Source organism: Papaver somniferum, chromosome 2, assembly GCF_003573695.1.
Source record: "Papaver somniferum cultivar HN1 chromosome 2, ASM357369v1, whole genome shotgun sequence".
Lineage (NCBI taxonomy): Eukaryota > Viridiplantae > Streptophyta > Magnoliopsida > Ranunculales > Papaveraceae > Papaver > Papaver somniferum.
Window position 1 is genome coordinate 175,956,149 of NC_039359.1, and position 72,089 is coordinate 176,028,237.

Consider the following 72,089-nt stretch of genomic DNA (forward strand, 5'->3'; position numbering starts at 1 on the left):
AGAGCAACCTGATTGGTCAATGAAAGCAGGGAGCCGGCCAAGCATGGGCGTGGCCACCCTTTTTGTGTGCGTGGAAGGTTTAATGCGACCTGATTGGTCGATGGGAAATAGGGCCGGCAAGCATGGGCCCAAACACAACTTATGTGCGTGTGGCGAGTTTAAGGCGACCTGATTGGTCGAGGGAATAGGCCGGTTTAGGATGGGGCGTGGCCAATGGAAAATGGCGTCGGTTTTCCTAAGGCATGGACATGCCTCTCTTTGTTGCTGCTCCTATCCTGCGCTCCTTGTTTTCTGATTATGGGCAAGATTTTGCATCCGCTAATCCATGGCGGATTAATTACCTAGTTTGCCTAGGCTCAATTTCGACAAGCAAGGTCTGATATACTGCGCAAGGCGCAAAACCCTAACTTTTGCAATTTAGTCAGGATAATTGATTGAATTCTATGTGTTGACACAGAGTTCTTTAAGTTTATTGCCAGATAGCAGCATGCTTTCTGATTGAATACCTTATGCAAAGACCTTATCCTTAATACTTGGAAATTCGTGCTACTCTGCTGCGAGCGAACACAAATCGTCATGCCATATCAACATTAAGGTTTCATCCGGGGAGCATTATCCTTGATACTTGGAAATTCGTGATACTCTGCTGCGAGTGAACACAAATCGTCATGCCATATCAACATTAAGGGTTCAGCCGGGGAACATAGCACAAAAAGCATTCAAAAAAACTTGTATTCATTGAATGTAGGCAAGGTACCAAAATTTACAGAATACCTGGGATTGTTTCTACATGCACCATTCTGGGTAAATTTCATAAGAAAGTATTGAATTGCTCAATAAATTCGCCAGTGAAGAGGTTGACACTCATGGCTTCGTTTCCTTACAGAGTGACGTCACATCATATGTAAGGTTACACAATTCTAACCCTAAGCTAAAAACCACCATCAACACCAAGTTTAGAGGAAGAAGAGAAGATGGATATGGAAAAGGAGTTTACAGAAGAAGAAGTATATGTTGTGATTAAGCATTTTGGATAAAATGAATCTCCAGGACCAGATGGGTTCTCTATGGAGTTCAATAAATCTTGTTGGCACATTATTAAGGGTGATTTAATGAGGGTGATGGGGGGTTTTATTGTAGAGGTACATGGGATTTGAGATTGAATTGTTCTTTCGTTTATTTAATACCAAAGAAGGAGGACTCTAGTACATCTAAGGATTTTAGGCCTGTTAGCCTATTAGGAAGTGCTTATAAGGTGTTATCTAAGGTGCTTGCAAACAGGTTGAAGCTGGTAATGCATAAGTTGGTGTCTGATTATCAGGGAGCTTTTGTTAAGGAGAGGCAAATTTTGGATGGAGTTTTAATAGCTGGGGAATGCATAGACAGTAAATTAAAGGAGAAGAAGCCTGATGTGTTGTGTAAAATAGACATGGATAAAGCATTTTGGTCGCGGCAGTCGTATGCGTCAAAAATAATTCACTTTCTCACTCTATAAAATATAAATGAAGTATAAGATAAGAAATAGTTCGTTTCCAGAGAGAGGCAATTGTTGTTAATAACATTCCAGTTTCTAAAGTAACCAAGGGGGATTTTTGTTTTAGAAAAGCAATAAAAATAATTGAAAGCAATAAAGTATGAAAGTAATCAATAAGAAGAAGATATTAGTCATGGTATAATATCATTCACAAACGTGTATTTCCACCAATGACTAGAATTGACATTTTAATCTCTCATTTACTAAAAGTCCTAGGATACCTTGATCGCAAGTATATCCCGCTAATTCCCTGATTTCATCACAACTACATTAAAAGATGTATATGTTAATTCTTCCTAGAAAGAAACCTAAAGTGTAAAAGCACAATTAAGTTTAACTCCCTAAAAGCACTAAGTTCTATGGAGTAAGACTAATCAAGGCAATCAAACGTGTAAAAACACTAATTCGATTTAACCAAGGTTATGATTCACTTGTGACTAGTAGGATATACCACTACAAGCACTACCCACAATTATGCTACTTATGATCAAAAATTACTCAACTTTTAGGTATTGAAAAACCTAATCTAGCAATAAGGATGAAGGCAAACTCAATCGATTCCGGACTCGACTAAACAAGCATTCAAACTATATAACACAATTAATTGTGAATCATAAACAATAAATTATTGAGACAAAACTAACTCATAGATGCAAATATCATATTTGAGAAATCAACTTTATCCCATAACCAATATTATTTGTTTAGTTACTCATAGCTTTTGAGTTCATCATAATCAATAATAAAATGAAGAAGATGAAAAATAAATGAAAGCAAACCCTAGTCGAAGCTATCTCCAAAAGCTCCAAGTAGAAAAATACGTGATCCCCCCAAAGTTGTAGAAAACTTTCCCTTTTTGTAGCTTCTCTTAGGTCAAGTCTTCAAAAGCCCGTACCAATGTATCTACCAAGCCCATATGTGTGAAGAACCCATATAAAAATCTTGCCAAAAAGTAGTCTCCGGAAAACAGGGTCCATCGCCGGAAGTTGGATGGAAAATTCGTCTGAAAAGTATCTCAGGTGACCGGCAAAGTCCACCCAGTCACCGTTCACAGTTGGTCAACTTGGTCAGATCAAATGAGTCGACTCGGTCACAGTAACGAGTCGGAACCGAGTCAGACATGAGTTAGATGGTAAGGTGAACTGACTAGGCTAACTGGTCCGAGTAAGGTCAGTCCTAAGCAATTGCTCAGGACACAATCTTCTGTTGCGCCATCTTGGCCTGCTGCCAGCTTCTCTAATATCATATACACAACCTCCTGCAAGTTACAAACTCGTTGTCTACCCTCTTGCAATGGCCTGGAAACTAGTAGAGCCAACTCTTTGCATCTTATTACTCTCTTGACCACAACCACCTGCAACAAGGTTATTTTACATCCATTACATCCAACTGAACCAACCATCCTTCCATCTCTGGAGCTATAAATATCCTAGCTCAGAACCACAAGCACTACTGCACTTGCAATTCTCTTGCCTGAAACCCTTGTAGACATCCAGTACCTACTCCACCTGCAGTTTCCTGTCAAGCACAAACCCCACAGTTCCATTGCAATCGCCATCGTCAAAGCCTGCACCTGAACTGCCTTCTGTAACATCAGTTCATCCATTACCAAATCTGCAATCTTAGTTGCATACACCAACACAATAGCAATTCTGAAATCAATCATTCACCCTTGCCTACAACCCATAACCTTCAATTGCAGTTCACAAGCAACAACAACACCAGACTTCAGCTGCAATCGGCATTCTCTCCTTGTATATCAGTTTTCCTAACATTCATCTAAAGTCAGGACCATTAACCCATGAACACACTCAATTCATCTTCTTGAAAAAGCAACACCACATCTGCAGCTTCAAAAACTCAAATTCATTACCACCAGAAGGAACAACTAGGGATGCGGAGGAAACGCCCCGTCCCGTGGAACCGTACGGGAACAGAAGGAACCGTACCGGTACCGTACCAGAACCCAGGTTAGATGGGACAGGTACAAGTACCAAAAACCGGAACCGAGCCTAGAGTAGGTACAAGCAACGGTACTAGGATATTCTCGTCCCGTCCCGTGCTACCGAAGATGTCTATCCATTTGGGGATTTCCTTACCGAAAACAACTGTCACTAGACCATCCTTGGATTACCGTAGTTCTTCTCCTTGTCTTCTCATGGTCCTTAGTAAAGGTGTAGATTTTAGTTGTAAATGGACGATTAGTACGTTGATTGTTAACTTGGTATAATCGGTATTGGAGAGTTATAGAGTACTAAAGCCTGCAACAGAAAATATAAATCCTTCAGAATTCTAAATACGGGTTGGTTACTAGATCTGATTTCTTGCATATGCACTGAGAGCACTTGAGTGACCAATATGGTGGGTACATAATTATCAAGTGTTCTACCCTTCGGAGTGCAATCTTATGAACATTGATGCGTGTCGTAACCACAACAAATTAGTGAATATTTTTCCACCTGATTAACAAGTAATATGGTGGTAGTTAAGTTCGTTCCCACGAGGAGCAAGAGGTTTTAGTTGTCTTATAATGTCACAAAGGGGGATTTTGGTTTTAGATTTTATAACGCAAAGTAAATAAACAAAACAATTAATAGATAAAGGAAAATCAATAAGAGAAGTTAGATCAAGGAATCGTTCTTCGTTGCAAAACAATGATTCAAGTTATGTTCTTTTCCACTTTTTATTAGTCACAGATTATCACCAAACGTAGATATAGCAGCTAGATCAGTGCTAACCCCTAGATTTCTTATATCACCGGACACGGAAGTTCTCGACTACCAGATTCTATTTACCAAACCACCTAGTAGTAGATCACTCAAGATGTAATTTAGTTAAACGCATTAAAATTCATGAATTTATTAGGTTGATATTAGTAGTTAGACTCTTAGATCTACTTGCTAACGTTGTTTTCACACACAATTTCTCCACGGAATCCCTCCACAAGGTCTCGTGCTTTCTACTTGTGTAAAGAGTCAAGAAAAGATTACTTATCCCCTAACTCTCACTAGTTTTAGATCAAATTAACAAATCAATTTAGCGTGCACTCTAAACAACCTATGAATCAATCATAAATGCTCATATTAGTAAAAACAAACGATAATCATGTGAAAACTTCAAAGTAGATTTAAAACAAAACTCAAAACATGTTAAGAACTAGGAATTCATCCTCAATCAATAATAAAATTAGCTACTCATGGTTTGGTGTTCACAAAGATTAAAGAAAACAAAAAGCAAACAAAACCAAAGTGCAGTGTGTGTAAAGGTGTAAAAGTGTATAGAGAAAAATAGAGAACTTCTCTATTTATAGGCTTCAATTTGCTTGCAATCTTCTTAGGATTAGGATCTTTTTCCCATTCAATCTCCAAGTCCTTGTCTTTGTAAAATTCCTCCACTTCTCTTCCAAATTCAATTTCATGTCAAGATCCACATCCGATTCCAAATCCAAGTCTTCACACCCATGAAAAAAGTCCACAAAAAATTCTCCACAAATTGGTTCGCTGGAATATTACTGGTACCTCCGGAATCCGGCCATAAAGCTCCCTGAAATGTCACTACCGGCCACCTGAGATGCTTCACCGTAGACGGAATATTTCGTCACTGAATCATCAAAGTTAATGGCCAGAATAACGGTCTCTGTTAGTCAAGGGTCAAGGGGAATGTTTTAGTCAGCTCAAGTGAGCTGTCTTAATCAGGGCTGATTCGGCTTACTCACGGAGTTGGATCTGGAGTCACTGAGTTGACTCGATATATCAGAAATCTTACCGAGTTCTATCTGTATTCTGGTGATCCCGGCCAATTTCCGGCCTCTAAATCTCTTCTTCCCTGCACACCTATCATACATCTATTGTAGCTTCATTTGCAGCATTTCATTCACAACCATCGTTCCTTGTAACAACAACAGCCACTTCAATTCTCGTTGTTTCTTCCATTACCAACACCAACAACAGCAGTAACACCATTCCCTTTTCCCCCGTTTCTTCTCAGTCTTGATTTCTTCTCAATTGCAGTACCAGCAGCTACAATCTTCAACTGTTTCTTGCATTCTATGAATTACTGCCTTCGAATCTGAGACAAACCCATTTCTCTTAGTCAAATAAAAACTCAAATATCACTTCGAACCACCATTCTTCACAGCATCAGAATTTGTTCTTCAAAACTGAATCCAAACAAGACCCATCTACGATTCAAACCCACTAACAACATCTGCCAGTTTGCACCCTTTTATCACCAGAAACCATCTCTACCAAACGCAATCAACATCAGATCCCCTTTTATCTTCAAGTACCCTAATTTCCAAATTTCTTCTTTATCTCATCACAACAGCTGATCCCCTTTCTTATTCATCTTCATGGCTATAACCTCATCTTCGATTTAACAACAGTAGATTCATCACCGTCTTCAATTCAATCTCAGTTTCTCGATATCAATCAGCAGGAGCTCTAATTTCTTCAGTTAATCCTCATACCCTGATTTCAAATCCCTATATCACCAGCTTTATACTTATCTTCTGTCTACACATATATCTCACTATCAGACACGTGTATATAAAAAGATACGTGGAAAGCATGCATGCCAAAACATCAAAACATGATGCGTCACGAAACACCAAATAAACCCCGAGGAGTTACTTTATCTCATCCCCAAAAGAGAAGCTAAGATCAACGGTGGAGAGAAAGTTAGCTGACACGGACTGACAGGGGCAGAAGACACTTGTCTGACACGAGCAGACCCCTCAACTACCCGCATTAAACACTCTGAGCAGTGTACGTGTCGACCAACCTGTGGAACGAGCGAGGATGCCTCTGCGGGATCAAGGGGCAAACGCAGACCTCTGCGTGATGGACGCAAGGACACAAGAAGATAAGGTTCCAACGGTCTTCAGAGATGGGTCCCACATTCTAACCTTATAAATACCCCATCTCCACCAAGAGGAAAGGGTATCGAAAAAGTCAGGAAGGGAAGAAGAGAGAGAGACAGAGAGAGATTGCAAGTGTAAGTAAATCATTTAGAAGAGAGAAACATGTAAACCCAAAAGTCATTCGACTATTCGTGTAACCGTGAAGAACATAGTAAAACAACAAACCCCGTGGACGTAGGCTTTAGTGCTGAACCACGTAAACCTTGGTCTTATTTACATTTCAGCACTTTACATTTGTTTAGCTCCATGGATGTTTACTTATACGTTTTGTTTTCCTTACTTGTACTTATATCCCATGTGCAAACGCCTCGCATGGAGTTGTTAGATGAGGCCATGATAAACCCGAAGGTTTTTGAGCCAATGAATCAACACCAGGATATCATCATCACAATCTCATTAGATAATGATTGGTTGTGAACATTTGGACCCCTTCGTGGTTTGTGTGTTCACAATTTGGCGCTAGAAACAGGGACTTCGTCCCGGTAAAAGATTTATCTTGTCCTATGATTTCATTTTAAATTGGCATATGATTGCTCTGATTTATCAGCTCGGACCGTATAGATCGTTTGTTAACTATATTACATTCAAAAACCCACCTTTTATCTTCGATAAGAGTAATTGTTCTAATCCGCTGATTTACGATTTTCTTTAGATCTCGTGCGAACCCGTCTCTTTGGGGAGTTTTTTCGTAGTTTTTATACTAAGGATCTCCTTTAATAAAACTTTAACCCGTATATTATAACTTGCGTGTAATAATTCTCTACTGGAAGAATGTATTTCGCCGACTAACCCGCTTCACGCGGATATTCCCATTTTTGTTGTTTGAAATGCCTTATGCAGAGAGAACGTATTGTGAGTAGAGAAGGCGAGTTTTCGGCGAGATTTCATTATCAACAAAAGGGCACGTGATGGAAAAGACGCAGGAAGCAGGAAAATCCAAAGCTTTGTCAAAAGAAACACCCAGGACAACCCCGGTCATCACCCGAAGCAAACAGAAAGGAGATAAAGCTAAAATGACCAATCGAAGGCAAGATACTGCGGAAATCACTTCACCTATGAACGCTAATTCAGTTGCAGCGGTGGCTCTCAGAACGGCAGCGACAAAGTACGGTGCGGCTGCAGTAGTCCCGAAGGCTGCGGAGGCTAGCAATACTTGCGCCATGAGTCAACTTAATCAACCAAGAGAAAGGGTGGATGAATCCAGAACATTCCAACCCGCGCACCTTCTAACTTTTGGAATGCCACCCACAAATGATCAAAATCAAACCATACCGGCGGCTCTGGCACCGCAGAGGGGCACTCACCCCAATTTGGAAATGCTAGCAACCGAAGCTGAACCCCTTCCACCTTTAGTGCAGACCATGGAGGAGGGAGGCACCATGGCTGTAGTAGCACGCGCTGGGACTCCCAATCAGGGGTCCAACCAATCACACCGCCTGATGGCTGAGCTTCAGGAACTGAGGAAGAGCCAGCAGGTTTACGCAGATGTCGTAGCCCTGTTGGCCAGAGAAAATCAAGATTTAAAGGAGCGGATTGCTCTAAGCACGAAGACCAGCCAACAACTTGATGAAGCAAGCTCCAAAGCACCAGAGCCAAACCGAGACCGTAGAGTCGTCATAGCGGCTAATGAAGACGCGACAAGGGGAAGTAGCGTATCCGACCCGGATTATGACGATGGGGAGTCAGACGGTAACGAGCCGAAGAATTTAGGGCACCAACGCGCAATGGAGGAACTACGAGATGAGATGATGGCCGAGATCAGGCAATTAAAAAATAAACAAGGCGGGGGGAGGTTAGAAGAGGTCATGAGAGAAGCTAATTCCATGCCCTTAACTCATCGCTTGGCCAACACCCCTATTCCACTGAAATGCCCTGTCCCAACGTTCGAATGCTATGATGGATCCAGCGACCCTGCTGCACATATTCGGTACTACAACCGTGTCTTAGCTAGATGGAGTCAGAACGACGCCGTACTCTGCAGATACTTCCCGTCAAGCCTGAAGGGATCGGCGTTATCATGGTTCGATAATCTGCCACCAAACTCCATCCACTCATACGACCAACTCGCAGAGAAATTCTTAAGAACATACATGTACAACAAGACTGTTAACACCGGAATGGATAAGCTCTTTTCACTAGAGATTGGCTACAAGGAAACCACAAGGGAGTACACTAACAGATGTCACAAGATCTGCCAAGCCATAGGGAGCGTGGACCCAGTGGTAAGCATCAATTGCTACAAATGGGGCTTAGACCGAATGAGTCCCCTATTTGTTGAAATTCATGGGAGCGTGCCTAAGACAGAGGGAGATCTTCGAATAATTATCGAAAAGCACGCTCGACTTGAAGAAATTCAACGGGAAAACCCGAGGGCATATCCGCAGAGGTCTCACCGCACCAATTCAGCAGAACAAACCAATGGGGCCAAAAGGAGTTGCTCAGGGGAGAGACCTCACGAAGATAGGAAGGAACGAAGGGATGAACGAAGAACAGGTGACCGAAATTCGAAGATCAAGTTTACACGAAACTCAACGCTAGCTATGCTCGTTATCCTACGAGAGATCAAAGGGAGGGAAAACTTAGAGTGGCCATGGTCTAAGGGAAAGCAGCCCCCGAGATCCGAGAAGTCTAAAGATTACTGTGATATCACTGTTTCAACGGACACCAGACCGAAAAGTGCAAGAACCTTAAAATAATGATCCAAAAATTAATTGATGCGGGAGAGCTCAAACATTACGTAAAAGGATGTTACCGAGGACAGATCCAACGAACCAAACCAGTCCAACTTCCGGAAGAAACCGAACAATCAACACCATCTCGTGTTCGAAGCCACAGGACCCTCACTACAGCGCAGATTGGAAAAGGTTACGGAAGCAATTCGAAGACCGCTGCGATTATATAAGGTCGATGGGATAGTGGTGGACGAACACGAAGAATGGATGGAATCTCCTATCATCTTCGATGCCGAGGATATCGAAGAAGATATGGAAGACCATAACGATCCCTTGGTCCTAACATTACCAGTAGCTGGATGTAACCTCAAAAAGATCCTCATAGACGGGGGAAGCTCTGTAAACGTCCTATTCTACGATGCATTCAAACGGATGAAGCTCCATGATGAACAGTTAATGACCTCTTATCACACCATCTACGGATTCAATGGAGCAGCCACGAAGCCCTTGGGAGACATCGTGTTGCAGGTTAACGCAGGGCCCATGAAACTGGAACCCGATTCAGTGTGGTGGACACCCCTTCCCCCTACAACGCATTATTGGACGAAAATGGTACATAAGCTCAAAGGAGTTGCGGCAACATACCACCAATATCTCAGATTTCCAACACCTGAGGGATAATGGAATCAAGGGAGATCGATCACTACGCGAGAGTGCCAGGCCACTCAGGATCATATCAACAACGAGCAAGAAGAGCAGCGAAAAATCCGAAGAAAAAATCAAGAAACCGCGAAAGAGAAGGCCATAGACCTGTTCCTTAAGGAAACTACAGGAAAGGCTTGACGAAAGATGGTAATGTCCAAGCACAGAAACAAGTACCTCAACAACCAGCGAAGAACAGAAACACGCTAAATAGCAATTAAAGACGTCCCAGTCCTCGGAAACCCGAAGCCTGTGTTCACACCAGTAGAACCCGTAAAGGAAATCAACATAGGAACGGAAGAAACCCGAAGATGATCAAAATCGGGACCAATGGACGAAGGAAGAGAACATTCCTTAACCAAATTACTTAAGGAATATGCGGATGTGTTCGCCTGGAAGTTAGGAGATATGCCGGGGATTGACCCAAAAGTAATCCAACATGAACTACGCATCAAACCGGGCACGCCCCCGTTCAGGCAGAAAATACGAAAAGTGGCTCCCAGTATCATGAGGCAGTAGAAACAGAACTTCGGAAGCTACTAGACGCAGGATTTATCAAGGAAGTCAAGATCCTACCTGGATCTCCAACATGGTCATTGTTCCTAAGAAAAATGGAGGGGTTAGAATATGCATCGACTTTACTAATCTCAACAAGGCATGTCCAAAGGACAGCTATCCCCTGCCGAGCATAGACCAGCTGGTAGAAGCAGTGAAGGATACGAAGACTGTCATTCATGGACGGACATTCTGGTTACAACCAAGTAGCCCTGGCAGAAGAAGATCAGCCACACACAGCGTTCTACACCCCACATGGCCTTTATTGCTATACCAGAATGCCTTTCGGCTTCGAAACGCAGGGGCAACATACCAAAGGATGGTCGATGCTATCTTCAAGCCATGGATTGGAGGAACCCTAGAAGTCTACGTGACGACATGCTCGTCAAAAGCAAGCTGCGTAAAATCACCACCAGGACCTGAGGAATATCTTCGAAGCAATGAGACAGCATCACATGAAAGTGAATCCGGAGAAATGTACTTTCGGTGTCACCTCGGGGAAGTTCCTCGGGTATCTGGTAACAAAAAGGGGCATCGAGGTAGACCCAGCAAAGATTCAAGCCATAGTAGAGATGCCGTCCCCAAAGAATCTAAAGGAAGTGCAGAAGCTCAATGGGTCTATAGCAGCGTTGGGCAGATTTATTGCACGGTCTTCGGACAAATGCAAACATTTCTTCAATATTCTCAAAAAAGGGAGCAGGTTCGAATGGACCGCTGAATGCGAGGAAGCATTCCAAAAAATCAAAGAACATCTAGCTCAATCCCGATCCTGCAGAAGCCAGACCCTGAGGTTTTGGCACTGTACATAGCAGCAACAGAGGACGCAGTCAGCGCGGTATTAGTCAAAACCAATACAAAGATAGAACAGCCTATCTATTACGTCAGCAAGACCTCAATTCTGCGGAAAGAAATTATACTAAGATTGAACAACTCATCCTCGCACTGGTATGGGCTACCCAAAAACTGAGAACCTACTTCCTAACTCAGTCAGGGTACCATGCAAAGCACCATTGGAAGCAGTCCTCAAAAGCACGGGAAAAGTGGGCCGAATAGCCAAATGGAACACCCATCTGGACCAATTCAACATCATTCATGAAATTCAACATTCTCAGAAGTCCCAAGTTCTGGCAGATTTCTTAGCAGACCTCCCCCTTGACAACGACGAAGAGATTAAGGGAATACCAGAAGCCGAGGAAGAAACAAGGATCCAATGGATATCCTCGAACCTGCGAGTCAAAGACAATGGGAAGTCTTCGTCGACGGATCTAAAAATAAGGAAGGAGCAGGAATAGGTATTGTCATTATCACCCCAACTGGAGAAAGGATTATACAGGCACTTAGATTGGAATTCAAAGAGCATACCAACAACATTGTTGAATACGAAGCTGTCGTACATGCCCTACGTATAATAATAGAGATGGGGGTAACCGATGTAAGGCTGACAAGTGATTCGCAGCTTGTCATACGGCAAATAGGGCTCGAGTATAATGTGTACGATGACACCCTCTCAGCTTACATGGCCTTGGTCCAAACATTGGCATCACAAATCCCGAACATTAAGTTCCGGCACTTATGCAGAAGGGACCTCAGGCACGCGGATGCCCTAGCATATATATCATCCATGCTGAGGGATAAAAATGCCGAAGCTATTAAAATAGCAAGGGTATACGAGCCTTCGATTGCATCTCAATTCTCCTTCGCTACCAATCAAGATACGTGGAAGAAAATATCGAAGACCAGGTAGGAGAAGACATCCATAATGACTTTGACGAAGGGATATCCTGTCAAGAGCAAATCAAGACGAAGACTTCAGCAACGAAGATGACTGGAGTGACAATACATGCCTTTCTCGAAAAAGGAAGCTTACCTGCGGATCGGAAACAAGCTAGGAAGATACTCTCCAAAGTGGGAAGATATGATCTTCGGGAGGGGGTCCTGTAAGAAATCCTTCCTTGGACCATTACTACGTTGCTTGTCCCGGAAAGAGGGGCATCGAATTCTAAATGATATCCATTATGGTGACGCGGGGAATCATAGCGGCATGAGATCACTAGCTGACAAAGCAAAAACGCAAGGATATTACTGGCCGACAATGATACAGATGCCGCGAGGATGTCCCGACGATGTGAAGAATGTCAGCGCTTCGCAAAAAAGATCCACGCGCCGGCAACAATGTTAAACTCCGTCGATAGCCCGTGGCCATTTGCAAAATGGGGCGTAGACATCGTCGGGCCTTTCATCGAAGGATCAGGGAAAGACGATTTTTGATAGTAGCCACGGACTACTTCAGTAAATGGGTGGAGGCTAAGGCCTTGGCCAGGATCAGAGACGCGGATGTGTTACTTTCATATTCCAGAACATCATTTGCAGATTTGGTATACCGCTGAAATTGTATCTGATAACGGCAAGCAATTACAGGGAAAAATATAGACATGCTCTTCGATACTTTCAAAATAAGAAAGAACAAGTCCACCCCCATATACCCTCAAAGCAACGGACAAGCGGAAGCTACCAACAAGACCCTCGCCCTTATACTCAAAAAACAATTAGACGAGCATAAGGGAAGATGGTGCGAACAACTGCACAATGTGTTATGGGCATACAGGACAACACGAAGATCCGCCACCGGGGAATCCCCGTTTCTTCTAACTTATGGAGCTGAAGCAGTCATACCTACGGAAATCCTCATGCCAACCACGAAGACCGAAGCTTGGGAGAAAAACCTCACAACAGATATGATGTTAGAAAGGTTGGACGACTTGGAAGGAAGAAGGGAAGTAGCATTACAAAAGATGGAAAATTATCAACGAAGACTAGCAAGGGAGTACAACAAAAAGGTAAAGCTACGGAATTTTGTAGAGGGCAGTATGTGTTGAGAACAATCCCACGGTATCAGCAAGAAAAGAAATGGGGAAAGTTAGCACCTACGTGGGGAGGACCTTTTATAATACACGACGTTGCGGGTAACGGTTCCTACTACCTTCGTAATCTAAAAGGCGAGGTCCTCCGGCATCCTTGGAATGCTAATGGCTCAAACCATACTTCCCATAGAGCAACGCAGATTTGAATCTGCTTGGAGTGTACCAGAAGAAGAAGGGAGCCTGACCGCTCCACATGTTTCTATCTCTGGAAGAGGAATTGCAGGCCTCAACTTATCAATCAAACAAGCTTTCAAATTATCAAGTCAGCAGAATCTACGACAATATTGGGGAAAGTAGTTAATCTACAATCTCTCAGGGCTCCCCCATCAGTGTCCATAAGTGTAGACCAGGGGGAAGGCACCCAGCAGAAAGAGATACCCAACCAATCTTAAGGCAACGGGTCGACGGAATGGGTGTGTAAATATTTTAATCCCATATCCTAGAACGTTGCCCCGGCCCCCACCGTCTGGGAATCCTCTGGCCCAGGATTCGCCAGCGGGGTGACAGGTCTCAAGACGATCACGAAGGTACCTTCCTTCAGTATCGCACCAAACACTTAAAAACTTTTGTTTTGTTTTTCACAAATGCTTAAAATAAAAACAAACCAACATTGCAGGTATATCAAGAAGAGGATTCATTTCATAAAGGATGATTACAAGAAGTGAAAGGCCAAATTCAAGGATACACAATCAAAAAATATTCCTTTTACAGGATATCAGCAAAAAATATCCTTGTTACATGATTACAAAAAGGAAGGATAATGATGCCGCGGACCTACAAATGCGGTCTCTACCTAGATGGCTGCCCCATCGGCAGGATTATTCCGAAGACTTGAGGGACGCTCCCACCAGAAGAGGGGCCCGAGGAGCTGGGCAAGGCAGAAGGAACGGGACGACGAGGATAGTTCTTCACGAGACCATGTCGTTTTTAGGCCAAGTTCTATCCTCTCCAGCATCTTGTTCGTCTCCTCAGCCAATTGACAACGAGCCTTGTGCTTAATAACTGTTGTCCGCTGTTGGGCTTGGGATAATAACGAAGATAGCCGATTCACTTCTCTAGAAGCAGCACCAACGGCCTCCTCGCGGGTTGCTGCTAAATTCTTGAAGTGATTGGTCTGTTCTTCCTGCTGCGCTAAGGAAGATTGAGCCTTTTCAAGTTTTTCATTTGTGACGCGAAGGCGTCCCTCGAGCTCTGAAAAAGACAACACCACGGAGTTAGCGTAGAAAAAAAACAGGTCACACTCGATGAAATGGGATTATACCTTCGACACAAGCCGAAGCCTCTTCATACTCATTAACACCGCATCTCGCGCTTCATCAAGATGATCATATTCCGCGGATAATTTCTTATAGTCTAGTTGAAGGTTGGTGAGAGTAAATTGACAGGCATCTAATTCTACCTGCTTCATCGAGTCCATATGACGAAGGTGGTCGACCTCTTTATTTATCTCTGAGACCCCTTTGCTAAGTCTGTACATGCACACTTCAAGATTCCTCTCAGACTCAGCATGACGAGCTACGTCGGCACGGACGCGGAAAGAGCATTGCTGAGAGCGTAGACTTCAGCACGAGCATCATCTCTTTCTCTGGCAAGACAGAGCATATTATCCTGGACCCCTGAAAGAGGAATGGATCGAGCCGTCTGTAATTCTTCTTCCAGCTGAATCCTAGATTCCAACAAGGAAGTACGCTCACGGGCTTCCCGCAGATTATCACGGGTCCACAGCAGTGTGCCATTAAATAAAGCACGATCATGGTTGTACAGATTTTGCATGTCGACCATCTGAACATCGCGCGCGCCATACCTCAGCCCGAGCATCCCATTTCTTAGCTTCATTCTTAATTTTCTCAACCATCTCTAATACGAGATTTTTGCCGAGCTCTTTCGTTTCGAAGCCATATCAGCTCGGGGACGCCACCCACTGGAGATAGGGTGGGGAGACTCAGACAGAACAACTAAAATAGAAGAATGACGACATACGGCGAGGGAAAAGAACCAAACCTGTGAAAGTGAAACTTGGCTACGAGTTTGCTCTAACTCAGCGCGCACACAACAAGTTCTGAACGAATCGCCTCTGCTTCACCCAGCTTTTCTTTCTCCTTAAGGCTTTTCTTCAGCTCTTCTATTTCCACCTCAGCCGCAGATAATTCCTTTTCTGTGACGAAGCTTAGCCTCGAGCTTCAGAGATTTCGCTTTGAAGAACTGATACAGCACGTGGTTACAATGCTCATCCTCATCATCTACACATCAAGATGACAAAACATTATTTCACCGAAGTTGATCGTCACAAAAGTATGTACGAAAATTTACCTCCAACACACGCTGCTGCGGAAAGCCATATTGATACCCGTCGGCGATGGCCATCATATCGGCAACGGAAGTAGGAGGCTCCGGCACAAGGGTAGCTTCGGGAACACTCAACCTTTTTCCCCAGGCTTCAGACCCGCGCCTTAGAAGACATCTCCATCATGCGACGGGTATACGCGGTTGATTCCTTTTCCCCAGCAACAACAGGGGGATGAGAGACAAATAGAAGATTCTTTTCCTTGAACCAATCCATGATGGCGTCCTCACCCTCAGACGTCGGCGACTGGGGAAGATTATCAGCAGGCGCATCAATGACGATTTCCCTTCTCTGACACGACCCCCTCAGCAAATGTTGGCATGCTCCTCCGCGCCTACATGCACAGCAGGCTCCTCCGCACCACATCTTCTACAGTAGCGTCTCCATTACCATCACCACCAAGAACATCCCAATCATCATTGGGGGAAAGTAAAGAGAAGTCCTCGGGAAAATCGAGGGCTTCGTCAAAGAACTCCCCCGTGGAGTACATCCGATCAAAAGAAAATTCTTGAGAAGAAGGGTATCCGCGACATCACCAGCAGGGACGGAAACATCCCCGATAACAACGTCATCAGCCACCACGGCTTTGTTCCTTCCTTCATCACCACATGACCAGCGAAGACCTCTTCTTCGACATTGATAGGGGAGGTACCAGTACGTTCCTCCCCATCTGTAATCTCATCCTCAGCAAACTCTTCGTTCACTGGACTAGTAACTTCTTCTTGGGCTTCAACCTCGCCCATCACAATAGTAGAAGACTGCTTCGGCCTAATCTTTTTCTTCTTCAACACCTGAAACCAACACCACAAAAAGAATTATTTTTCCCGACTGATGGAAGTTCTAAAAAGAGCGCAGCTAGAATCGCGTACCTGAGCAGCTGGTATTCTTCGGTGGAGTATAGCACCAGAACCTTCCTCCTCGTCTCCCTCTACGACGTCAGGGCATAAGGAAAATTCATACCCGCAAAGTTCAGACGCCAGGGACAGAAATCTCCATAGCGAACAGGAGGAGACTCGCGCGGCTTACTATTCTCGGTAGGCCGCCAACCGCGGGGACCAGGAATCCAACCGTAAGCCCACGGACCAACTATCTCGATAACGGTGGCGTGCCACTCGTACATGATCGCGCTTGATCCTCTCTCGCGCGGGGAAGAGTTTCCGACGACTAGACCCTCCGTGCCAGGAACATACTTCAGCTTGGCATCGCTGACCTCATTTAACAGACGAATCTCGCCCGAGGAGCAGGGAGATTCCGAAGGCTGACACTCCACGGCTTGCGATTCCTACTATTGACGTAATCACCGAAGGAGTTATTGAAATTCTCAGGAGTATACCATTCCTTCTCCATGGGATTGGGGACGTACAAGTCATCGACGTTTCCCCCTTACTCCGCAGATAGCATTCCTTCAGGGCGCGGAGATAATTCCCCGATAGTTGGGATACGGAACGGCTGTGAGTATTGGTGGAAGAGCCTCACGACTAGCGAGCACGTCATAGTAGAAGGAATCACCTGATTTGTACAACGGCAGCATAAGACCAGCTTCGAATGCTCCAACCGTCGTTAACAAATGAAATTCATCGAACTCATACTTGAGATAAGCTCATAAGTAATATCATCCTCAGGGGCATAGAAACGAACCCCGAAGGCTTGAAGCTCATGCTTTTCCTTGAATATTTCGAGATCGATATGCTTGAAGGTTACTTTTTTCCTACTAACGAGACACTGCGTATCAAGGGGCAGCCTCATCCTCCTCGGCGGGGCCGGATGAACTAACGAACGCTTCGAAGCTTTTCTCTTCACGGGGGATTCTTTGAAGATTCACCCTAGGAGCTACACCCTTCGTATTCTTCCCTTTAAAAGTTGGAGGAGACCGCAGATGATGCTCGGGCACTAACGAACGTAGAGGAGGAATGTCAAAAGCAACAACACGGGGCGGAGCCTGCGTACTCCTAGTATCATCACGAGGACGAGCCGCTGAGCGATCGAAGACTCTTCGGGAACCAGACGGAATTGTCGGAGGAATCTCTTCCCTAGAGGACGAGGCTTTCGCTCCAGAAGAAACTCGACTCCGACGAACATCATCTTGAGACTCTCGACGCGGAGGAGATCTCGATACCCAGAATCAGGAGTCTGATAAGTAGCCGCGGACGGTCAGACATGGCTGCGAAAAGATAAAATCAAGAACAAGTTACACACAATCAAAAACATTACCAAAGATCAAAAAACCACATCCATAGCAATACAACACGATAACGCAGAAACCCTAAAATTAGTATACATGCTCAAAATTCATAAAATTCACCCTCGAATAGTGGCTTCCTTAATTTAAGATGAAGAACAGGGGCAAACTAGTATGCAAGCATCAGAAGAAGTTCTTCATCACAAACAAGGAACAACAGTAGCAGAGAATTACAAATCAACACAGCGTAAAACAGTGGAAATAAAGAAAAGAAAAACTTACCGGCAAAAAACAGTAGAAGAAACAAACAGGGAAGCGGGCGTGATTAATGCTAAGGTGGAGAGAATTTAAGATCACAGGTCAATGAAGACTGACAGAGAATTTAAGATCACAGGTCAATGAAGACTGACAGAGAATTTAAGGTCACAGGTTCAATGAAGACAGACAGAAATTTAAGGCTGAAAAAAGAATGAAAACTGGAGAGTGTTTAGGAAGAATGAAATTAAATTTTCTTTCTATCCTTAAAATACCCGAAAGAAAGAGAAGGAAATTAAGGGAGGAATGGGAAACGTGCCCGTTACATAAGCAGTTAATGCACGAATAAAAGACGTGCCCAAGTATCTAGGAGAAGTTATTAGGAGTGAGAAGAATATGCGACGATAGTTTTTCTTCAAGGCACCCATTAGTCATTCAAGCCCGAAGAAAAGGGGCAAATTGTGTACACATATATCTCACTATCAGACACGTGTATATAAAAAGTACGTGGAAAGCATGCAGGCCAAAACATCAAAACATGATGCGTCACGAAACACCAAATAAACCCCGAGGAGTTACTTTATCTCATCCCCAAAAGAGAAGCTAAGATCAACGGTGGAGAGAAAGTTAGCTGACACGGACTGACAGGGGCAGAAGACACTTGTCTGACACGAGCAGACCCCTCAACTACCCATTAAACACTCTGAGCAGTGTACGTGTCGACCAACCTGTGGAACGAGCGAGGATGCCTCTGCGGGATCAAGGGGCAAACGCAGACCTCCGCGTGATGGACGCAAGGACACAAGAAGATAAGGTTCCAACGGTCTTCAGAGATGGGTCCCACGTTCTAACCTTATAAATACCCAATCTCCACCAAGAGGAAGGGGATCGAAAAATCAGGAAGGAAGAGAGAGAGAGAGATTGCAAGTGTAAGTAAATCATTTAGAAGAGAGAAACATGTAAACCCAAAAGTCATTCGACTATTCGTGTAACCGTGAAGAACATAGTAAAACAACAAACCCCGTGGACGTAGGCTTTAGTGTTGAACCACGTAAACCTTGGTCTTATTTACATTTCAGCACTTTACATTTGTTTAGCTCCATGGATGTTTACTTATACGTTTTGTTTTCCTTACTTGTACTTATATCCCATGTGCAAACGCCTCGCATGGAGTTGTTAGATGAGGCCATGATAAACCCGAAGGTTTTTGAGCCAATGAATCAACACCAGGATATCATCATCACAATCTCATTAGATAATGATTGGTTGTGAACATTTGGACCCCTTAGTGGTTTGTGTGTTCACATCTTCACAGTATCACAATCAATTCGAACTCCGTTTCTCAACAGTACCACCTTCATCTTTTCTGTTTCGATTTATCTCTCTCGGTTCTGCTGTTTTAGGTGAAATAACAGCAATAGCTGCTGCTAATTTCAGATAACTGTCTGAAGTGAATGAATGAGAGGAGGCAATCTCTCGATTTTAGGGTTGGTCATGGATTATGGTAGGATTTAAACACCCTAGTAGATAAGATGAACCCCCAGACTGGGTGCCCTGAGTAACTTCTTGGATGCTTTTAACAATTCTTTATAAATATAAAAACGGCTATCCCTTAGCCTTGGCCAAGCTCCCAATATCACTCGCCTGTGTAATAACCTTTTCGCCCTTTTTAACTCGGTTTGGATAGTTTCTTCTTCTTTTCTTCCGTATGACTCCAGAGTACCTAATAACCCCAAAACAAACATCAAATACATAATTTACAAGAAATATAGCAAAGAAGCATAACCAATAGATATTAAATCAAGGTGTATTTTACACCTATAAAATTCCCCCACACTTAGACTTTTCTAGTCCTCGAGAAAACTAAACTAAATACCTACAACTCCATTTCGTCGAGAATACGGTTAAACTTAGAATGTATAACAAGCCTTTAAACCCCTAGGTGTCCCTAGTAGACTAGTAATAGTCTCGTGAGGGTTTACGAGAGATATACCCACAAATCCTACTCCAACTTCAAAGCGTTCCAGCGTCGCAAGCATCCGAATAGCTATAAGAACATAAAGATTCGCAATCTAGTGACAAGAAATAAGAAGTATAAGAGAAAGTTCAAATATAAAGTGCGATTAATCGAAGAAAGTGTGACCGATCAACCTATGCCATAACGAAAGATTTCAGGTTTGAGAGCGACCAATAAGCATTTCGTCTCGACTTCTGCCTCACTAAAAGGGTTTTATAAAATTGCACTCAAAAGACGTACTTTTATGGTTCTCACATGTGTGCAGGTAGGAATGAAAAAGAGAAATCATGCGACACGTTGAATGGTAGGAAGGAAAACTTCCGAATAATTTCTGGAGACTCTACAAAATCGTGGGAAGTAAAAATCTTTTTCTGACGATCTCTAAGAAAGGAAATCAACCACTATTATCGAGGATGAGATTACTTACTTACCTTCACATCTGATTGCCAATTATGATAACACCACTCTCACAGCATCCAATAGAAACATCTCTTCGGCTCCTCGTCTTGATCTTCTTGGTCTTCGTCTTCGGCTTCAACTATTGATGATAAACTCTTGAACTTTGTAGGTCCTTGAAAATTTGTAAGATTTTTCTTCAAAATCCTTGTCGCTTGAAACTTCTTCATATATTTTTCCTTCCCCACGACTTATTAAATAAACACAAAAATAAAATTTCTCTTGTCTTTTTTTTTATCATTTTTTTTTATAAAGACAAGAGAAATAAAATACAAAAAAAAGTGAAAATAAAACAAACCATAGCCGTGGAAAAAGTACTTTACCGCTTGATTGTTCACAACTTGTATCGTCTCGAAATCATAACTTCAATAATTCTCACATTTTCCTTTTCTTTGCTCTTGTAAATAAGTCTTCAACATGTATATATAATTTCGCTCTTGTCTAGTTGCTTTACTTGGATATGAATTTTTCTATTTTCTTGTTCCGTTGCTTGTTAACCTTGAACGTCTTCAACTTTCCTTGTAGATTTTGATGTCGCTCCCTTGTTGATGATGATGGTGTTTCTATGAACTTGTTGTTGTCGAGAGAATGGTGTTAACTGCAAATCGAACTACAAGAAGGAGGCTTTCATCTATATACGTCACCCTCATTATTGACAAAATTAGCACTCAAGAGATCAAAAATAGTGCTGAAATTGGTGCGAAGTGGGATAGCTCACCATTATACCTAGAATTAACGTACGGTGACACATACTCAAAATAAATCTTTTTAGTCGGCTACAAAGAATTTATGGTCGGTGCCTCTCATGATATAAATACGGGTAGTCTCCACAAATGATTGATCAACAACTCTATGACTAAATATCTTTCTGCACCTCATTTGCATCATCGGCATGGTTAAGTTGAGCCACAAACAGTAATGACTTCTCGCAAAGATTAATAAAACCTAATTTTTAGTATTCTCTAGCACTTGTAAGTTCCATTATTTCGGCCTAGAATACTAGTGACTCTAAAATCTCTACAAGTTGGAGGTTTTATGCAAAAAAATTTTTAATAAATGCTTAACCACTCCCCCACACTCAAACCTTACATTGTCCGCAATGTAATTGAATCCTCCTAGTAAAGTCAAACTGGGAAATCCAAACATGATATGGAACAAGAAATAAATAAACGAAACAAAAATAAAATAAAATAAAAAGCAAAAGGAAAAGAAATACAAAACCAATGGGTTGTCTCTCACGAAGCGCTTGTTTTAATGTCGTCGGCCCGAATTAGCTCTTTCAAGATTCATTAGCCCGCATCAATTTCTTTAACGGGAAAACATGAATTTACATCACCCGGTATCTCATTGTCTCAAAGATATTGAAGTGGATGACTGCACCATCAAACTCCGTAGTCAAGGTTCCATTTTGGACATCAATCTTCGTTCCAGCGATACTCAAGAATGGTCTACCCAATAACAAAGGTGTAGACTTGGACGAGTTCTCATCATGCATGTCTAAGACATAGAAATCAGCCGGGAATATAATCCCATTAACCTGCACCAAGACATTCTCAACAATCCCTTTCGGGTAAACATTAGATCGGTTAGCGAGTTCAAGAACTACCCAGGTCCCCTTAAGAGGACCAAGATTTAACGAATCATAAATCGAAGAAGGCATAACATTGACGGATGCTCCTAAATCTAGCAAAGCTCGAGTAAACCTTGTTTTACCAATTGTGCAAGGTATAGTGAAACTACCGGGGTCCTTTAATTTAGGTGGGAGTTTCTTGAGAATGAACGCCAAAGAATTCTCCCCCACACTCATGACTTCATTCCCTTTCAAACTTTTCTTCTTCATGCACAACTCCTTTAAGAACTTTGCATAGCGAGGAATTTTTCGAGTGGGTTCAATGAGTGGAATGTTGACTTGTACTTTCTTAAGGATGTCCCAAATATCCTTGTATTCCAACTCTTTCTTCGACTTAGCAAATCGTCTCGGAAACGGGGGTGGAGTGGTGAAAGTAGGAATCGGTTCCTTGGAATTCTCCTTTGATGTGGTTTCTTCTTTGTCTTCGACTAACTCTTCATGCACCTTATCTTGTTGATTTGGTTGCTCCACGTTTTTTCCACTCCTCAAGGAAATCGCATTAACACTCTCTCTTGGATTCACAAATGGTTGTGAAGCAAGCTTTGTGGATGCTGATCTTTCAATAGGTTCACATCGGTCTCCAATTGCCCCACTTGAATTTCCAAAGCCTTGATAGCCGAATCGGTCTTTTGTTGGTTTTGTTGTAACATAGAAGTGAGACATTGCATGCCTTGCGTAATCACATTGAACTTGTCATTATTCTAAGAATTTTGCTCCTTGACTTGTTGTGGTTGGAAGCGTTGTTGTTGGAAACCACCTTGTTGCTCATACGGATTGGAAACAGCCGCTTACTTGTTTGCATAGATAAAGTTGGGATGATCCTTCCAACCGGGATTATAAGTATTGGAGTATGGATCGTACCTTGGCCTTTGATTTGAAAACAAAGCATTCACTTGTTCGGCCTCGTCGTCCAAGATTAATCACCGCAGCAATTCATTGCACTACCCTTTCTATGTTGTTTAACCGTTGATCCGATTGTGAAGATGCATCCATTTCACTAACCCTTCGGATATTAGAATCATGTCTCGTATAAAATTGTTGTGCATTTGCATCCATACTCTCAATCAAACTAGTTGCTTGGGAAATCGTCTTCTCCGTAAGTGAACCGCCCGCAGCTGCATTAATCAAGTTACGTTGATCTAGAAGTAATCCTTCATAAAAATATTGAATGACGAGTGGTGGTGATATATTATGGTGTGGGAAGCTTGCTAACAACTTCTTCTACCGCTCCCAATACTCATGGAGTGATTCCCCCGAAATTTGTAAGACTCCACTAATCTCTTTACGAACCACATCCGCCTTGGAAGCTGGAAAATACTTCTCTAGAAATATCTTTTTCATCCCGTTCCAAGTTGTAACACTCCCTGAGGGTAGATAATACAACCATTCTTCGGCTAAGTCTTGTAAGGAGAATGGAAAAGCTTGCAACATAGCCATATCACTGTCATCGGTACCTTGCCTAAGACTTGTCATCTTATGCTGAAATTTCAGCAGATGACGGTTTGGATCTTCACCAGGATGTCCTTGGAACTTCGGTAAATGGTGAATTAGACTCGACTTCATCTCCACTGGGTTAGTTATTGTGATACCCAATGGTTGCGAATCTACTAAATTTGGAGAAATTAACTCTCTCAACTTTCTCTCTGCAGGTGGAGGTGGTGGTGGATTATTTGTACTGCCTACCATTGTTGATGTAGAAGGATCTTCTTACAAGTTCCGAGCTTCTTGTAGTATTGTTCCCTTGCGAGTTGTAATCCCACAACGTTGGTAATCCCACTGTTTAGGTTCCAGAGATCAAGTACCTGAAAACAAGAATCTCAAAAACTATGTTAGACACGATAATAGAATCTAACAAAGCAAGAATAAAGCAAAAAGTAAAAGAAAACAACTAAAATCGTCCGCTTCTCCTCGACAGCGGTGCCAAAATTTGATGCGTGTCGTAACCACAACAAATTAGTGAATATTTTTCCACATAATTAACAAGTAATATGGTGATAGTTAAGTTCGTTCCCACGAGGAGAAAGAGGTTTTAGTTGTCTTATAATGTCACAAAAGGGAGGTTTTTGGTTTTAGATTTTATAACGCAACGTAAATAAACAAAGCAATTAATAAATAAAGGAAAATCAACAAGAGAAGTAAGATCAAGGAATCGTTCTTCGTTGCAAAAAATGATTCAAGTTATGTTCTTTTCCACTTTTCATTAGTCACAGATTCTCACCAACCGTAGATATAGCAGCTAGATCAGTGCTAACCCCTAGATTCCTTATATCACCGGACACGGAAGTTCTCCACTACCAGATTCCTTATACTAAACCACCTAGTAGTAGATCACTCAAGATGTAATTTAGTTAAACGCATTAAGATTCATGAATTTATTAGGTTGATATTAGTAGTTAGACTCTTAGATCAAGGTCTACTTGCTAACGTTGTTTTCATACACAATTGCTCCATGGAATCCGTCCGCAAGGTCTCGTGTTTTTTACTTGTGTAAAGAGTGAAGAAATGATTACTTATCCCCTAAATTTCACTAGCTTTAGATCAAATTAACAAATCAATTTAGCGTGCACTCTAAACAACCTATGAATCAATCATAAACACTCATATTAGTAAAAACAAACGATAATCATGTGAAAACTTCAAAGTAGATTTAAAACAAAACTCAAAACATGTTAAGAACTAGGAATTCATCCTCAATCAATAATAAAATTAGCTACTCATGGTTTTGAGTTCACAAAGAATAAAGAAAAGAGAAAGCAAACAAAACCAAAGTGTAGTGTGTGTAAAGGTGTAAAAGTGTATAGAGAAAAGTAGAGAACTTCTCTATTTATAGGATTCAATTTGCTTTCAATCTTCTTAGGATTAGGATCATTTTCCCATTCAGTCTCCAAGTCCTTGTCTTTGTAAAATTCCTCCACTTCTCTTCCAAATTCAATTTCAAGTCAAGTCCACATCCAATTCCAAATCCAAGTCTTCACACCCGAGAAAAGTGCACACAAAATTCTCCACAAATTAGTTCGTCGGAATATTACCGGTACCACTGGAATCCGGCCGTAAAGCTCCCTGAAATATCACTACCGTCCACCTGAGATGCTTCACCGTAGACGGAATATACCGTCACTGAACCGTCAAAGTTAACGTCCAGAATAACGGTCTCTGTTAGTCAAGGGTCAAGGGGAATGTTTTAGTCATCTCAAGTGAGTTGTCTTAATCAGGGCTGATTCGGCTTACTCACAGAGTTGGATTTGGAGTCGGTGAGTTGACTCGGCATATCATACATCTATTGTAGCTTCATTTGCAACATTTCATTCACAACCATTGTTCCTAGTAACTACAACAACCACTTCAATTCTCGTTGTTTCTTCCATTACCAACACCAACAACAGCAGTAACACCATTCCCGTTTCCCCCGTTTCTTCTCAGTCTTGATTTATTCTCAATCGCAGTACCAGCAGCTACAATCTTTAACTGTTTCTTGCATTCTATGACTTGCTGCCTTCGAATCTGAGACAAACCCACTTCTCTTAGTCAAATAAGAACTCAAATTATCACTTCGAACCACCATTCTTCACAGCATCAGAATTTTTTCTTCAAAAGTGAATCCAAACAAGACCCATATCCGATTCAAACCCACTAACAACATCTTCCAGTTTGCAGCACCACCAGAAACCATCTCTTCCAAACGCAATCAACATCAGATCCCCTTTTATCTTCAAGAACCCTAATTTCTTATTCGTCTCATCACAGCAGCTGATCCCCTTTCTTATTCATCCTCATGGATACAACCTCATCTTCGATTCAACAACAGTAGATTCATCACCGTCTTCAATTCAATCTCAATTTCTCTATCTCAATCAGCAGCAGCTCGAATTTCTTCAGTTAATCCTCATACCCTGATTTCAAATGCCTGTATCACCAGCTGTGTACTTATCTTCACAACATCTCCATTTCTCAACAGTATCACCTTCATCTTTTCTGTTTCGATTTCTCTCTCGGTTCTGCTGTTTTAGGTGAAATAACAACAACAACCGCCGCTAATTTCAGAGAACTGTCTGAAATGAATGAATGAGAGGAGGCAATCTCCCGATTTTAGGGTTGGTCATGGATTAGGGTAGGATTTAAACACCCCAGTAGATAAGATGCGCCCTCAAACTGGGTGCCCTGAGTAACTTCTTGGATGCTTTTAAAAATTCTTTATAAACATAAAAATGGATATCCCTTAGCCTTGGCCAAGCTCCAAATATCACTCGCATGTGTAATAACCTTTTCGTTCTTTTTAACTCGGTTTAGATAGCTTTTTCTTTTTTTCTTCCGTATGACTCCAGAGTACTTAATAACTCAAAAACAAACGTAAAATACATAATTGACAAGAAAAATCGCAAATGAAGCATAACCAATAGATGTTAAATCAAGGTGTATTTTATACCTATCAAACATACACAGGTGATATTTGGAAGTCTTCTCCCATCTCAACCTCGAAGATTTTTGAGTACTCCAATTAGCTTTGTTGGACCGAAAATGATTGATGAACCGTGAATTGTGCACCGGGGTGAGAACCGTGTGAGAGGGGGTGGGGGCCACTCATGCCCCACCCCTATCCCAATGCAGAAAGGGTGACATTTAGGCCGTCAGATCCCTCTCGGTGCACATCATGGGACATTTTCACGGTGTGTGTATCATTACTGTTGTTGGACCATCTTGAATATTTAAGTGTAACACTAATATCCTTTATCCGAAAATTGGAAAAATTTATCGCTACGTGCAACCCAAGAAATTGTTCCGCTTACTGAGTCCGTTATGAGTACTCTTTGTGGAGCTGCTGGAGTGAATAGAACGTACAATGGTCTACTGATTAAATAGATAAAAAACCGGTCACGTCCTGTACCGAGTTAAACAGGTACAGGTCCCATACCGTCCTGTATTTCATAGGTACATGTACCGACCATAGGGAGGTAGAGGTACTGATCTAGGCAAAGAACCGTACCGTCCCGTACCATGTGGAGCCTTAGGAATAACTATACCACCTGCAGTCAGGTTCAATACGAGACTCAGCTGCAGCTGTTTAATTCCACCAGAACTAATCCATCCTATTCTTCCATCTCTTTGTGTTGTTCTCACAGGCAACAACATAAACAAATCAAACCCATCCGCTCATCATCGTCTTCATCAGAGACAATGCAATCTCACATTCAATTCAAACCCTAATTTCAGTTTCTTCTCCTTCAAAACCATAGCTCCAATTTGGTTTTCTCATCAGATCTTAATTGAACTAGCAGACCCATCTTCATATTTTGAGCAACAAAACTCAAATCTAGACCAACACAAACTCCTTCGACAGCAACAACATCCTCATCTCCATCTCAGATTCAACACCCATGAGCATCTACACCATTTCTTCTTTAACTCACTGAGAACCCTATCTTGGAGCAAACCCATCTCTGAAATCCATTGATTTCTCCTCTTCAATTTCAGAAACCCATTCATCTTCTGATTCTTCGATTGACAGAAACAACATCAATAACTCTTAATCTTCCCTGTAATTTTTCTGTCAATTCCATTTCTTCTCTGCATCACTTTATCGATTTTTTTCTTCCTCTGAGAATACAGCCGCCATCTCTATGGATCTCTCAATTTCTGAAACGCAATACCTCCTCTCCTCTCAATTTCAGGTGTTGTATTAATGAAAGACAAATTAGTTGTCTGAGAAACACTCGCCCTAAGTAGGTCTGTCCGTACGGACTGGTTATTGACATACAGTGACTTGGATAAGGGATGCCCAGTTAATATGAGGCATGTCAGCCTCAGAAAACTGACAACTCATTCATCGCTCCTTCTTGCGCGATATTAGTTTGCTTTAAATATCGCCTGTGAATTGATCATTTTGTCCTTTTCGCTCCAAATGGCTAATTTCTTCTTCTTTTGGTCAGAATGACTCCAAAGTACTTGATAAACTCAAAAGTAAACATAAGATACATAATTTGCAAGGAAACACGTAAAAGAATCATAAACAATAGATAAATATCAAGGTGTTTACAACACCTATCAAATTCCCCCACACTTAGACTTTGCTAGTCTTCGAGCAAATCAAACAAAACTTATTCTAAAGGATACATACAAATCCATTTTGACGAGTTTAAGGTCACACTTAGCATGTATAACAAGCCTTTGAACCCCTTGATATCCCTAGTGCACGAATTATAGTTCGTTAGGGCTTACTAGAGGTATAACCACAAAACCTACTTTCCAACTTACAAGTTCTCCGAAATGATAGCATCCAACGCCCTAAGAAGACATAAAGATTATGCACACTAGTCATAATAAGTTAGACACATATATGAACACAATCTCATCCTTAAAAGTTGAGAGAGAAATAACCATCTCTTATCGAAAGAAATTCAGATTCGAGAGTGATCGAAAGTCTCGACTCTGCCTCACAAGAAAGGGTTTTATGAAGTTGCTCTCATTAATAAATAGATTTTTATGGGTCACACATGTGTCCAGGTAAGAATGAAGAGAGAGTCCTGCGACACGTTGAATAGTATGAAGTTAAAACCCTCCGAATTGTTTTGAAAACCCACATCTTTTATCGTTTTGAAAACCCTTTTTTCTGACGATCTCTAAGAAAGGAAATCAACCACTTAACGAAAGTGGGAATATGCTTACTTACCTCGTTATCCTTCGACGTGCAGTTAGCACCACTCTCACAACATCCATAAAAACGTCTTCGGTCTTCAATCCTTGTCTTCATCTCCGTTTTCGGTCTTCAACTCTTGATGATGTAATCTTGAACTTCGTAGAATCTCGACAATGTGATTCTTTCCTCTAATTCCTTGTTGCTTGAAACTTCATTATGAATATTTCTTCTCCATTGGCTTTATTGAAAGAATAAAAAACTAAAAATGAACTAAACAAACCAAAATATGATGCAATGATTATTATTATTTTTATTTTTTTCTATGTTGTTTTTTTTTTCCTTTTTTTTAACATGTTGCAAGAAAAATAAATTAAATACAAAATGAAAGTAAAACAAAACAAAATAATAAAACTAATAGTGAACCTAACAAAATTTTCTCTTGTTTTTTTTTTTTGTTTTGAGACAAGAAAAATTATACAAATACAAATTAACAAATAAATCTGACGATTCTGAAGAAATAATAAGCGCGGGTTCTGAAGAGGCCAAGTATATAGACCAGAACGAGATTCTTCTACCTCCCCCAGTGGATGGTCAGTCGTGTACAATCGCGGAGTTTACTAGCGGCTCCAATTTAAAATGCACCCTAAAGATGAGGGGGCTCCGTGGAGGTAAGCGCGTTATTCCTCTTGACGATATCTTAATTCCTCACCTTATGAACCCTCATGTGTTTCCCTATCCATCTACTCCTGGGTGGCTATTGCAACCCAAATCGGACACCATGGATGCTTTCTCATTCAAGAAGGTTCCTCGAATGGCGATTCACCGTGGTGACTTTGATCTCCCCACCATTGATATTCGTTCTAAATCGAAACCTCACCCGATATGGCCGCACATGACATCTTATATTCGCTCCAATCCTGGTCACGTGGCGATTCTTCGTCAGAAAAGTATTGATGAAGGTAAAAACTCGTCTCTCAAACGTGAAGTGGAGAGGTGCAGACGTGATTTAAACTGGATCTTCTGTCGTTGGTCTCCTCCTGTTCACACTCTCTTTACCGCGTGGGGAGAGGAAACCATAATTTTGGAGGATGTAGTCGCCCTTACAGGGTTACCTATCCATGGTAGCCATTCATACGACGAGGCGGCAGTTTATGGAGCATTGACCGATGAGGACAAGGCGCTGCTGGATTATTTGTTGGACTGCAAAGATACCTCCCGGAGTGAGCTGGTGAGGAAGGACCAAGTGCCGGTAAAAAAGGGGGAGGAATGGGGGATTATTGGCGCGGGTAAGAAGGAAGCGCCATAGTCTGCTGCCAAAGGGAAAACTGCATTGTTCAAAGAGAAAAAGAAACCTCATTCGACGCGTCCACAGGGTGAGCGCTTGCTTTCCAGTTCTATCCGTACTCATGAAACGATTAATGGATTGTCAACTCAACCGCCAAGAGCAGCTTCTGAGTGGTCCACTAAGACCAATCGACGCGCTTCCTTTCCCCTCTGGATTAAATTTTGGGCTCCGCGGTTGGTAGAAGGAAAAGTGCTCCCTCCTGGGCGGAAAGAGACGGACCCTCGTGCTGAATTGGTTGTTATATCCTATTCTGGATTTGCTATGATGTGTTCGAGTATAGTCCCCAAGATACAATCAAAAGTGAACTTTGCCGATGGCGATGTTGTTATCTCGAGGCGTCTCCTTCCCACTTGCGCCAATGTTTTTAGGTGGCTTGTATCGCAATTTTGACTTGTTCGGCCAAGACCTCCAGACAGTGGGTTCAAATCATAAGATCGAAACCTAGATCCCGGCCTCTTTTATGCAAGCGTGGTCTTGGGAGCATGTTTCCCCGTACGCGCCTGATCCTAATGAGTTAGCAGTTTACCGCGAAGAAGATATTGAACAGGATGACGACTCAGTTAAGAGGGTTTCGGTCACTTATGACTACTCGCGGATGGACCTTTGGAATGGCAGGGGGAAGGTACCGAAGGGCTATATAGCCCAATTCATATATGTGGCTAAGGATTTTGTGTCGTTTCCTTATCAAGATGGTCGATCAGGTCCAGCGCATTACGATTTCACCGCGTATCTTGACACAGAGCTGGACTCGCCAAAACTCTTGGAAGCGTCAGACTTTGATTCGGTGATGGAGGTGTTGCCTGGTTATCTTCCGGGTTTTCATACTCGTAAGTTCATTGCCATGTCTTATAATCTCGACCATGTGGCTCGGCAGGTTGGGTTTGATCAAGGGATTCCCCCAAGGTTCCATCCTTGGGGGAGCTCTGATATTGGGGACATTGGGGACGTCATCGCCATTTTTGATCATTTTGTCTTCAAAGGGCCAGTACGTTTGGGTGATCGAGGAATCAATTTTTCTTTTAAGCATCCTATCCCTGAGCGCCCCTTAGCAGTCACCGAAAGCGCCCATGAATACAATTTTTTCATGCGTCGTCGACCTTTGAACTTCCTTTTGCGAGAACCATATCCTCTTCGCGACTTGTCTTATGAAGACATTCGGTCGCTTCATGCGTCTGGCAGGATCAAACTTGATGTTGCCGTAGCTGTCGTGCACCGTCTTGTTCCCGCTACCAATGGTCGCTCTTTAGATCCTTTGGTGACTTCTTGGGCTCCCTCTGAAGGTTCTGAGCCTACAAGGCCGAAGAAGGGATCGAAGACTTTTTCCGATCGTAAGCCTCCCTAGCTAGACGTGCCTAGGCCAGCTGTTAGTCCCCCGGCAGTGCAGGTACTTGTCGCCCTCTCACATGTTCTTTATTATTATTTATACATATTTTATTTTTCTTAGAAGAAGGTGACGGGAATCATATTCTCAGGGAGCTCCTCTCTCCAATCGTGTGGGGTGGAAGGCCCCTTCTTACATAATAGAGGAGTATCTGAACATGCCTGAGAGTGATTGGACTGAGAGGGGCCTCGCTATGAAGGCCAAACGAGAAACAACCAAATTGTATGCTCTGCATCCTTGTTCCTATGCTAATATCTCATCCTTACAACCTCAACAAGCCCGTCGGAGGAGCACGTTACAGCCTCCCAGGAGCGCCAGTGGCAGTCCGGCTCCCTCATTCGTAGACCAGTTGAGGAATCTTGGGGTCGATCTCTCCGAGGGGACCGGTTGGGTATCCCCGCATCTTCACATATCATCAGTTCATCCTCTTCGGGACGAGACTTTCCATGTTAGGGGCGGGCCTATGGTGTCCCCTAGTGCCGTTACGCAATCGATGAGCCCGTCTAGGTCTAGCCGGTCAGTTTTTGGTGGGTCCTCATCCCACGTGGCACCACCTGTTGCTGATCCTGAAGGTATTGTACAACCTCCTATTTTGTCTTCGTTTTTATCATTTTTCTCTCCTCTCTCCCCTCTTTTTTGTTTTATATAAATCTGAGTTGTTCTTCGCAATGATGCTTATCTCTCATTTTTTCAGGCTCCGCTAGTGACTCTGAATCATCTTCTAGTTCTTCCACGTCTCGTCCCAAACTTTTTAATTTTCCGCTCGATTCATCAATTCCTGAGGTTAGTCTCTTGTCTTTTCTTTTGCATTGTATTTTCGCTTGCTTCCTAAAACTTCGCTGTTGGCACTAGGATATGGGTAACAAGCGCAAAGGGATCACTAAACCTGAAAGCCTCGACGCGGATGGTATGAGGCGTGTAGTCCCTGGTGATGACGAGTCTAATAAACGCGCTCAGCTGGATGGTAGTGGTTCTTCCACTCCTTTGGAGAAACAGACTGGTGTTCCTAACGTACTAGTCGTCCCCATCATGCCAGCAAATCCCGAGGATAAGCAGCTTCGGTTCCCTTTAGTAGTGAGTGCTACTGAGGCTGGGGTGGATCTTTCCACCCATACATTAGTCCACGGCTTTTGTGTGCCAACCGTTTTCGCCGCTACTTATAGGGACATTGTGGAACGTGGCGGCGGTCAGATGGTGAGGGCAGATCTTCTGGACGTTTTCACTTTGTGCTACATGACTAAAAACATTTTGGAAGTCGCCGACCAGCTCATGCGAGTAGGGGATGATCCTGTTGATGTGGCGAAAATGCGTGGATGGGAGACTACCGTGCGGTCAGCGATCAACACTAAGTTCCCGGTTGGGTGGTTAGAGCAGCTGTTGGTGAAGGTGAAGAGTCGTAATGACCCCCGTGTTCGTCTTACAAGTCAGATTTATAAACTGGAGGAGGAGCTGGGAAAGCGTCCCAAGACGACTGCCAGTAGGAATAAGGAGCTGGATCAATTGGTCGCTGATGTGGGGGTGTCTAGTGATGAGGTGATTCGGTCTGAAACCGCAGAGGAGGCAGCTCGGGTGGAGCTTGAGAAGAAACGGCAGGAGTTGTCCATGCTTCAGACCGCTTAATGCATTACTTTTATCTTTCTGTTTTTTTTGGTTATATTGAACCCTTGTTTCTTGAATAATTTTTATTGTTGGCGTGTTTGTTTTGTTTTGTTCTTTTTCTTTTTTGGGATATTAAGATTTTGTTTGATTGGTATTAATTTTTATTAGCGTTGCTTAAGTTTACCAGCCTTGACTCCATGACTTAATGATGCGTTGGCTGCTCATGCTTACCCCCACTCTTTTTTTTATTTTTTACGAATGAATGTGGTAAGTAGGTGTTGTTTAAATGCGCATATCCCCTATTCCCTCTTATCTTGTTTCGGGTATATGGATTTGGGTGGGTAGGGTCCTCATCCCATGTCTAATAGTATTGGACCTTACATTACGTGGGTAGGGAGTAGGTTAAGCGCGCCTACTCCCCCTTTCTTTTTTAAGAGATGGGGTGAGGTGGGTCGGGCGCAGGTTAGACGCGCTTATTCCTTTTTTATTAAATAGATGGGGTGGGGTGGGATTTGGTTAAACGCGCCTACTCCCTCTTTCTTTTTCAGATATAAGGGGTTAGGTGGGTAGGGCTTGGTTAAGCGCGTCTACTCCCTCTTTCTTTTTCAGATAGGTGGGGTGAGGTGGGTAGGGCTTCGGTTAAACGCGCCTACTCTCTCTTTCTTTTTCAGATAGATGGTGGTGAGGTGGGTAGGGCTTTGGTTAAACGCACTGACTCCCTCTTTCTTTTTCAGATAAATGGGGTGAGGTGGGTAGGGATTTAGTTAAACGCGTCTACTCCATCTTTCTTTTTCAGATAGATGGGGTGGGGTGGGTAGGGATTTGGTTAAACGCACCTACTCCCTCTTGGTGGGCTATCCTGTTGGGTGCCTCTGGCATTCCCATAACCTTTTGTAGATTTGTCATCCGTCCAGGCGCCTTTGGCATTCCTGTAGCCTTTTGTAGATTTGTCAGCCGACTAGGTGCCTTTGGCATTCCTGTAGCCTTTTGTATACTCGTCATCCAACCAGGTGCCTTTGACATTCCTGTAGCCTTTTGTAGATTTGTCAGCCGAACAGGTGCCTTTGGAATTCTTGTAGCCTTTTGTAGATTTGTCAGCCGACCAGGCGCCTTTCGCATTCCTGTAGCCTTTTGTAGATTTATCAGCCGACCAGGCGCCTTTGGCATTCCTATAACCTTTTGTAAATTTTGCAGCCGACTAGGTGCCTTTGGCATTCCTGTGGACTTTTCTCATCATATTGCTCATGAATTCAAAAGAAAAGATTATTCTTACCATAACAAAAAGGGACTGTTTACAATCTAGGTGTGATTATTCCTTGTTTCTTGTCCTCTCTCTTCTCTTCTCTTTTTTTTTTTTTTGGGTGGGGGGGGGGGGAGTGTTCTTAGTATTTTCCTTCTCGATGGCGGGGAAAAGGGTCGTGTTCAATTGTTTGTTTTGCTGCCTCGAGTTCTCCAGAGGCGCGTTTTCGCTCGAATATGCTCCTTATGGCGAAACATTCCACCGTCGGATGTCCCAGCCTCCGATGGTAGTGACAATACTTGGTCGCATTCTTATCCATCTACCACTGTTTGGGGCAGCTGGATTTCCTTTCTTGTAACCTATTGGTTCAGGAGTTCAATCACGTGCTCTCTATTGCAGGGTAGGGGAGGCGATGGATTTGAGTCTCGCCTAATCCACCCGCTTCTCCTTTGGCCTCCGTCGGCTGCTTGAAACTGGTCTCCTCTCTCCTTGTTAGTATTGGACCTTACATTACGTGGTGCTTCGGATATGGTGTTGACTGAGTGGCGCCAGATAGGGTCCGTAGATACTTCCTCTACATAAGCAGCGATTCGTTCAGCTGCTTCCTCTAGATCGACAAAAGTCTGAAACATGAAATTAATCAAATTTCCCTTAAAGGTTGTGGTATCATTCCACTCACACATATTTCGACGAGCGCTCCTTCGCTGATGTCTTCATGGCAATCTAGTGCCAGACATCGGAAACGCAAGATATATTTTCTTATTTCCTCTCATATCCATTGATCGCTCCTACTTAAGTCTATTAATGTGATTTTCCTCTTGGATGAATAGAATTTTCCAAGGAAAAATGCGGACATGGTTGCCCAGGAATCCACACTTTTCGCTTTCAAATTATCGTACCAGGTGAATGCCGTGCCTGTTTGTGACTTCATAAATTCTCTTAAGCACAACTTTTCATCGGAGGCTTTGTCATTCATTGTCGATAAGAATCGTCTAAGGTGTTCCCCCGCATTTCCTTGCCTATCATACGTTTTTAATTTCACAGAAGCATAGTCCTCGGGGTACTGGTATTCTTGGATACTTGCTGGGTATGGGATGCTTACGGGGCTATGCTTGTCTTGTTTTATCACGTGGTAATTTTTCTTTAAGTATCTCGCCATCTCTTCCTGCGATGTCGTAATCTTGGCGCTTTGTCATTCTCCGCCCTTAGTTGCTTCCTTGGGAGTAATTTGGCTTGCTATCACTGCTTGCGCTATCCAATCCTCCAGCTCTTGCCTTATTTGCAAGCGTTCATCTAGCTCTTTTTGTATGTCTTGTAGGACTGGAGATGTGGGCTCTGGTGATTGGATTACCTGCATGTTTTTCTCATAAGTTGCTCTCATTTCTCTATTTTGAGGTCCGCGTCCTATCGATTGCTTGACGGTGTTTTGGGATAGCATTTCTTCCTCGCTGTCCTCGTCGTCTATTGTTACTTCGTCCATGTTGATGGGTTGGTTAGTCGATTGATTTTTTGATGCACCCGAGTTAGCGCTCCTAGGTGTGTCATGGTGAGATAGGCACGAGTCTCCGGGTGTGGTCGCCAAATATTGAGGGGTGGTTTCAGATTTTAGTTTTGGTTCTACCCGTCCTAGATACACCAAGTGACCTCAGCTTTCTAGGAATAATAAAAGAGAGAGAGAGAGTTGTTCTTCCATTGTACCTTGTCCTTCCTTATATAGAATTTCCAAAAGCCCCTTCCTTTTATGACATCATGCCACATGTCCTAAACCTCCTTAATTACTTCTAATGTTATTCTTTCCTTAATACAACCTCCTTTTTATTCATTAATCCCTTCGTTGTCCTTTCCATCTCATGGGTATTTTCTCATTTTGACTTGGGCTTAGTCCCCAAGTCCCCATATCTCGTGTTAGGCTTTCCACCCCCCTTGGGGGCACCCCAAGCCCGATAAAGGGATATTATTTTTCATGTATCAACACTCCTCTTATTGATGATGATGGTGTTTATATGGACCTGTTGGTGTAGAGAGAGATAAAGTGGATGGTGATAACTGCGAACAAGATTACAAGTGTTATGTAAGTTAGCAATTCAATGTCACCATCATGATTGATAAAATCGCACTCAAAAGATCAAAGTAGTGCTTCTATTGGTGGGAGGTTGAGTATCTTACCATTCTACCCGGAGTTTACGTATGGTGACACACACTCTAAAAGCACATATTTAGACACACACAAAGAAGTGAAGGTCGATGCCTCTCATGATGTAACAATGGGTAGTCTCCACTATAGGAGATCACAACTCTAATACCGAATTCAGTTTTCACCTCATTTTCCACTGACATGGTTAAATCCAACTTTAACTCTCATACAAGCAAGAAACTCGATCACGTTTTCTGGCATCTCTAAGTTCAGTCACTCTTGTGAGAATTTCGATGTAATCCTAGCGACATGTATACTATGTGATTGTAAACTAACTACAAGTTGGAGTTTTTAATTCACTACTTTACACAAAAGTTGAAAAATTTGAAAAATTTGAAATGCATATGCTTAACCATTCCCCGACACTTAAACTTTACATTTTCCTCAATGTAAATTGAGTCATCCAAAGTAAGTCAAGGTGGGAAATCCTATATGATAATGTGACAAGAAATCAGAAAAATTAAATTCAAGACAATACAATAAAAAATAAATAATTAAAAACAAGACAAGAAAATAAAAATAAGACAAGAAATACTCATACCACGGGTTGCCTCCCATTTAGCGCTTGGTTTAAAATTCGTCAGCCCGACTATCTCCTTGTTTTCTATGACTCCTCCATAGGGAGTAATTCCACAAAGTTAACTCCTTCCACCACTTCGGAAGTGAAATTCTCATAATATGGTTTCAATCGGTGCCCATTAACTTTAAGTTCCTTTCCTGTAGCAATAATACGAATTTCTACTGCACCATGGGAAAACACATTGATAACAATAAAAGGTCCAATCCAACGTGACCTTAATTTACCCGGAAATAAGCGAGAATTAAACAAAAACACTTTCTTCCCAATGAAAAATTGTTTCCTAGAAATCATATTATCATGAAATGCTTTCGTTTTTTCCCTACAAATGCGTGAGCTTTCAAATGCCCTATTGCGGATCTCTTCTAGCTCTTGAAGTTGTAACTTCCTTTGCTTTCCAGCACCATCCACATCCATATTGCATTGTTTAATAGCCCAAAACGCCTTATGCTCAATCTCAACGGGTAGGTGACAAGGTTTACCATATACAAGCCTAAAGGGAGACATTCCGATAGGTGTCTTGTATGCGGTTTTATAATCCCACAAAGCATCATTAAGTCGCATGCTCGAATCTTTCCTTGTTGGATTCACTGTCTTTTCTAGTATGAACTTCACCTCGCGGTTAGAAATCTCGTCTAGTCCATTTATTTGGGGATGATAAGGTGTTGCAATCTTGTGCGACACATTGTACTTCTTCAACAAGCTTTGTAAGAATCTGTTTTTGAAGTGTGAACCCTCATTGCTAATTATGGCTCTTGGAATTCCAAACCTTGCATAAAATCTGAAACCACTTTAGAATCATTAGTTGGGGTGGCCTTAGCTTCCACCCATTTCAAGACATAATCAACAACAAGTAATATATAATAATTCCGATGGGAGTTGACAAAAGGACCCATAAAATCTATACCATATACATCAAAAACTTCAATGAATTGAATAAAAGTTTGTGGCATTTGATTTCGGGCACCTAGATTGCCTGTTCTTTGGAACCTATCATAAGTTGTACAAAATGTATATGTATCCTTGAACAAGGTTGGCCAATAGAAACCGTTTTCAAGTACCTTGTGAGCGGTACTTTTACTCCCAAAATGTCCTCCGCAAGCATAAGAGTGACAAAAAGACAAGATAGAATTAAATTCAGATTTGGAAGCGCACCTTCTTATTACGTGGTCACTACAATATTTACATAAGTATGGATCATCCCATATGTATTGGTTCCCCAACTTCTTAAGTTTTCCTCTTTCAGCACGAGACAAGTTCTTTGGGATTTGTTTAGATACTAAGTAATTCACAATGTCAGCATACCATGGTTCTCCAAAGGCAATTGAGAATAGTTGCACATCCGGGAAACTTTCACGCAATGGGATAGCTTCCTTGTCTACAACAAGACGGCTCAAGTGATCCGCAACAGTTTTCTCAATTCCTTTCTTGTGCTTGATTTCAATATCAAACTCTTGTAAGAGTAGAATTCATCGTATAACCCTTGGTTTCGCTTCTTTTTTCATTAGCAAGTACCTAAGTATTGCATGATCAGAAAAGACAACAACTTTTGTACCAATTAGATAAGGGAGAAATTTCTCAAGTGCAAATACAATAGCTAACAACTCTTTTTCAGCGGTTGTGTAATTTTGCTAGGTCTCATTGAGTGTTCTAGAAGCATAATAAACTGCATGAGGTATCTTCCCCACACGTTGCCTATGCACCGCATCAACCGCATAGTCACTTCCATCACACATTAGCTCAAAAGGATTGTTCCAATACGGTGGTTTAATGATGGGGCTGAAATCAAAAGTTCTTTCAAACGATTGAATGACGCCACACACTTTTCATCAAAGTTAAAAACCACATCTTTCTGCAATAAGTTGCAAAGTGGCTATGCTATCTTGGAAAAATCTTTGATGAACCTTCGATAAAACCTGCATGACCAAGAAAAGAGCGTATCTCCATCACCGTAGTGGGAGGGGTTAAAGCAAGAATAAGGTTTATCTAAGATTTATCAACTTCCGAGCCTTTAGAAGATATTATGTGGCCTAAAACTACGCCATGAGTTACCATAAAATGGCACTTCTCCCAATTCAGCATAAGGTTTGTTTCAACACATCGTTCAAGGATTAATGACAAGTTGTTCAAGAAAAGGTCAAATGAATCAACAAAGACACTACAATCATCCATGAACACTTCAATGATGTTTTCAACATACTCGGAAAAAATACTTACCATACACCTTTGAAAGGTAGCTGGAGCATTGCACAAGCCAAAAGGCATCCTTCTATAAGCAAAAGTACCGAAAGGGCAAGTGGAAGTAGTTTTCTCTTGATTTTCCGGCGCTATCACAATCTGATTGTAACCTGAATAGTTATCAAGGAAACAATTGTAAGAGTGTGCAGCTAAACATTCAAGCATTTGATCAATAAATGGTAAAGGAAAGTGATCTTTTCTAGTAGTTGCATTCAATTTTCTATAATCAATACAAACCCTCCAACCGGTTTGCACACGAGTTGGGACAAGTTCATTCTTATCATTCTCCACCACCGTCACACCTAATTTCTTTGGTACTACTTGTACAGGGCTCACCCACTTGCTATCTAATATGGTGTTATCTGTCCAAAAGCTTGAGTATTTCCTTTTTCACAAATTTCATCATTGGGGGGGTTTAATTGACGTTGCGCTTCCCTTATAGGCTTTGTATCTTCTTCCAAACGGATCTTGTGCATAAAAACAGCAGGGCTTATACTCTTTATATCAATAATTGTCCATCCAATGGTCGTCTTGTACGTCCTTAGCACCCTTAGAATTTTTTTCTCCTATAATTCACTAAGCTCGTTAGAAACAATCACATGTAAGTCTTCCTTGTCACCCAAGTACAATTACTTTAGGTGATTGGGAAGAGTTTTTAATTCTAACTTTGGAGATTTAACAATAGAAGGTACAAGATTTTCATCACTGCATGGTAAAGAAAGAAAAGAGATATTATGAGTTTCCGAGCATCCTTGTAGTGAGTTAAGATCACGAAGGGTTTCCTTGAGTTTGTTACCACACTCTACACCATTATCCATGGATGTAGTTAAAACAGTTTCCAAAGCATCATCACCATTTAATTCAAACACTTGTTGTGCCAATGTATCTATAACATCAATTGAGAAGCAAGAATGGACATCGCTAGGATATCTTATCGTCTCGAAAATGTTGAAACGTATTATTTCTCCATCAAACTCCATAGTCAGCGTTCTCTTGTCCATATCAATAAATGTTGAAAAGACGAGTCCGGTGATCCTTCATTCATCTCTAACACGCAAAAGTCAGCTGGAAATACTAGTTGATTAACCTGCACAAGAACATCCTTAACAATACCCATTGGGTAGACATTAAAGCGATTGGCAAGGGAGCTAGGCTTATTAGGCGTTCTTTGACTAGTGACTCTCAGTTAGTCATTAGACAAATTGAACTTAAATACCAAACTTTGGATTCGGTACTATCTGCGTACATAAAGCTACCTCAGGAGCATGCATCTAAGATCAGCAACGTAATATTCAGACATGTTTGTCGAAAGTATAATAGACATGTGAATGCCTTGGAATACATATCTTCTATGCTAAAGGATATGAACACTTCAGCTGTCCAAATTGGAAGGATATACGAACCTTCAAGAGAAGGGTCAGTCTCAGGAGAAGAGGAAGCGTTGTCTCTAGAAGAACCAAACGAATAAGTGAAGGAATCGGACGATAATCAGGTTATGTCAGAAAAATACGGAGGGAACGAGCAAGAAGATGATTGGAGAATCCCGATCCACCAATACCTTAACAAAGGTACCTTGCCAGCAGACGTGAAGGAAGCAAGGAAGGTCATATCTAAAGCGTCCACATATGATCTTCGTGATGGGATATTGTATAAAAGGTCATTCCTCGGACCGTTAATGCGATGTCTCTCAAGGACAGAAGGTAAAAGGGTACTTAACGATATACACCACAGAGACGCTGGTAACCATAGTGGAAAAAGGTCACTAGCGATCAAAGCCAAGATGCAAGAGTATTGGTCGTTCATGGATGAAGATTCAAAGAACATGGATAAGAAATGTAAAGAATGCCAACGATTTGCTAAGAAGATCAAAGCACCAGCAGCGGAGCTTAATTCAGTTATCAACCCTTGGCCATTTTTCAAATGAGGGGTTGATATAGTTGGATGCTTAGTAGAAGGGACATTGAAAATAAAATACATCATCGTATCCACTGACTACTTCACTAAGTGGGTAGAGGTTGCACCTTTGGAAAGAATTCGAGACTGCGATGTCTTCAATTTTTTGTTCGAACAAATCATATGCAGGTTTGGGATGCCAGCCGCCATAGTCTCAAATAATGGCAAGCAACTGCAAGGGAAGAACATCGACATGTTTTTCAATACCTTCAACATTCAGAAGAACAAGTCAACTCCGATCTATCCAAAAAGCAATGGATAAGCGGAGGCAACCAACAAAACCATAGCGATAAATCTAAAGAATAAGTTGGATGATCACAAAAATAGGTGGTGCGAACAGCTACACAACGTCCCGTGGTCCTACCGAACAACAAGGAGATCAGCTACGAGAGAAATTCCATTTTTACTAACCTACGGAGCTGAATGAATCCTCCCAACGAAGATTATGATTCTTGCAACGAAAATGAAGGCATGGGAGAAAAACCTAACAATGGACCTAATGCTAGAAAAAGTGGACGACCTTGAAGAAAGAAGGGAGGTATCTTTGCAAAGAACGGTGAACTATCAGCGAAGGTTAGCTCGAGAATACAACAAAAAGGTCATCCCTCGAAACTTTGTGGTTGAGGAGTACGTACTACGCCAAATACCACCTTATCAAAAAAAAGAAGGAATGGGGCAAGCTCGCTCCAACATGGAATGGACCCTACATCATACATGATATCGTCGGGAAAATATCCTACCACTTTAGAACAGTGAAAGGAGAAGTGTTACAACACCCTTGGAATGCGATGTACTTAAAAAAAATACTACCCGTAAAAGAATGGTGACAACACAAGAGAAGAAGGGTAAGGGTGGTATCCTACCATGTTCTATCCTTGGAAAAAGATATTATAAACCTTACTAATCAATGGAAGAAGCTTTAATTATTAACTTAGCTTTGTTGTGCATAACACGTCCAATTGATACATCGGGTTAGAATATAGGCACCCACCGTCAGAAGTGATGATGAGGCAGGGCAAGGCATAACTGCACATATGTCAATCTTGGATCCTCGGGGCAACGACTCCTTCCATGAGGCATAAGAGAAAATAAGATATCCACCATAGAGATACCCCTGTCGAAGTAAAGCAACCTTTGTGCTGAACGCATAGGTTTACATGAAAATTATTGCCGACGTAGGGACCCTCACCACCATGGTACCTTCTGGCAAAAGGATATCCTGGTAGGACGTTGAATGTTCCACCAAGGTTAATCATACCTTAGCACCTTGTAATGACTTGGTTTGTGCGACGGATTAGACACACTACGTCTAACGTGAAATTTATACCCAAAAAAAGTGAACAAACATTTTTTACCAAAAAATACTTAACATTCTACTTGCTTAAAGTTGCATGGAAGATACCAAAGGAGTTCATAAAGCATCAAGCATTGTCTCAAATACTGAAAGGGAAACATCTCAGCTAGAAATGACACCTTAGCCGAGGATAAAAACAACAAAGAGGAAAGCCTACTTAAGAGAAATTCAAACAGTTCGATGCGATCAAGGATAAGGAAGATGATCGAAGACAACACCTTCAACTGATGCTAGGCTTCAGCAAAGGCCACATTGATGTGATCAATGGTCGCGCGCTCAAACTCCACCTTCATCTGAGATGCCTGAATATCCAAGTCCTGAGCTGAATTTCGACGAAGCTCTATCATTTGGGCACTTAACTAATGATTATCTTGTTGAAGTGACTCAGCCTTAAATTTAGAAGCAGCGTCAAATTGGCGCGCTCTCTTCAACGAAGATACCTGGTTCTTCAGATGAGCAACCTTAGCGTTCATACCCACAAGGTGTTCCTGCAGGACTGCGAGTACACAAAGAAGGAGTCAAGGAACCAGAAGGATACAACAAAATCATAAGAAAACTCCGAAAGCAGAAATACCTAATTAAGCTACCCCCTACATGGTTAAGGGAATCTTCTAAACTATGCTTAGCTTCGGCAAGTTCTTCCTCACCAGCATTGAGATCCTCAGTCAGGGTCTCACATTCGGTCCGGAGATCCTCAACATCTATCCGGATCAAAGCATTCTCAGAAGATAAAACTCGGTGTATATTCTCAAACTCTTTTAATCTTCTGACCGTAGATGCATGGTACATAGAAAAAGAAGCTTAAGAAGCCTCAATAAGTCTGTTCCTAAGGGTACAAACTACGGAGGACAATACATTACATTTAAAGTCACTTTGGCCAAGAAGCGTAGGCATCTTCAAAGTCTATAGTACTTCTTAAGAATGGTCTCCTGAGCTGTGAGACTTTTTTCCAGCAAAGCAATATCCTCCTTTTGCTTTAGTATGAGATTCTCTTTCCACTTAAGGGTTTCCTCGCAAGATACGAAGGAGGGACATCTTCTTTACAAGGTATGAATTATAAGTAGGCTCAGGGATATTTGAGCCTCATTATGAACCGTCACGTTCATCAAACTATCAAATTTTTTCTGATAATACCATACATCGGAGGTCAACTTGGTCACTTGCTCCCGAAGGCGTTCGAGCTCACCGGAACTATTAACTGGCAGGCGTAGGTGATACATATGATCTATGTACCTTGTTATTATAGAGGCGGAATTCATAATAATAAATAGACGAAAACTAGAAAACAAAACACAAAGTAGTAATTCGAAGAAATATATCTTCTCTAGATTATGAATAAGAAAACTATTACAATTCTGTTTTTTTTACGCTTACAATCTCTCTAGGTAAATAACCTTAAAGTGTTTGCTATTTTTTCTTTTACAATAATTAATTACCTCACAAACTTCTCTCAAGGTGATTTGTCTCACAAACCTCCCTCTTTGGTCTAGGTGTGTATGTATCTCAAACCACACTCTAGATGTCTTAGCTATAAGCTAAACATCTCTATTCATAGCTTTAAAGGTTTCTTAAAACTTTTAGGAATCTATTTCCTTATCTAGGAATAATTCATTTTCTAAGTATATTTGCTTATCTAGAAATTACCTTGTCTAGGAATAATTCCTTTTCTAAGTATATATTTCTTTGTCTAGAAATATTACCTTGTCTAGGAAATATTCAATTTTTAGATATATTTCCTTATCTAGAAATATTACCTTGTTTAGGAATATTTCCATATCTAAGACTACCGCCTAAAAATCAGTATTTCTTCATAAATTACAATTTTATCCTCAATCCTTCTTGAGGATCACTAGTTCTCGGGGAGAGGATGATACACATGTATCATGCGCTTCCCCCTCCCCCCCCCCCCCCCTTCAAGAACTTGAACTCCTGTTAAAGTTATATTTGGAGGTTAGGGAACCCGAGAGTTCCTTTCACCCTGCTGAACCATTTATCTTTGCTGGACGCTTGACCTTGACGCCTAATTTGAAAAGCATCCATTTCTCCTCGTCTTGTATTAGTCACTCTTCGCTACATAACGCAATCTTGTTCGATTAGTTCTTTTTCTTCTTCCTCGTTCTTTTCTTCAAAAAAAAAAAACAGATGAAAACATAGTCTTTTTCTTCATCTTCGGCTTGGGTGTATAAGACTTCATGTATGATTTTAGCGCATCCACCTTTTCTTCCGTAGTTTGTGGTTCACTTTGCTTAGGATCATCAACTGACTATCGCATCTCTGGTTCCCTTGTTCTTTAAACGTTTTCTTGCTTTTCAAGTAACTCACCAAGTTGTTTGTAGAGAGATGTAGTGAAGACCATAAACCACTGGAATCTTTCCTAAAAGAAACGAACCTTGCTCTGATACCAAATTGATATGTATGATCTCTGTACCTTGGTGACTATTATTATAGAGACGGAATTCAGAATAATAAATAGACGAAAACTAGAAAACAGAACACAGAGTAGTAATTTGAAGAAATATATCTTCTCTAGATTATGAACAAGAAAACTATTACAATTCTCTCTTTATTACACTCACAATCTCTCTAGGTAAATAACCTTAAAGTGTTTGCTAAGTTTTATTTTACAATAATTAATTGCCTCACAAACTTCTCTCAAGGTGATTTGTCTCACAAACCTCCCTCTTTGGTCTAGGAGTGTGTGTATCTCAAATCACACTCTATATGTTTTAACTATGAGCTAAGCATCTGTATTTATAGCTTTAACAGTTTCTTAAACCTTTTAGGAATTTATTTCCTTATCTAGGAATAATTCTTTTTCTAGATATATTTCCTTATCTAGAAATTACCTTGTCTAGGAATATTCCTTATATAGGAATAATTCCTTTTCTAAGTATATTTCCTTATCTAGAAATATTACCTTGTCTAGGGAATATTCCTTTTTTAGGTATATTTCATTATCTAGGAATATTACCTTGTTTAGGAATATTTCCTTATCTAAGAATACTGCCTAAAAATCAGTATTCTTTCATAAATTACAATTTTATCCTCGATCCGTCTTGAGGATCACTAGTTCCCGGGGAGAGGAAGATACACATGTATCAGTAGGTACTCTCAGGACGTAGCTACCAGAAGAAATGGGAATAAGACTAAGGGGAAGAAAGGATGAACCTATAACTTTGGAAGATTCAGAAGCCAAAGTTGTGTCAGCCATCTTGCGCCCCTCCTCAGAAATCTTTGTAGAATTGTTGGCATTCTTAAGGTCCAACAAGCAAGCTTCTAAAAACCTCTGAGTCTTTTTTAACTCATTCTCCAATAAAGGAAACTTAGCAGAAGAAGCAGCGTCGCCAGGAACAGATTGTTGAGCACTAATAAATGCATAATCTTGACGTGCACGCTCCATAAGAGCACTCAAGTGATTACACTTAGCCCTATAAAACTTGAAAAAGTTACAACCAATATCGATTTGCTTGCAAAGACTCAAGCAAGAAGATGTAAGAACAAACGAAGGTCACAAACGAAGCGGAAAGGCAAGGAAAATGCTTACCGAGGAAAGGGAAGGGCGAGGAAGGAAATCAGCATAAATGTCCATGAAATATTCCATCTCCTGAATGCTACTCCTACGGATTTTTCCAAGGCTCCGGCAAGAACGAAGGCAGTCTAGATCAAGGAATATGTCCTTGGCCATTTGGTACTGAGCTGTCAAAGCATCCAACTTAGAAGAAATCTCCAAGGATTTATGCAACTATTGTGGACCAAACTCGGGAACAAACAGACCCTTGGAATATTTCGGTATAACTTCAAGGATATCATCGTCAGAGCTCCCAAGACTCAAACTCTCAGGTAACTTACCCTTTCCATGATCAACAGATACCGCACCAATCATTTGAGCATGATCATGGGACACAAGAGCATGGTCTTCATTGCGATAGAGAGTCGGCATAGTGCAAGAGCTGGGAATGGAATCAGACGCTTTACCAAAGGTACCAACCAAGTTCATATCTCTATCGGTGGGAAGGTTACCAAGAATTCCCCAATCAGGTGATGAAGGTGGAGGGCCAACAACTTTGCTTACGGGGGCAATAGAAACAGACTGAGCACTTCCAAAAGATGTGGGCGTTGCATTGAAGGAGAAACTGCTAAGGGAAATCACGACCCTCTTATTCGGCTGAGAGTCTCAGCTACTAGCCTTGACGACTGGAGCTATCCCCTTCGCAAACGAACCAACAGAATGTTGTGAAGCACTAGGAGAAGACGGAGGCACCTTGGAAGAAAATATCATAGCACCAGTAACAGCTAAAGCAAGGGGAATAATAACATCGGGGACGATGGGCGTAAAAACACTCGACAAAGGAGTGAGAATCGTAGAAAGCTGAGAAGTCACTAGGCCTTCCGGTAAAGGGCCACCATCAACATGAAGATTATCACCATCTACTGAGCCGGCACGAACAGGGCTAGAACTTTCTTTTGTAAAGTGTTCCTCAATATCATCCAAGTGAGGATTAAGGTGGGTATACACAACATCCTCCATGTCCTCAACATCTCCAAGAACATCTTCAACAACTTTGGGGTCCTCATCAGACTCTTCTACATCAATAACAGCTTTCCACTTGCCCTTCTTCCTCGAAGACTGTAAAGAATAAATTCACAGGCTAAGGATCAGGGAAAAAATACCTAGGTACCTACGTACACTAAGGTAGGGTAATGATCCTTACCTCCGCATATGTGTGCTTGGCTGCATCGAAGCTTTCCTTTTCCTCGTACGGGTAGCTACGAAGTTACCAGCAGATCTAGGAATAGTCCTAGTATAAGAACCAGGGGCAGACTACGAGGAAAAGCATCAAAAAAAATTAAAAAAAAATTCAACACAAAGCAAAGAAGTCCATTCGAAGGTTACCTCGTTAGAAGCAGTAAGGTTGAAAACCCAAGGCTGGTATCCGTCATACTTGGAAGGTAGAGACGAACCAGGACGAGGAACATTGGGATCTGCAGTTGTAAACCCGCGGGCCCAAGGACTAACCACACGAAGAGGAGTACGCGCCCAACGCTTGTCATGATCGAGACGAATACGATCAGAGGGAGGCAAGAAAAGCTTGGCAGAGTAAGACACAACGGTTAGCCCCGTCTTATCAATCTCCTCCAACAAACGAATGGTATTTGTAAGGATCTTAAAGCTCGTCAACTCTATTAGATTAGTCAAGTGACGAATTATCCGATAACTACTCGATTAGTGTAATTCGAACGTTAATTATTAGAAATTCTAACAACGAACTAGTACCGCTAGATAGGTCTCGAAAAGTTACGTGGATTAGACTACTCAAACGTGTTATTCGGATACCGGACGAAGAAGATATCATCGGATTTGTTTGAAAGACACAAATGGTTGCTATTGGACCGACTGGGGCTGCCCTTATCAATCTGTTGGGTGTATCAGTAATTTGGATTGGTCTTATCTAGGCCATATCGAGAAGATAAACTCTCGTATTTTCTTATTCATCATTCTTATTTTTTTCTTTCTTCTTTTCTTCTTCTTTCTTCTCTGTTCTTCTTCTTCCTGTTATTTCACTTTCTCTTCTCTATTTCTCTTCCATCGAGAGTTTAAGAGCCATGCATAGAGTTTTGTTGAGCATAGTTAGTCCGAAGGTGATGATGTTTTGGTTAATTAAGAAGGAGGAGAGTTTGGGGTTTCTGTTGAGATGTTGTAACAGAGAGAAGTAATTTAGGGTTTGGAGTCGATTGAATCTTCGGATTAGTGATTGACAAGAGGAATTCGTGGACTGGGTATGGTGTTATAATAGTTGAATCGAAGTTTGAATTGAATTACAAAGATGAAGGAATTAAGAAGTTAAATTAGGGTTTCTGAGTTTGATTCTGAGATGAATTAGAAGATGAAGTTGAGACTTTAAGTAACAGATTAAAGATGGGTTTTGTGTATTGTACGCAAAAGAGAGAATTTAGTATCTGATTTTTTACTCACATAGAGGAATTAGGGTTTATAAGGAATTCAGAGAAGTTTTAGAATGAGAAATTGAAAGTAATTCTGAATAATTAAGGATGGGTTTGATAGAGTTTGAAGAAAAAGATCTGCCGAATCCAGTCAAGTAAGAAGAAGGGTTGAATTGTATCTCTGGATTGGAAATTACTTTGAGGTAATGGTACTCTCTGTAATCTCAGTAAAGTTATTTGGTTTTTATTTTGAAGTTGTGTAATTTATTTCATAGAATTGAGATGTTGTTGATATGAAGATGATGACGAATTGTGAACCATAGCTGCAGGTTATGGTTGGATTCTTGTGGTAGTATGTGTGTGGTGTGATATGAGGTTGTAGGTGTTATGAATTGTTTTTGGGTGAATGAGATAGTCCTACAGGGATTGAGCTTTAAGAACTGGTGTTGATTGCATGGAGTTATAGTAAACTGAATAATAGAATGGTGTTACAGAGTATGCATGAGAGGATAGTGTTAATGAAATTGCAGGACGTGAGTGTGCCTTGGCTATGTTTGAAGTTGAGGTGTTTTTAGAGTATGTTGAGCATTATAGAGTGGTTATGAGATAGGTATCATATGAAGTTTGGTTGTAGCTGAATTGTCTTGAGTTGCAGAGAATTGTAGATAATGCAAGAATTGATCTTTGTTTTAAGTTGGAAGTGTTGCTGGTGCTGAGATGAGTTGCAGGTAATGGTGTTTAACTGGTATTGTGTTGCTTTGAGTAAAGAAATTATAGTTGATGGAACTGTTGTAATGAGTAGTTGCAAAAGATGGATTACAGATATGTGCAATTGTAGAGGAGTTGCTTGTAAAGAAGGTGATGTTGTTGTTGGAACTCAGTTGACTGTGCTGATTTGCCTTAGCTGTAGTGTTGAACTGAACTCAGTTGAGTGGTCTGTGGTTTGGGTTATAACTGATGAAGAGTGGATTGTAATTGCTGAATTTAAGTTACATAAGGGAACATTTGAGTTATAGTGAAGAATAATGGTTATGCTTGATCCAGTTGAATGAGATAATCTGAGTTGGAGTTGGTCTGGATGTTGTGCTGGTAGGAGTAGATGTTTTATTGAAGCAGCAGTAGCTTGTGAAAGCCTGCTTTTGCAAACCAAGGTAAGCTTAGCTTACATTTGTATATAGATTTTATAATTATAAATATGTTATGAAGTTATTTGAGATGTTTGAGATACTGCAATAGAGTTCTAAGTTAAAGCCTGTTAGTCATCCCACTCAGTTGTTTGACTTAGCCGACTCAGTTAGTCTGAATGAGTTGAATCGTTGTGACTCACCGAGTTTCCTATCTTGACCCGAGTCGACTCAGTTGACCAATTTAGTCTTTGACTTATTTGGGTATTGACCCTGGACTTTGACTTGACGTGGACTGTTAGTTGACCCTTTGACCGTCAGGTCTTTGTAGTGGGCCGGACTAGTGGGCCGTACCGGATCAGGCCCATGGGCTTGGGTTTAGGGGCAGCAATCTTAATTAGTGTTTGGACCACTTAGGGTCTGAATTAGTCTTTGGTTTCTTCTACAAAGTTGTAGATATTCGTAAGACCTATCTGGTGGACCATAGAATCAATCTAATTCAATTAGTAAACCTTAGCTATGCTAAAGATAGATAAATAAAAGATGTAAAACAATAAATGGGCCTAGAAGTATTAGTTAGACTTGTATGATTCTGGGGTAAGCCATTTTGGCTAGATTCTTAGACTTCTTGTATGATTAACAGTTAGTCTATATTAACAACGATCGATTCAAAGGATGAACCAGTGGATCGTGGATCTCGAGGTAGGCGTGGCTTGTCATCAAAAGAGGTGGGAATACATTTGACTCTTTTGTAACGATTGTTGTTTCTTTTAAAAAAGTTTATGCTTGACAAACTCATGCATTGTCTAGTGTGCATTCCATGTTTTGTTTAAATTGCATTACTATACTTCTGTTAATTTTGTTAATCTTTCCATGGTTTGGAAAGGACTTGTAATGTTTGTTTATCATATGAATTGTTATGGGAAATACGAATTTCCACTTGTGGTATATAGGATACGCTCATTCACATTTATAACTACATGAATTCAGCTTTTATGCTTATATCGGTCGACAGTTTGCGAGTTCGGAATTGTCGACATCCATATTTACGATTAGGTGTGGATTTGCGAGTTCGGAATTGCACAACCATAGTATACATTGTTTGAAGAAGGAGTTTGTCCATATACATGTTTGTTTACTTCTGTGAGGATATGCTCTTTCACATTTATAACTACATGAATTCAGCTTTTATGCTTATATCGGTCGACAGTTTGCGAGTTCGGAATTGTCGACATCCATATTTACGATTAGGTATGGATTTGCGAGTTTGGAATTGCATAACCATAGTATACATTGTTTGAAGAAAGAGCTTGTCCATATTCGTGTTTGTGTATCTCAGTGACTTGGTCACTATTTAATGTCTGGGAAGAACATTATTGTTTTTCTTAATCTTGTTTATGATTACTTAGAAGTTAAATGTTAATTATTTCCACTTTCAGTTTTCAGAAACAGATCAGAGTTGCGCCGGGAAAGCCACAAGTGTTGACTCTGTTAATTAGTTAACTTCTGCTATGTTTATTATGTTGTTTATTGTATCTGTAAACCAATTGACTATTGTATATGTATCATTTGAGAGAAGTTCATGTATATATATTTTGAGCGGGGTTAATTTTGGGATAAGTTTTGCAGCAGATTTCTTAATTGAATTTTTAAGTATTTGAATTAGAATCGTGGTGCCTCTTTATTTAGTTAATCTCTTGGATTAGTCAGCTGCTAACTTAGAGGGGCGCTACAATATTACCATCCCTGAATTGCTTAGTAGTAACATGAATATGGCGTGGACCGACACACCAAGGAAGAAGGTTTCTCTTTTCAATAACATCAGCGTGCGTGGCATTGAAGTTGGCGGGGGTGAAATCATCCTTCTTACACCTCCCAAGAGCGAAAGGATCATAAGATTTCAGAGTGGACTTACCCTGTCTACGGTACCAGCAATCACGAAGCACACACCAAAAGTTTCCAGTATACTGCATTAACCGTTCCAGTGTACTGCATTACCCCATGCATCTGAGTCTTGTTCGCAGAACATCATCCCTGCTAGACAAGACATCGTAGTAGAAGGGATCATTTCTGCTATACAAAGGAAGGAACATACCTGCGGCTAGTTGACCAACACTGATCAGTAGATGGTTATCATCATAAGGGAAATCCTTAATCATAGATTCATTAAGAACGTCAGGACCATCGAAAAAGGAAATCTCGAACTTATTCAGACGAAAAGACTTGGAAATTTCACTAAGAGACCAGCTTCGGTAGCTGTCTTTTTCATGCAACTGCAGCCTTTGCAGCTCATAATGAGGCGGAGGAGGGGGAAGATATTCAGCAGCAACCTCTTCGACCTCAGCATCCTCAGCAACCTCGGGTATCCTCAGGAGGTAGAGAGGGCGTAACATCAGGATGATCCATGCGCGGAGGTGGTTGAGCGACAGACCTAGATCTGGACTCCTTGCGCGTAGGTTTCTTCGGAAACCTCATGGTTACTACACCAACAAAAAATACAGTTCATCAAAAATGGCAGGAGAAATTTACAGTGAGTCCCAAACTCGCTTAGGGCAAAAGCGAACGGACTTTGGGCATGGGTTTAACTTAACCAACCATAGAGAGACAAAGAAAGAATCATATAATCGATTCTAGTGGAGCAACGGAGACTAGTTGATCATCACGATCAAACTTGTAGGCGGAAACAATCATGGTGAAAATCATGGTAAAAACATAAATGAAGAATAACCCATTTCTTTAAACGACATAGAGAAGAGTATAAAGAGCAAAATCCGAGCATGCAGACACTCAAACATCACCAATGGCAATCAAAGATGAAAAGCCAAACCAAACGTGGAGAAACTCAAGCAATGGTACGGAAAAGCAAAAGGTGGAAAGGAATTTACTAACCTGTTAGTGAAGATCACGCGAAGATTAAACAAAAGCTTTTGGGATTCTATGGAGAATACCAATAATTAGAGAAAAATAAGAAGAAAACTTTGTTGAAAGAGACACAGATAGAGAGCGACAGCGGGAGAAGGAAAATGAAGTTAATAATTATTCTTCCTTAATTTCTTCTCACAGGAGGCTGGAAAATCCAAAAGCTTGGATGTCCCGAAATTCAAGGGGCAGTTATTGCATGAGAGTACACATGGAGGCCACCCAAATCGTGCGTGTAAAATTGGCGGCGTTGTGGAAGGTTTTTCTTCCAATCCTATCGATTGGTAGAATATGAAAGAAAATGGGCAAAATGTGAATACCAATATTCTCTTGAACACGTGTCATGATTCTGGTGGTCGTGTGCAAGTTAACAAATTAGCCCCATCGATACAGGGATATCCGAGAAGCGGCATATCCCTTCTCGATCTGCTTTATCTCATCTCGAGGAAGCATACCTCGACGGCTTGGATAATAAAGTAGATCCTAACATAGGGAGGAGGCAGCTGTCGAGGACATATGACATATCCAATCAGCATTTAATGCAACGAGTCCATCTCTACACGCAGGTCAAAGCACGTGGAGGAAAATGAGGTGGCACTGTCTGACTGGCGAAGGCTCGCGGTGAACAAAGGTACAACCTGCACTAAGGTTGGGTAGTTCTTGAGGGAACGTGGATAAGCCGAGGTGGCAGAGCTCGACTGGAGATAGCGTGTGGCCAACGAAGCTACCAATTGTACGAAAGATACATCAGGACCCGATGGAATTAAAGACAACGAAGATGTTCCTGGAATATAGGGGGTTATAAATACCAAGCTTCACCAACAAAGAAGAGCATTCAGTACCCGACGGAAGATCTAGTCTTAAGTTTATACCTCTTTAATGTTTAGAAGTTAAGTATTTATTTCAACTTGAGTTCTCTTTATTATTTTGGGAAGCATTTAAGATCTTTGCAACAACCACCACTTAATACAAACAATCACTCATTACCCCGTGGACGTAGATGAAAGTTGAACCACATTATTTTTCGTGTCTCTTGATAACTTAGTAGCATTAACATTATCTTTATGTTTATCGTTATTATTGTTCTTATCTTGAGCTCCCTTTATTACTTTACCATATCAGTTCAACTCACTACTACTTAGTATTGGATTCTATGAGTTGTTTATATTACATAGACTATGGAAAAATAGTAGTCACAAACACATTTGTCCAATTAGTCCACACATTTTGTTTTGTAAGATAGATGAGAGCAGTAGTGTCTAAAGATGTATATAGATATGCTCGCTTGTAGTGGCTACGAGCAAGTTAACATTCAAAGAACGTATCCAGTAAACACTAAAAACAGTATTCAAATGTCGTGCTAAAATAAACGGGAAAAAAACTCTTGAAGTTGTTTTCTTTTTACGTACTCTAAGTGTTGGCTTTGATGCTTTGTCGGTTTATTAAGGTTTCGCAACAAATATAGAATAGGGAAAATTATGCTCAAGCCCCACCCATGAATAACCCATAATATGAGACCCTTAATTAAAAAAATTTAAATCTAGACCCCAAATTATTAAAAGACTTTGATACTCTTATACATATTGTCAAGCCCATAATTAAATAAAATTTTGGCCCTATCTTCAGTATTGATATTAACTTCATTGTGCTCCGTTTAATACTTATTTTGGCATTATCTTCAGCATCGATAGCGGAACGGCGTCCTCAGCGGGATCTGTATCAGCAAGGAAGCAATAATAACCTAATTGCATAACAGACTCTAGAGAACTCGAGTGAATCGAGTCGCACTTGCTGACATACGCTGAGTCATACTTGCTTCCGTAACAACTTAATAACGAACACCGCTAAATTAGTATTAGCATAAAGATCATTTCCACATGAAAGTAATAAGAATATTAAAAGAGTATTAAACTACATTGGCATTTCGCCTCTTCCATGTCCTATATTAATGATTCTTTAGATTGTGTTATCTACAAAGTTGACGGCTGTAGCTTGTACATAAAACTCAACAACCCTATTATATATAGATATAAAGCAACAAATATTTCAGCAAAGGAAAAAAGAATCAAGTAAGTCTCATTGACGCATTATTAACTTAATTTAGTGCGTCTTGGACCCTAATTTTGAAAATCCAACCAACATGATATACAACTTAATAGAGACATTTGAAATATGCAAGATGCAACAACAATGGACCACTATAGTCATGTCAGAGAAATTTACCTGGTATGTGCTGTGAGAAATACTTGGTCCGTACTGTGAGAAATTTAGAATTGTAGATGAGAGATGCACTTTTTTTATCATGAGTTTTTTTTTGCTCTGAAGGTCGGGCGAACATCATGAGTCAACTCAGTCATTAAAAGTTTTATTTCTCACAAGATTTTTCCCTACAGGGATTTATTTTTCTTGTTTGCGATTCCTTTATTTCTTGAAATCTATTCATTAAAGTTATTGATTACTGTGTTTTTTCTTCTTCATGTTTTGATCTATCTTATAAATTCCTTATTCATTTTAATAAGTTTCTAGAAGTTTTTGTTTTTTATCTATCCTTGATGTGTAACTAATTACTCTATAACTAATTTCTCTAATATGTGTTTGCATTTACAATTATCTCCAATGGCGTTTGCCTTTCTTTATGTTGTGATTATAGCATTTGCTGAGTATGTTCTTGAGCTTTTGCCAGAAAGAATCGTTTGTGTTGGTTCCATCGGTACATGGTAGAAGAAGATCTGGTTTCGTTCGTCTCAGTATCCCGCCCCTTGACAAATTCAATCAAATTAAATTTCAAAATATCAGTTACAAATTAAAAGTTAGTTTCCTTTTTTTTCCGATGTTGGTCGATTTCCAGCTACATCACTTACCAATAAAAGGAAGATTCTTTGTTGTGATTATAGCGTCTGCTTAGTATGTTCTTAAGCTTTTTCCAGAAAGAATCTCTGTGTTGGTTCCATCGGTACATGGTGGAAGAATATCTAGTTCCATTCGACTCAGTATCCAGCACCTTGACAAATTCAATCAAACTCAAATTTCAAAAAATCAGTTATAAATTAAAAATTAGTTTCTTTTTTTTTCCTTTGTTGGTCAATTGCCAGCTACAACACTTACCAAGAAAAAGAAGATTCTTTGTCAATTGTTTTTCTAAAATCACAGCTAAAATATATGCAAGGATGTACCAGAAAATACACATATATACAACATTCCAATATTTAAACAGTTATACCTTCACAAAATTTGTATCTCACCATAAACCCTAATCTCTCAACTCTACTCGTAATGAAGGTGTAAAGTTTAAATCCAGTAGGAGATCTAGTCAACAAGTTCCAGCAAGCTATGTTGGATTTAGGAGATATTAATGAAATTGAAGTCTTACAATGAAGAAGAAAGATATTCACAGTGGGAGGCGAGTGCTATTGGTAAAATCATCATAGAGGGGAGAATGAACTTTGATACTGTTGAGAAATACATTAAGTTTACTTGGCCGTTTATGTCACCTGAAGATCTTAAAATTGTGGAATTTAATCCTAACATCATGATTTTCAAGTTATGTAACTGGATTTTGCTTAACAAATCCATCGATGAAAGACCTTGGAGTATCAACAAACATTTGCTGGTTGTTCATGATTACATTCTAGACATGGTTTATTCTGACAAACACTGGAACTATCAACAATTTTGGATTCAACTCAAATATCTCTTTCCAGAACATATGAACATTGCAGCTGTCACGAAGATGAAAGAAATTATGGGTGAAGTGACTTCCATTGAGCCTAAGGATGCTATTCCGGTTGGTAGTGATCCTGTTAAGGTCTGTGTTAATATGGATTTATCCAATCTCTTAAGAAGAGGTGTCAAAGTTGTGACAAATGTAGGAATAACTCGTTAGATTAGATTTTTCTATGAGAGGCATCCAAGTGGTATTGGTACTGAATGCTACGTAACCAAGCATTGCAAGGGTGCTTGCAAAGATGCCCCAACTTTCTGATTAAGGCACATGAAAAACCTTACTTCTTTGGTAAAATGAACAGTATCCGGAAAAAATTCACTGTAATTTCCTCCACTGTTGCTCCTGCATTCAAGAAAAACCAGAAAAAGTATGCTAAGTCGATTGTATTTGTTCCCCCCAAAGATGGGATCACTATCAATTTTGGACTAGACTTGGGAAGAGACATAAAAGTTCCAATGACTATCAGCCTACCGTTGAGGAAACTAATGATAATTTTTCTAGTACCATCTCTGAAAACAACACAGCTTTTCAAACTACTCAAAGGATCACAACTGGAGATAACCCAGCTGTCATCACAAAAAATAAGAATCACGTACTCTCAAATCCTGATAATTTTCTGTTAAACGCCAGGTTTAAATTCCTTAATTTCATTTACATCTCAACCATATTTACTAGTTTTAAATTTTTTAGTTATTTTTTTCATTATCAAAAATCTCACTTGCATTTGGTCATTCACTTTATTATTATACTGTCCGTTGCTTGAACTAACTTTAAAAACATGAAAATAATTTCTTGGAATGCCCAAGGTTTTAAGTCCTCATCCACTAGCCCAGACATAATATTTCTTTGTGAAACAAAAATAAGTCAAGAAATATGTAAACCTCTCCCAAGTCAATTTCAATACCCAAACACAACTTTCATTGAAACCGGAGGTTTCTCTAGAGGATTAGTGTTATTTTGGAAAAATGGTTTTACATGTGATGTTGTAGGAAACAGTGACAACATGTTTAACAGACTTTTTCAAGAAGATCAGAGTAAACCTAAATTCTTACTCACCTGCGTGTATGGGTACTCTAACTATTCTAGGAAAAAAGAGCAATAGTCTTATAGACATCAAATTGGTCAGGCTAATAACTCCCCTTGGATCATTTTAGGAGATCTCAATTTTCACCTTATAGATAGTGAAGTTGGTACATCTTCATCTTCAGATGGTTGGGTCAATAATGTAGTCTTCTCTTGTGTCTTAGAAGATGTAGTGTACATTAGCAAAGACTATACATAGACTAGTAACAATCTAGGTACTGGTTCCAAGAGATCTAGAATTGATATGGCCTTAGGAAATGTATATTGGAACATTATATTTCCTGCCTCCAAGATGATGCACCTAACTCAAGTAGGGAGTGATCATAGCCCTATTATGTTTATTTTCGATGCTCATGTTCCTAAATATTGGAAACCCTTTAAAAATTTCTTACTTGGTTAAATGATCATACTTGTACCATTTTAATAGCTAATGCTTGGAAAACTAATGTCAATGGTTCTCCTGCTTTCCAGTTTGTCAAAAAGCTTCAAGAAGAGAACTATCCTTATGGAATAAGAAACACTTTGGAAATGTCAATTAGAAGGTTGATGAACTTGAAGAATAATTAAGTATGCTGCAAGCCAAAGTTTCAGATGCATATACTAGTGAACAAATTATCTCAGTTAACAAGGATCTTAATAAATGTCACAAAGCCAAGAGTGAGTTCTATCAACAGAAATCCATAAATCATTTTATCAAGGATATGGACAACAACAACAAGTACTTTCATAGAAAGATTAATATAAAGAGAACATAAATAATATAGGCTCCATTCAAGATCATCACAACAAGTGGATGCATACCAGAGAGGACATTGCTCAACATCTTACTTTCCATTTCAAGAATATCAACACCTCTGTTCAACCAGCTCTAGATGAAGGTCTTTACAACATACTTCCTGATATCATAAATAAATGGGATAATGTTCTTCTAACTAGTTATCCATATCATCAAGAAATCCATGACACTCTCAAGAGCATGGAAAATTGGAGTACTCCAGGTCCAGAAGGTTTTCAAGCTGGTTTCTATAAAAGTCAATGGGGTATCGTGGGAGATGATGTGTGTATGATGGTTACTATATTTTTTGAGACTAAACATATTCTCAAGCAAATCAGTAGAACTTATGTTTCTTTGATTTCTAAGAAGAAAAATTCTATTTGTGCTGCAGATTACATACCTATTGGTTTGTGCAATACTTCCTACGTACAAGTTAATCTCTAAGATTTTGGTCAACAAAATGAAGCTATTGATGGAGAAAATTATCTCTCCTTATTAAGCAGCTTATGTCTCCAGGAGACTAATCAGTGATAACAAATTAATAGCACAAGATATTATTCACTCAGTGAAGAAAAAGAGAGGCCAAATAGGTTGGATGATCTTGAAAATTGATATATCAAAATCATTTGACAGACTTGAATGGATCTTCTTGATTAAGGTACTAAAATACTTTGGATTCTATGATTGAAAACCCGGGGGTACAAAAATATACTACTAACGTTTTCTTAGGAAACTTGTATAGACAAACTCAAATATAATTATGAGAGTTCAACTTAATGAATCTCAATCAAGAAAGAATATTCAGAGTTATATCTCTTTCTCTCACAATCAGAAAGTTCACAAAGGAAAGCCGTGAACCTGATTTGTGGGTGAGAGTACTTGGTGATTCCAAAGATCAATTTCCAAGTATCAATCAAGTCGTATCCAACAAACAAGGATGGATGTATCTACTTTGATTGATTAACGCACAACCTTTGATATTTCAATTATAAAGATAAACAATAGAATATGGAAATAGAAATAACACAGACACCAGAAGTTTTTTTAACGAGGAAACCACAAATGCATAAAAACCCCAGGACCTAGTCCAGATTGAACACCAAACTTTATTAAGCAGCTACAGACACTAGCCTACTACCAATTAACTTCCGACTGGAATGTAGTTGAGACCGAATTAAACCCTCCAGAAATTCAGTTTCGGTAGCGTTCCTTACGCCTCTTGAATCCCAGCAGGACTCCGCGCAATTGATTCCATTAGATGACGTCACATAAACTAAGAGTTGCTTCCAATCAATTGAAGAATTTAAACCAATCTGCCTTCCACAGATAAGCCTATATGTGATTTCCTTTGCGATTAAAAAATTTGATCAAGGGATGGAAATCGATAGCAATAGACAAAGTCTAGCTAACCTCAAAATCCGGACTTATGCAACCCTAAGTGCAGCCTATATTATTATTCACCTCACAAGTATAAAACTTGTGGAATCAAAAAAGTTTGAGATGAAGAGAACTTTGATGATTTTTATCTATCTTGTTTAAGTGAGCAACTCCAAAATCGAATAAGATCAGTATACTCGAGCTATCAAGATAAACAATAGTTGAACCTGGCTTCACGAATCCCCATGAAGTCTTTATAGTCACTAAACCGTAAAATGGTTTTAGGAAGAGGACGACAATGGTAACAACTAGGACACACCAAGAAAATTATTATAAGGATTCAAAGATCCTAGTTGCTTGAAATTCTTCTTTTATAGACATTCAAAGAATAGGTTGCTTTAGGTTGAAGCTAAGATAGCTTTGGAACCAAGCAAACAATATCCACCATTAGATGAATCTTTGAATCTGATTTACATAAAAAAATATACACTCAAATGGTTAGGATGAACCATAACTGAACCGTGTATAAGACCACGCTTATGAATGGTTAGCCGAAGCTAGCCAACTGAACTATAAGCTTGAGCATTTTCTTAAACACTCAAGACTTAACTCGAAACACAATCAAGTGATCAAATATGTCTATGGTGTTTTTAGAGATTATTCAAATGCAAATTATCTCGGAGAAATAATTTAGGTGCATAAGAATTTAATGGACATGGTAAGTAGGTGTACAAGGTACAATCACTTATCATGATCGTGAATAATCATGTCATGGTACGTGTACCGTTATGTAAACCTTGAGACATAAACGAGTTCATGAGTCCACATAAATTTTTCGATATGTGTACTGGTATGGACACCATTTAGGCATATCCGAATTCTGGAGTCCATGGAACTTTTGTGGTACATGTACTAGTATGGATACCATTTAAACATACCCACGTTCCGGAGTCCACAAAACGTTTCTGGTACGTGTACCGGTATGGATACCAAATCGGTTTCGTAACCATAATTCCTTTCTAATACGCATACTAGTTTGCGTACCAATAAGGATTAACGAGTTCCCAAACTTTTAAAGGTGTATATACGAATATGCGTACCAAAAATCTATTTGTCGACATATAGTTACTCTGTTTCGTGTACCGAGTACATGCATTACGGATTCATATTTATAACAGTTATCCCAGTCTGTAAGACTGATATGTATACTATCTTATATCCGAATTTACAGTAGTTTTATATTTTTCTGAATCGATTCAAAACATTCCCGAATAACATCAATGACACATACCACTGTTCCAGGCTATTTTCGAATGATAAAACTTGAATCATGATTTTGATTGCGAACAATAAATTGTCCTTAACACAAATTCATCAAGTACGAAAATTGTTCATTAAGCTTAGCCATATTTTGAGAATTAATTACCAAGATAAAATCGACTCGAAATTCTTGATATGCTTATGATAGTCTAATTAGTTGTGCAACACCGTCTCATAGATATAAAGATGAATATAACTTGAGAAATAGGTGGTTCGGTCTTCGTTTACCTTTTGTTGAAGAAGTTCTCCAAAAGCTTCGGTTGACCTTCGCCTTCAAACGATAGAACGCAATGATGATTGCGATGTCCGCTTCTCAACTACACTTCTACGTTAATCCTAGACTTAACTAATTGTAGACTAGAAATCAAGATATAGTTTTGACAAGTAAATTTTCCAACAAGCTTGAGATAGAAAAACTTGTGAGTTCGACCGAGTAATGCTCTAAAAATCTCCCTCTTTGTCAATTTTAGTGACAAAAATATCAATATGGATAAAAAAATATAAAGATTTAAAAACTCCTCGAATCCATCATACTTGATCTCTTTGGTTTATTCAACTCTTTAAATTCTTCGTCACTTCAAGTTGCAACGATTCTGAATGTGTTCAACTCAGCATCGTTGTTGTTGAAGATCCGTAGTGATAACAACTTTGAAAAGAAATATTCTCAATCGTTGTTATACAAGAACATACTATTATTATCTTCTCCAAAGTTCAATTGTATCCCAACTCTAAAGTAATACTACGGTGATATGTTTCTCCCCCTTAATTACATCTTTTGCATAATAGGTGAAACCTATAGATTATTGATTCACTCCCCCTTGCATAATGATCCTTCAACCATATGTATATAGCGAAACTACTAAATAATTCTCCCCCTTTTTGTCAATAAAATTGGCAAAGGTACGAAAATCATGGGATCATAATGAAAACAACCAAAAGATACTTTAGGATTCCAAGGTGATTACATATCAACTATATTTAGATGCTATCACATAGTAAGAAATACTTAGTGCTCATCTGGGAGAATTAAGATACACGCATCCCCTTTAATTTCCACGGCCACACACCCCACAAAGATATAGCAATTAAGCACAAGTTCATTTAAGAACTCTTCCCCATTTGATGTCATTCCCAAGAGAACAACATGAGTAACCTTTCTTTATAGAAAAAAAAATATATTTTGTGGACATTAACAAATCACATGGATTTGTATCCTTAATATCGACTTAAATTAATCTCAACGCAGGTTACGAACAAGGAGATAATTTTTATCGGTATGACTCAACATAAGAAAACTTACGGAGTGTATGTTGCAGTAATAACACAAAAGTGTGATCATGAGTATATCAATATTGCGATAGAATTTCTCAAAGAGTTTGTTCTATTTTTAGTTTATAAAAAGACATAATAAATTTAACTTCTGAGCATATATGAAATATCAGCTCGATTCATGAAAAACGCAAGGGCACATATATTTCATAAGATTTTTGCAATAATTAAACCAATAATGATTACATACTGAAAGTTCATCTTCCAAAAACTCTATAATTTAAATAAATAAATCTAAGAACATGCAAGATGAAAAACGTTGGAAATAACTTGTATAATCACAACTTTTGCTATGCCAAACCCTAGTTATCCTTCAAAAGTAAGAATAAATTCTCACAAGAAGCTTCCTATAAAATAAAATAAGAAAAATAATAAATTTGTATGTGGTCTGCAACTTGTGTTTCGAGAGAACCAAGATCATCAAATGCTTTTCCCAATTCCGAATTAAGAAGCTTGAGATCCCTTTTGGCAGCATAAAATTGTTCGAAAACCACTTTGATGTCACTCATAATATTTCCAACCAAATCTGGGGACATCTGAACCGTTCTTGACTTTGTATGTTCTTGAGCAAAGTACCAGGATTATCGTAAAACTCAACAATGCATGTGGAACCATCATCTTCCATCTTCTTATTATCTTCCTTTGTGATGTTTAAAAACTTAAAAGCATCCATGTTTGTGAACGTTCACACGTTATTTCAGCCCTTTGTATATATAAAAAGGTAGGCACACCTTGAATATATATAGATATCACAGTTTCTAGGTTAAGGAAATTGAGGAAAGAGAGATCCTTCTATAATATTCTGAAGAGATTTTAATTCATAGGGCCGGACCGGTTTGGGAACTCACACATATATGAGTCTGTGAACATATGATTTGTGACCAGACTCAGTTAAGCAGACAATTACAATCAACCTTGTTCTTAGATGAATAGATAGAGATCTAGGGTAAAAGGGGTAGTTGATACCAAGAAACGTGACCATTTGAAGAGTAACCTTATGAAGAAATAACTACAAACAGAAATGTATTCTGTTAGAGCATAGTCGGTTGAACCCACCAAGCGTTGGTATGTCAAGTTTGGTTGTCATATTTTAGTGAGCCAAACTCATTTAAAGAGTCGCTTGATTATGTACTAGAGTCAACTTCGTATATGTTAGCTTGAAAGTATTAGGATATGAGACATAACAAGTATTACGAAGACTTGAAGAAGTGAAGAAGTAAGGAGATACAACGATAACATCATCCTTCCACTTGAGGTTGGTGATATTTGACTTGGACTGTTTCATTCCCTAATGCATCTTTCAAGTCGTTCATATTGAAAATATAACTGCGAAGCATCAATGATTATACTCTAGTTATACATAGTATTAAGGAATACAATACGAGGTTTATTGCTTAACCATTTAACTTTGTATATAAGACATCGACATAATCGTTTGAATGCTATTGTGATTATGTATGGGTATAATGTGAAGATTTCATCCTAGGAAACAATGTTTTACATTCTTTTAAAGGAATTAAATTCATGAACTTGTTTTGTGAATCGAAAGGGAAATCGCTAGGCTTATTGGTATTGTTATTCATTGCATATCTTTTGAACTACCAATATGTGTGATTAGTATAACCGCTCATGACTTATTTATGTTCTTGGTAAAACTATTCTCAAGGCCTGACTTTTGTATTAGTATGACTTTTATTAGTGAAACCGATCTTAAGTAATCACCTGAGATGGTATGATCGATTTAGTGTTATTTGTATGACCAACTCTAGGCAAAGGGGAACCGATCCTAGTAAGAGGTGCAACCGATCACGAGAGGGGAATCGATCCTTGTAAGAGTTGAAACATGTTTCTAGATATTGGGAACCGACCCACGTTTTTAGACATTGGGAACCGATCCTATGGACATGTGCAACAAATACAAGTTAGATACCATATAAATGTGGGAACCGATCCTAGTACTTAGTCAATCGAATTTTTGGAAAGCTAGTGTGACTAAATCCAGTACTCACATGGATGTAGAACCGAAACTTGTTTTGGTAGAACCATGAAACCCATGATTGGTGATTGAGTGTTCTTGATCAATCATATAGTTCTTGAAAGTCAGATGAACCAATTCTAAACTTGTTTGGAAGTGTGGAAAATCAGTTTCAAGATTGTAAGTATGAAAGAGGACTTACAAAGTAAAGATGTCGACATACTTTGAACATGTGCAGTAACGTTTATCTTTTATTGTTCAAAGATATTCCTTAATAGCTAAAGGAAAATCCCGGATCGAAAAATAAGTTGAGGATCTTTTAATTAAGGTTTTTAATTTTGTTTTTGGAAAATGAAAATTATTAATGTGCATTTACTAGTTGGAGATTTTCTAAGATATTTTCGGTCAATGTTTGGACAAAGCATTTCCAGGAATTATGAAAACCGAATTTGGAATATATTGCATATCTTGAGAATATTTTCGATTTTGGAAATTCCTTGGTGTCCAAACTTCCTTGGTCTATAAATATCAAAGTTTGCATTTCGAGCAAACTAATCCTCAGAGCTAGCAAAACTACCTAGTTGTGTTGTTACTGGTGGAGCCGCTTATTCGGAGAGGAAAGTAACCTAATTAGGAGAAATCTATTACGGCCGCTAGGTTTAAAGACTTCTTTGGGATTGAGAAGCTCTATTAGTACCGTTGGTGGGAAACTAGATAATTGCGGTTTATTATTATTTTTCGATTGATTTGATTGACTAACAGTTGTTGAACTTTGATTGCACCTAGTTTTTTATGCTTGAGAATCTTCTCTTCTGATATAAGATTCACTCAAACTAGATCGAAGTTTCAAGGGGGATCTTTAGACTGTTTGTAGATCTAAAGACATCTTGTGATAATCTATTGTTAACAGACTCCGTTATGTGTGTGATTGATCACAAGAGATTGAAGTTGATTGTGTGCATGTGTTTATTGAAGATCTAAGAAGATTTGAAGACAAAGAAGACTTTTAAGATTTCTGATTTGGGTTCATAATCTTTGGTGTGCACAATACTTATTTCGGTTAAAGAGGATCCAACTATAATCGTTTTATTCTTGTGGTAGATTGGATTGCTTAGTTGAGTAGATCGGCATCAATACAATTCTTTGTGATTCAAAGTATTGATTGCAATATCTTGACAATTACTTTGGTAGTTGTTATTAGATAGATCTAAGGACCTGACAAAGGAGTTTATTGGGATAAACGGAAGAGCCTTTTGTCGAACTCACATCACTTGGTTGAAAAGAGTTATTACCAAACAGATTTGTTGTTCCTTTACTGTTTGGAATACGAACCAAAGGAATTGTTCCAAGTACGTGACTTATTACAAGTTGGAGGCGTGGGAATACAGACGGAACTAGGTGAACTATAGGTTTAGTTGCTTGCTCTCAACTATACGAAGTTGGTTTGACTTTGTATAGCGGCTTAATCCTGAGAGTATTCAATTCTGGACAAGGTCCCGAGGTTTTTCTGCATTTGCGGTTTCCTCGTTAACAAAATCTTGTTGTGGCTTTCACTTTTCTATTTGCGCAATTATAATTGTTTTATTATAATTAGAAGTAAAATACACAAACATTAGTTCCTATTTACTTGATAGTAATCCTATTGTGTTTGGTTAAGTCTGAACCCTTTATCAAGTAAACATACTTCGTTGTTGTATTGTCTTGATCTCGTATCCATAGACGATCACACAAAGTGTGAAACGATTAGTTGTATTGTCTCGACTCAGTCCATAGACAATCACTTTCGGAGAAAGGACTTTTAGGTGGAAAAGTTTTAGATTGAGGTATATTTAGGTACCCTCGTCTTTTTATATTCAAAATAAGATACACTAAGCATCAAGAAGGAATGGGTTATCTTTCTTGAGCAGATTGTGCATCCTCAAAAAAAAAAAAACTTTATAGGAGGAGGCATAATTTACCATAATCAAGTTATGTTATAGTAGGCATCCGTCAAATGCCCATCATGAACAACAAGATTCTTTGGTGAGCTTCCTTGTTTTTTTCATGTTATATCTTTAACATGGTTTGTATCACTAAGGGAAAAGGAGGTAGAACTCTTACCTACATTTAGCTTTTTCCTTGTCTTCTTGATTCTCTGTAATTGGTTAATCCGTCTTGTGAGATCATAAATCGTATGATCAAACCTTGTCTAAAATTTCAAAACTGTGTGGTCATGTGTTTTTGAGACGGATTTCTTCGGCATCCTTTTCTTCCCATTATTGTCTTCAAGATTTCTTGAGACAGAATTGGAATGACTATTTTTTAGGATAATATTTTTCCAACTGGGAGCATCGTATCTTGTATTCGTATTTACAAATTTATCCTTTCGATAACCATTACAATTGTGAAAGGCTTTGTATGACATTTATAGGCAAATCTAGATTTATCACAACACTATTTCTTTTTCCTAAAGGTTGGACGTTGACATCCCATAATGTCAAGAGTATCCGTCTTAACATATGATCTAGTTTTGATCACTTCTTGTGATGTCCAAATAAGAACATCATGAAGTTTTTAATCCTTTATGCGAAAACGACATTCCTTTTGCAAGTAATCGTTTTTATCGCAATAATAACAAACATGAGGAGTATTATTACCTGGATTCGCATGTGCTGATTTTGGAGGTTGATATAATTTTCTCTTTCGAACTTCTACTGCCGATATAGGTATTTCACTTTTGGAATCAGTGGAACCCTTTGGTTGAGAAGAAGTACTAGTTTTCACAAATTTTACCTCTTTGCTAATACTTGGAGCATCTATTCACTTATAGCCCAATCCTCGTGTGTCACGATGATTTTTACTTTCTCCTAGAATAGTGGATGATTTGTTTGAACTAGCATTGAAATTTTTCATATTTTCTTCCAACAACTTGATATTGTCAAAAGCAGCAGTTAAATCAGCCTCTAGCTGTCCTTCTCGAGTGAGAAAAACGTTTTCTTTATCTGTAAAACTACTTCGTTGAGAGTTAAACCTTTCTTCCTTCCGTGTAAGTTTTCTTCCAACATATTGAGATTTCTCTAAGAATATTTTCACATTCATAGTTTGTTGAACGCACATCTTCTTCGCGATCCTTAAGAAGAGATTATAACAGATGATAATCACAATCATAACGTGTAAGGATGTTTCTCAGTTTTTTGTTTTATCGACGGAGAGGAGTCATAAAACTAATCATACATGATGTTGCCTTTTTCCTTTAAGAGATGGTCAAACATCTTGGTATATTGTGAGATTTCCTCATCAACATCCTTATCAATATCTGAATCACTTTCATTTGAAAGTTCATCTAACTATTCTTCTAGGTGCGTCTTCCAGTTATCCAAAGTTTTAGATGATGTATCAGATGTGACCGTTTTCTCACATGAACCGAAACCTTGCAACATGTCTGAATGATTCTTAACCGGTGTTACATTTTTCAAGATTTTACTCTTGTCCATATGATCAGATTGCTTCAAACACATACTTTTTAGGTCTTAACATGTTTTCCTGTTCTGATACCAATTGAAAACGCGGGGGTACCAAAATACGCCACCAACTTTTTCTTAGGCAACATGTATGGACAAACTCAAATATAACTCCGAGAGTTAAACTTAACGAATATCAGTCAAGAAATAATATTCAGAGTTATACTTCTTTATCTCACAATCATAAAGTTTACAGAGGCAAGTCCGTGAACCTGTTTTGCGGGTGAGAATAATTGGTGATTCCAAAGATCAATGTCCAAGTATCAATCAAGTCGTATCCAACAAACAAGGATGAATGTATCTACTTTGATTGATTAACGCATAACCTATGATATTTCAATTATAGAGATAAACAATATAATGCGGAAAAAGAAATAACACAGAAACCAGAAGTTTTGTTAACGAGGAAACCGCAAATGCATAAAAACCCCTGGACCTAGTCTATATTGAACACCAAACTGTATTAAGCCGCTACAGAAACTAGCCTACTACCAATTAACTTCGAACTGGAATTTAGTTGAGACTGAATTAAACCCTCTCATCAGTTCAATTACAGTCGTGTTTCTTACACTTCTTGAATCCCAGCAGGACTCCATGTAATTGATTCCCTTAGCTGACGTCACACCAACTAAGAGTTACTTCAACTCAATTGAAGACTTTAAACCAATGTGATTCCATTTGCGATTCAATTCAACTCAATTGACGACTTTAAACCCACTGATAAGCCTATATGTGATTCCCTTTGCGATCAAAATGTTTGATCAAGCTGATGGAAATCGACAGCAATAGACAAAGTCTAGCTAACCTCAAAATCCGGAATTATGAAACCCGAAGTGCAACCTAGATTATTATTCACCTCAAAAGTATGAAACTTATGGAATTAATAAAGTTTGAGACGAAGAGAACTTTGATGATTTGTATCTATCTTGTTCAAATGAGCAGCTCAACAATCGGACAAGATCGGGATACTCGAGTTATCAAGATAAACAATAGCTGGACCTGATTTTACGAATCCCAATGAAGTCTTTGTAGTCGCTAAACCTTAAAAGGGTTTTAGGAAGAGGACGACTCTAGTAACAACTTGGACACACCAAGAAAAGTAGTGTCGGGATTAAAATATCCCAGTTGCTTGAAATTCCCCTTTTATAGACATTTAAAGCATAGGTTGCTTTCGGTTTAAGCTAAGATAGATTTGGAACCAAACTTACAATATCCACCATTAGATGAATCTTTGAATATGATTTACATAACAAGATATACACTCAAATGATTAGGATGAACCATAACCCAACTGTGTATAAGACCACGCTCATGAATGGGTAGCCGAAGCTAGCTAACTGAACTATAAGCTTGAGCATTTTCATAAACGCTTAAGACTTAACTCGAAACACAATAAAGTGATCAACTATGTCTATGGTGTTTTCAAAGATTATTCAAATGCAAATTATCTCAGAGAAATAATTTAACTGCATAAGTATTTTATCGACATGGTAAGTGGATGTACAAGGTACAATCACCTATCCTGTTCGTGAACATTTATGTCATGGTACGTATTCCGGTATGTAAACCTTAAGACATAACCGAGTTCTAGAGTCCACAGAACTTTTTCGGTATGCGTACTGGTACTGAAACCATTTAGGCATAGTCGAGTTCCGAATTCCACAGAACTTTTGTGGTACATGTACTGGTATGGATGCCATTTAAATATAACCACGTTCCGGAATCCATAGAACTTTTCTGATACGTGTACCGGTATGGATACAAAACCGGTCCCGTAACCACAGTTTCTTTCTAATACGCGTACTAGCTAGTTTGTGTACCAATCTGGATTCACGAGTTCCCAAACTTTTAAAGGTGTGCATACGAATATGCGTACCAAAAATCTTTCTGTCGACATATAGCTACTCTGTTTCATGTACTGAGTACATCTATACATGCATTACGGCTAGACTTGTAACAGTTTTCCCAGTCTGTAAGAATTATATGTACACTGTCTTATATCCGAATCTACAATAGTTTTATATTTCTCTAAATCGAATTGAAACATCCCGAATAACATAAATGACACATATCACTGTTCCAGGCTATTTTCGAATGATAAAACTTGAATTATGATTTTGATTGCGAACAATAAATTATCCTTAACTTAAATTCATCAGGTATAAAAAATATTCATTAAGCTTAGTCATATTTCGATAACTAATTACTAAGATAAACTCGACTCGAAATTCTTGATATGTTTATGATAGTCTAACTAGTTATGCAACATCGTCCCATACATAGAAAGATGAATATAACTTGAGAAATAGGTGGTTCAGTCTTCACTTACCTTTTGTTGAAGAAGTTATCCAAAAGCTTTGATTGATCTTCGACTTCAAATGGTAGAACGCAACGATGACTGTCGCAATGTCTGTTTCTCAGCTACACTTCTATCCTGATCCGAGACTTAACTAATTGTAGACTGTAAATCAAGATATAGTTTTGACAAATAAATTTGACAACAAGATTCAGATAGAAAGACTTGTGAGTTAGACCGATCAATGCTCTAATACTGATGATTTATGTGACTTAATTTATGAGTGTATCAGCACAACTTCGTTATCAATTATGCTCAATGGATCTCCTTGTGAAGAGTTTCAACCAACAAGAGGCATAAGGCAAGGTGACCTTCTTTCGCCTTATTTGTTTATTTTATCTATGGAATTCCACTCAAGGCATCTCACTGCTTCTCAGTAGAGTAACAACACCAAAGGTGTTAAAGTGGCTAACAATTCACCATCCATTAATCATTTTCTCTTCGCAGATGACTGATTGATCTTCACTCAAACAAATCTTTCTTGTGTCAATAAACTTCTTGAGCTTCTTCAGACATTCAATGCTCAGTCAGGTCAAGTTATTAACTTTGAAAAATATGCATTCTGTTTCAGTAAGAGTACTAAGCCTGAAGTTGTTGAAACACTCACTCATATACTTAGAGTCAGACCTATGAACTCAAAGGAAAACTATTTGGTTTCACCACTGCTTCTAGGTCATTCCAAGCAAGTGGCTTTTAAGGATATAAAAAAAAACTTTAATCACAGGTATGCTGAAAAAGCGGGGGTCTATATACCTCACCCAATATTTCGATTAGCAATATGTATGGACAAACTCCAATAAACTTTCTAAAGAATCAACTAGACAGTCAGACTCAATCTAGATAAAAGTATATCAAAGAGTTAATATCTCAATCTCTCGATTTGATCTTTACTCAAGCAAATGGAAATCTGCGAGTCTTTATCAAATACTAGAGAGATAAACTTAGATGGTACTAAAGACCAGTATCCAAGTGTCAATCAATTTAAATCAACAACCGAAGGTTGGATATCCTAATTGATTGATCTTACGCACAACCTGTGATATTTCAATTATATAATAAAATATAATGCGGAATAGAAATAACACATACACCAGAAATTTTGTTAACGAGGAAACCGCAAATGCAGAAAAACCCCGGGACCTAGTCCAGATTGAACACCATACTGTAATAAGACGTTACAGACACTAGCCTACTACAAACTAACTTCGGTCTGGACTGTAGTTGAACCATAATTAATATCACACTGATTCAAGGTACAGTTGCGCTCCTTAGGTCTCTGATCCCAGCAGGATACTACGCACTTGATTTCCTTAGCTGATCTCACCCAAAACCAAGAGTTGCTACGACCCAAAGTCGAAGACTTTAGTAAACAAATCTGTATCACACAGAAAATTCTACGATGATAGATAAATCTGTCTCCCACAAATAAACCTAAGAGTTTTGTTCTGTCATTTGATAAAATCAAGGTGAACAGAAACTAATTGATAACCCGGACTTATATTCCTGGAGAACGGCCTAGAATTATCAATCACCTCACAATAATCTAAATCGTATGGTAGCGAAACTAGATATTGCGGAATCACAAACGATGAGACGAAGATGTTTGTGATTTCTTTTTATCTTGCCCTATCGGAGATATAGTCTCAAGTCAATTATTCAATTGAACTCGTACGACAGAAAATGGCAAGATCAGATCGCTCAATTACAAGAGAAGTAGTTTTGTCTGGCTTCACAATCCAAATGAAGTATTTCAGTCGTTAACCTACGGGGTCTCGAGAAGAAACCTAAGGTTAAAGGAGAATCGATTCTAGCAAAACCAACTAGTATCACACAGGAGGTGTGGGGATTAGTTTTTCCAGTTGCTAGATGTCACCTTTATATAGTTTCCAAATCAGGGTTTGCAATCCAAGTTACTTTGGTAACAAAGCATTCAATATTCACCGTTAGATGAAAAACATGATTTAAC

The 72,089-nt window shown here is 39.7% G+C and overlaps 1 protein-coding gene across 1 annotated transcript; it reads right to left on the bottom strand.

Moving 5' to 3' along the window:
* Positions 1 to 21,883: 21,883 nt before the first annotated feature.
* On the bottom strand, positions 21,884 to 22,849 carry LOC113352443. The gene has a single exon (XM_026596261.1). It carries the CDS (start codon positions 22,847 to 22,849, stop codon positions 21,884 to 21,886), a length of 966 nt encoding a protein of 321 aa, XP_026452046.1.
* Positions 22,850 to 72,089: the final 49,240 nt, after the last annotated feature.

Excerpts from the sequence above, each read along its gene's own strand:
- LOC113352443 (XM_026596261.1), bottom strand. The coding sequence starts at position 22,849 with ATGTCTCACTTCTATGTTACAACAAAACCAACAAAAGACCGATTCGGC.